Below are 60,948 nucleotides of genomic sequence, written 5' to 3' on the forward strand. Positions count from 1 at the left end.
AATTCTGTAGGGGAAGGGGAGACAGTGAAGGGCAAGGCAGAGAGGGGAGGCAGAGGAGGAGCGGCGAGAGGTAGATGAGTCTTGCGGCCGCGTTGAGAATAGAGCGGAGGGGGGAGAGACGAGAGTGGGGGAGGCCGGTGAGGAGGAGGTTGCAGTAATCCAGGCAGGAGATTACAGGGGTATATTTTGTAAATATACCCCTATATATTACAATATAACAAACATACAGTCACATTATACTTTGTAACACAGCATACATTATTTTACAAACATATCATACATTATTATACAACATACATTATTTGGTACAACATACATAATTACATTGAACAGCAGTCCTTCTGTAGAGTAACACTGCATATATAATTACTTGTGCTGTAACATCCTTTGCCTCTTTATTTAGTGCTGGACTGAAAGGTATATTAGGTTAATGCAATGAATGGCTGAAGCCAAAGTAATCAGTCCTACGGAGACCAATAGTTTGGTGTGCAAGTACCTCTAGGCATGTCTGGAAAAGTTTTCATTTCAACCCAGTGCTAAGATCAAAAGACAATAATGTGACATCTGCAGCAAATCATAGCGGTCCCCTGCCATCCTTCACAGGCCAAATAACACGGGCTCTGCGCTGCTTCCTCCCAGTTTGATACAGAATGCTGAGAATTTTTCAATTGTTACATTGGCGTTTTGGGCATTTGTGCTTGTTTAATTTATCATTTAACACTCTGGCCCTTCCTGCCATGCATCATAATACTGGACAAAATTGTGCATATTAAAATTCTTTGGAAAAATTTGGCAGGAATGATGTGCTCACACAAGTGCAGTATACTAGCATGGAAATGTCTTTTTTACAAGTTTTCTGTGTTAGCTGTGCAGCTGGAATCCCTACTTTATATGCTATGACACACTGTTTCTCTAGAACATTTTCCTTAGTGATGCTGTCAGAATTAATCTGGTGTTTGTGGCTCAAAAAGACATACATAGAGATCGATCAATTAATTTCCAATTTTGTAAGAGACCTGCTTATATACTATGGAGGTGATAATGCAGCCTAAGCGTTCACTTTGTACCCTATACGGTAGTGATGCCACTGGTTCCTAATTAATTAATGAGCTGAAAATTGGTTTAGCCCACAAAAATGTCTAAGTGCCAGTTACACTTAAAGTATGAGTCTTTGAGAAAGATGAGTATTTTAAAAAGATTGTGCAAGAGAGATAGTCAGGGCCAGATAACCTGTTATGTGAACTATGCCCCTGCCTAGGATCCACTGCCTAGGTCTAAGTCCTGATTAAGGTTTTCCGGCAGCTCTGGGCTAATACGCTCGTAGCGCCCTGTCGCCTCTGACACCAGGTTAATACACGGTAGGTAAAAACTAACTTGTCCTTTATTTAAAATTTGGCATCCTTCACCCCCCCTACACCAATGTCTATATTCCCGTGCTTTCGAAACTCAGGCTGCAGCCTAGACAGCCTATTGAATAATCAGACCCTGTCTAGATCACCTATTAGGAAATCCACATGATCCTAACTGTTATTTCTTGATATTAGACTGAGGCAATCCCTCAGTCAGAGTGGGTCCGGATTTCGGGATGTATGGGGAAGATGACAAGCCTCAAATGAACCCCACTGCGGATCATCAGTCTATCCCTTCTCTTCCTTCCCTTCCCCTCTATCTATCCTCCACTTCAATCCTATTTCCTCTCATTACGTCCCCAACCATCCCCTCCGCTCTGCACATGTGTTGTTCCAGAACGCATTCAAGAATCAGTAAGTGTTTTGGGGAAGGTGTATTAATGTTATATGCAGGCTGGTTTTGAGGTGTAGTAATGTAATGTGGGGCTGGTATTGTTGTGTGTTATATAGCTCTTTATTAAATGTGGTGTCTGATAGATGTTATCAATGTTATGTCATGGTTTAATATTAAATATGCAAGCTGATGGGGGTTATTAATGTTATTTCTTGTCTTTATTAATTGTAGGGAATGTTAATGTAATGTAGAGTTAGTGGGGATACTAAAATATTGTAGGTGCTATTAATACAATAAGAGATCTCTACTGTGGGGGCTATTTAATGTCACTGCTCATTGAAGAAAATAGGCTTATTTATTTGAATGCTATTTATTTGATACTGGGGCTGATTTGGGGAAGGGGGTAAGCCTATTTATTAATGTAAACACTATTATTTAAAGTTAGTACCGGTTGAGGTGAAGGGTGCTTATTTATTAAACATAAATTATATTCATTTAATGTTGAGGCTTATTGGGGAGAAGGTTGCATAATTATCATTATGGTTGCTATTGATGTAATGTAGGGGCAGGATGGTGAGGAGTGAGGCCTAGAATGTTCACTCGTTGCTCAGCTTTCCATTAGCTGATTTATACCTATCATTTTTTCAAAGAAAGCTCCAACATTCCGAGATCTGGCCAAGCCGCCACAGAGCTTAAGACACTGGAAGCAGATAGTTAAAGCTGCAAGGAAAGGTAGGAGGAAGTAGCACAGTTTGTCAACTGTCTGATTCTCGTCCTGTCAGGACTTTCGTCCCAATTGCACTGTTCTGCTTGTGAAGGGGGAGCCCCATGCACCCAAACCACTAATTCCAATGGCTATATTTTACAGTGCAGTGCATACTGCATAGACCATGCATAGTCATGTGCTGTTCCGCTTAGCGCCTCTGTTATAACATGCTGAGCTCCTACAATCACACTGCTCTGATAGTCTTGTATCACAGACTGAGCGACCTATAGTAAGCTCACCTAAATCGGGACAGTTCGGAGGTATGTAATGTGTAACCCTTTGTCCTAGCTAGAGGTATACAATATCCTTTGTAATAGACGTTACTAAATATGTGAAAATATATACTGCTACCCATACCAAGTAAATATTTAAATGCATTTTCTAACCACTTGTAGAAAAAATTATATTTTGGATCTGATTGGTTGGTATGGGTTACAGCACCTTTTTCTCGTGCCTCACTTTTTATAAATGTTTCCGAATGTCACCAGATCAGATAGGCCTTCTGCAGTACACTGGTGTCCTCATACACCTAAGCAAATTCAGCTCATTTAGACAACTGATAATTAAAACCAATGTCGTACTTTCAGTACCTTTCCTCTTTATCCAATCTAATCTTATACAGCAGAACAATCTTTATTTCTTTAGGTGCCTGACCTGCCTACCCCCTGACACCCTTGGGACAGTCACAAACTTTACCCTATTTGTATACTGTACAGGTACTGCACAGCTAAATAATGATTTCATGTTTACCAAGACACTCCCCTTTTATTTCAATTAGTACCTTAATGACCGTCCAAAATCTTACTGGATGGCAGACAATGCTCCTTTAACGTTTGCACTCTATTTTTATGGTGCTTAAGAGATAAGAATGATAGCCAATCACTGCTTAGTGCTGCCACACACTTGTCATTGGCAGTGTGGATTCCAGAGAGACGCTCAGCCACCATTACGAACAATTCCGGAATGCTCAATAATTTGTGTACAGAAGCAGTGTATACAGGATACATGGGTCTATTGATTCAGTAGGGAAAATGAAAGCTGGTGTTTTCACTTCTTCCTATCTGTGAAAGACTAATGGCGTGCTATCACTGGCATTAGGCAAAGAGATCTCCGGAGTAAGCTTCCCCATGCTAAGCATGTAGAAATCCATTTAACAACTTGGGTCGCTGCGATACATGTAGCGCCACAATCCTCCTTTTATTATCTCCATATATTGAAAATAAAAATGCTTTCATATTTTTTTCTAACTGGGATGCCTGCATAATTATTAATTTAAAAATATATTTTCTATATATTTTTTGGAACTATTATACTATTATTTATTTATTACTATTTATTTACTTTGATCTGAGTTTCCAGTTCTACTGCACATGCTGAATCGGCAAAACCAGGTCACGGCATGAACAGAATCACCAAGACTGGCCAGCGAAGAGGTAAGACTTCCCTTACCTCTCACAGCCAGTATCGCCGGGCGTCTGTGTATCTGTCAGCTGCTCCATTGATATTTTAATAATAAATTGCAGTGATAACTGATTTTCTATTGTTGAGATAAGTGGGTGATAGAAAATCTGTGTTATTGTCTCACATTAATATCTAGAGTCCTGAGTCACCTGGTGATCACATGGTCAATTGGACAGCAAAGTAAAAAACACGTTTAACAGTTAGTCTCAGCTCAAAAGTTTGTATGTCAGCTCCAAGTACAGCAAACAAACAGATGCTGTAAAAAAATGAGAATATATTTGTAGTGTCCCCCAAAGTCTATTCTAATAAGAACAATAAAAAAGTAAATAAACGTATTAAGGGGTTAAATATGAAATATACACATGTTTATTGCCTTTTTGAGTACATACAAAGCTAATTACAACTAATGACCATCCCAAAACCTGCCATTACTCACCCTATACCTGTGCCCATTTGCAACCACTGCTTCCTAAATGACCTGAAATATTCAACAGGTCATGTTTTCAGGATTACATGAAAGATATCCTTACAGTGCATCTATTTTAAGTGCTGAACAAATATCCATTAGCATGCAGTCTATTAACTTCACTTTGTGTAGAAGACATATGTACTTTAATGATAACATAAAAACATATTTGGGCATTAACAGGTAAACAGGGAGATCCTCAGCATAATCTGTTGGGAGTACATGAGGAACAACAGAAACCCTGTGTTGTATTTGTGCTGAAGGAAAAAACAACCACTTACAGCTTATGTCCAATGGGAAACACTCTCTATTGGATTCACACTGATATTATTGTAGTCATACAGTTGTCCCACATGTCTTCCATCCTGATCATGCTGGAGATAGATAAAACACATGACCCTGGGTCCATAGGGCACACAGTGCATGCTCCCCGTATACAGTTTCAGTGGTTCCATTTGGCTTCTCCCTTTGTAGTTTTGCCATATTATACCTAGGATATGATGGTCTAATAACATATGGCGATTTCTCATTATCTACATAAGGTCAGGTATGTCGGGAAGTCAGACGAAATCATCTATATGTAGCAACACTAGAAATGACTAAAACTACTGTGCCCTTAAGATACGATTTATATTGATTACTATCATGTCAAAATGTTAATGTTTGCCACCATCATTTAAAACCCTTACACCAATGTAAGATAGCTAATCATTTTATTCATCCATTTGTTTTTTGTTTTTTCTTTTACCGTTTCCAGGGTTAGTCATCTTTACGACAGAGTTGTACGCAGGCATCAGATGGGGATTGGTGCACACAGGTTAATTTAACTGGCTTCATTTAGGCATATACATTAAATCTGTTGCACTGCACAGCTTGCACCAGTGTTTTGAGCTGCACGTATCTAAAGACCAATGAAAAAAACCCTAGATGGCGCCAATGCAGTAGGACCGCTATGTAATTGATATGGACAGAGGTTAAGCTGCTGCAGATACACAGGTGGCTGCAACCACCCGAAAACACAGATAATGTAGAAAAACAGGAAGCCTAACTGACACAATGGGAAAATGTGGTCTGGGTCACGAATAATCTAACAATATATTTATTCAATAAAACATATAAAAATCCTATATTAGTACAGGCACTACATATAAATATGACTACCCCACAGTTGATCAATCACAGTGCACTGTGATGTAAGGTTATAAATAGAGCTCATGTAATATAAGATAATAGCGCTACTATATCATAATGTATATATGACAGCTGTCTCCATTGTAGCTACATATACAAAAATATATATCAATATGAGCATCTGGAGACAGCTGGTGTACTATCACCAATACTGCACAGGTTACTAACATTCCGGTGGGCCTGCTACTTAGGGGTATTACCTCTTCTCTTTAAACCAGCTACCAGATTGTAAATTATTTTGTATACTAATGAGCAGCCTGTTGTCTGCTTTATATACAAGCCTTAAAACTGGGCTCTACATTGCATAATAGATGGAAACAGATTGAGCTCTGCTTTCCATACTTGTCAATTGATTGAGTTCAATCTGCATTCACATCAGCCCTTGTACATGGAGCCCCGTTTCAGCCTTCAGTTCCACTGTCATAATTATCAAACAGGGCTCCACTGTGCGTGTGTTGGCCAGGAGAGCAGAGGGGGAACCGGAGCGGATAGACATACAACTAAGGGTCACCAGCAGACCCCAGTGCAGCTGCATAGTGACGCTCCTGCCATCAATCCTTATACATGTGCTCCAAACTCTAAACTGTATCCAAAACCATGGTAGCTAAAAGAAAGGGTATGTCTAAAACTGGACTTTAACAAAACTATAAGAAAATACTATGAAAATGTCAATCTTGATGACTGCAAACTGTTGGGAGCACACACCTATGTGTATTACTATGAAAAATTATAAAAGTTTGACCAAAAGCTATACATGGGATCAATTTGTTTAACTTACTAATTTATACATTTTCCAAGAAGATTTGAGGGACTATTTATCAATAGGTCTAATACTCCTGTGATAAGTAGTATAAGTACTCTTTCTTTACTGTGTTTCCCTATATCTATCCGTTAAAGTTTACTGAAGTTAATGCAAAAATCAGATGTGATTTACTAAAGGTTTGCAATTTTTGTTTATTTCCAAAGCTCAAGCAAGTTAGAAGATTTTTTTTTCAATCTAAGTAGTAGATTTATTACATTTACAGCAAACTGTAACTCAGAAGTTTAAACAATGTATACATTTAAATGCAAATGAATGTATAAAGTATTTTCAGCTGTTCCTGTGCTCTGTGGTACACAACTCCTTCACTGTAATACTAGACTGAAAATACTTTGAGAACATAAACAATACAAAATCTTCACGTGTATATGTCTACAGCAGTAATGTTATGGACTTTGAAATATTGCTAGTGCTGACATTGTTAGCATTGGCCTAATGACTGCAAATGTTTTACAGTATGAAACTTAATTCCCTGGCATGATCTCCCTATGCCAGGCTTTGAAGGAGGCAATAAACACCCAGGGATTTAAAAACCCACTTGAGTCTTCCCCAAGATCCCACCTCTTTTTGCCAGTGGGACTGCCAAATAAACACTGCAAGCAGTGAGGGCAGATCTTCAGTGTCCCCAAGAAGACGTCTGCTGGACAGCTGTAGCCATAGCTTCTCCCCATGTCTGTGTATTAGAGCAGATCCAGTCATTCCACTGCACCCATCCACTCTACAGGGCTGCCCACTACTGGGCAGCTGCAGGATCTCTCCATCTGCTGCTCCTCTGAAGGGAGAAGGGAACTGTTTTCCTGGATAGTATCACATAGAACAAATTAAAGATGCCTAAAAGGAAAACCTTGCTGCTCCTGTTACAGGTTCTGCTGGGATTATACTGGGGATGTGAAGCACAGCCAAATTACCAAGGTAACCACTTTACATTTACCAGAAATACTATACATGGTTAATACCGGTATTGTAAATATAATGTTACATCCAGGGGAAGATGATGCGCCTATTATATTATTAAATTCACAAATGATGTAAGTGTGCATTGCATTTTATTTTACTCCTTTGCCACAAGATCACTCTGTTTTTGCTGGGATTGGGTATGTGCTGAATGGTAATATTATGTATCATAATGTTAGTGTATTTTTGTGGGCATAGTAATATAGTAGTGCATTCTTCTCTCGGTTAGTTATTACATAGATACTCTGATAAATAAAACAAAGCAATATAAAAGCAAGCTAATCAAATTCTAGTTATGATAAATCTCTTCCCAGAAAAATTAAAAGCCTATTTATTCAGCCTTAAAGGAAGGTTGGGTTGTCCCAAATTCTCAACAAATGACTATTGGATAACATCAGTTACAGACAAATAATTTCAAATCATAATCAGACTATAACTTGGTGCAACAAACCTTCAAAATATTTTTATATATTGTAGAAGATGTTTTCATTTATCTTCAAAGTCAGGAAAAATTGTGTTTGTGTAGAAAAGAAAAACATTCTGAAAACCCCGCTTGGTTCTGCAATATCTCCAATAAAGTATTTTTCCCTATTTCGAAAGCATGATTTTGATAATGAAATGAGTTGCTCTTTTAGTAGAAATGCATGTTGCAGCTGCCTATGTTACAGTCTTTATCTGTTTATACATTGCACTTTTAAATATAATAGACATTAGACACATAAGAAGTTACAGCAAGACATTTGTTATCATACTTTTCTCTTTTACCTTAGCATATGGAGCACAAAACCATCCACACTGTCAGCCTAAAGCCAAATTCATGGCAGCAGAACTAATGCAATCTGCATAGTACACATTCACGTGTATGATATGTAACCAGTTTTGTTAGATTAATTTTACAGAAATTTGCAATTTATCCTCACATTACACAGTACCTATTATATACATATTAGGCATATATCTGAACATACAACGCATAAATAACTTATATTACAAATGTTTACATTTACTGTATGTCATGCTATAGTGTTTCTTCTATATTCACTTATTTACTTGTTGGAATGGAGTTAGCAATCTTCTGAGGAGATATGAATATTCATGAGTATTAATGAGAGTGTGACAGCTCATGTACTGGCAGGAGCATGCTCAGATTGCTCCGGAGAAACTTCCTGTGACATCATCAAACTACCTCTGCTCAATTCATTAGCTCTAAATGATCCATATCTCCCAACTGTCCCAATTTAAACATGGCAGTTCCGATTTTAAGGGACTGTCCTGCTGTACCAATTATCTTCCAACTATCCTTGAACCAGGACAAAAGTCCTGATATGTCCTGATACGAACTGCATTGAAGGGGTGTTAATCTGAGCAGGGAAGGAGGATGGAGGTGGGCTAGCGTATATAAGAGTGCTGGGCACGTTCCCTGGAGGTACCAGACATGCCCCAAAAGTGACATGACACATTCCCATCTAGATGATCACGTCCCCATCTCTGCTTTGTCCTGAATGATTGACACATTTCAAAGATCTCCCTTCCATTTAGCTGAAATAGCCAACTCAAAAGCAGTATCTGAGCTATTTCATCATTTTTATCCATTAAACACTTTTGTTTCTTGTAAAATACATATCTGGTAGACAAGTGGCTTGAAGTCAGGTGCTTTTGGGTGATGTTACCCATCCATTTCGGTGCCACTGCACTAACTTTTACAGTCTTCAGCAGCAATGTCTGCAAAATGACACTATTGAGATGGGCCTGGCGATGAGACTCAGTGAGTACGGATTTTAAGGAAAGAATTTCCATGGACTTCCAAGAAATTTTGTTTAAATATTTTTTATTAATAGTATTTTATTATTATTATTATTATTATTAATATTTATTTATAAGGCGCCACAAGGCATCCGCAGCGCCGTACAGAGACAAACAAAATCACAATACAATGGGAGACAGCACAGTACAGTAAACACAGCAACTCAGTACGCTCAATGCACAGCTAGAGAGGGCGGGGAAGGGGGAGGAGGGCGCGGAAGACAGGGAGACCCCCAGGGGGGAGGAGGGAGCGAGAGTGGACGTGGGGTGGAGGACCCTCGAGGAGGAGGGCTAAGTAGCTGGAGAGCAGAGTTAGAAGTGGTGGAAACAGGAGGAGAGATGGCCCTGCTCAGAGGAGCGTACAATCTAAGGGGAGGGGTGGACAGACAGAGAGACGCAGGGGAGAGAGTGAGAGTAGGGGGACAGAGGCAGAAGATAAGGTAGGAAGTTAAGTGGGAGACAGAAAGGCTTTAAGAAAAAGGTGGGTTTTTAGGGCCCGTTTGAAGCTGGACAGATTAGGGGAAGTTCTGATGGAGGGAGGGAGCTTGTTTCAGTGGAGGGGGGCAGCGCGGGCGAAGTCTTGGATACGCGCGTGGGAGGAGGTTATAAGGGGGGAAGAGAGGCGACGGTCAGAGGCAGAACGGAGAGGGCGGGATGGAGCATGAATAGAGAGGAGGGTGGAGATGTAGGGCGCAGTGGAGTTGGCGAGGGCCTTGTAGGTGAGTGTGAGGAGCTTAAAGAGGATTCTGAAGGGGAATGGAAGCCAGTGAAGGGCTAGGTAGAGGGGGGAGACAAAAGAGGAGCGGCGAGAGAGGAAAATAAGCCTAGCTGCAGCGTTAAGGACGGATCGAAGGGGATCGAGATGAGAGTGGGGGAGGCCAGTGAGGAGGAGGTTGCAGTAGTCCAGGCGGGAGATGATCAGAGAGTGGATAAGGCATTTGGTGGCATCTTGGGAGAGGAAGGGCCGGATGCGAGCGATGTTGCGCAGCATCATAGTACGATGATACCAAGATAAATATCTAACAAGTTTCATAAAGGACAGTGTTTATCATAACAGGAGAGAGTATTTGATAGGTGAATCACGGTAACTGGGGACCACTTGCAAATTTCAGCCAAGCCGACTGAGAGATGCTATGTTTCCAGTAGAGCGTGTGTGGGGGGGGGGGGGGGGGATTTGGATGGCCCCCCATGCTGGAGTCAAAAGCACTGATCCTGCTCAGAACAGTGTAACAATAAAGTTATGTTCATCAGAAACCAGCAATACTTGTGATGATTTAATTTAATTTGATTTAATTCAGTGCTGGCTAGGCTGCGGGCAGGGGGCATCTGGCCCCCGGGCTGGTCCCATCGTGGTCCTCTTTGGGCTTGTCACTGGGCTACATGCATTTTTTTTTCCCCTTTAAATCATTCCTAATAGGCTGCTGAGCCAAGTCTCGCCCTCCCTGGGCTAAATAAAATTTGCCAGCCAGCCCCCTGGTGCTGATCCATGTATATAAATCTTGTTTCTCAAGGTATGTTTTTTCCCACTTAAAAAGCCTGAATAACAACCTTACATCGCCAAAGCAACATTTCATAACACTTTATAGCAAATTCTGCTTAAAAATGTTCCTCTTTCAGATTTCAACCAGATTTGGCCACCATCATATCACATCATAGGCAGTCGGGTGACCAACCTATGCAACCAAAAACTGATCCAAATGGTTTGGAGTAGAATGGAAGCGTAGACAATACTGCTGGCCAATGATGTGATTTGACACCATGGAAAGAGGCTCCTTATAGCCATGTCAGAACCAGTTGTTAGACCTGATCTGTTGAGTTAATCCACCAGATATGTAGCTTTGTTTTTTGGGAATACATTATAATCACTAATACCTGAGTTGCTAAGGAGAGCAAGGCAAATAAAAGGAGTAAATTTGATTCTGGACAAACCATGTTACAATGCAAGGGGTGCAAATTAGTTTATTACAAGAAAATTCAGGCTTTTTTTGGCATGTAGCACACAAATACTTGATAGCTTTGTTTTAAATGTATAGTTGATCTAGGACATGCCCTACCCCAACTATAAATCTGACACCACGTTTTAAATTTACCTCCCCTCCAATGCAATATGGTTTTGCCAAGGTGCAAAGTTACTCCTTTTTTTTGCTTTGCTCTCCTTAATGACTCAGACCCTAAGTTATCACTGCTTTTACTTTTATTATACACCTTTAAATGCTAAACATAGGCCATATATAAACATAAGCCCCAAGAGGTTTATTTCCTGAGTATCCTTTATCCTAATCATATGTGAATTCAATTGGTTTTACAAATACATCTGTTATAGGTTTGTTCCAGGCATCTTCTCTACTGTGTCAATAAAATCATATTACCACTGAGCATTCACCCACTGGTTTTAGATAGTGTCCACTGTTCAGGGATTTTATATATACTGGGAAATACTTCTCTCCCTGGTCTACATGAACCACTTAGCAGCCGTTCTTATATTTAGATGTTTCCACCGTGACCCCTCTCCCACCACGTCTGCTTTTCTCCTGTAAAATGTAAATTTTACATTACTTTTACGATCCTTTCCTGGTCATTTTTATGCTTAACGGAGAATCCTACTCAAAACTAAAAATGCTGTTTTGGTAGAGTCCACTATGGTAAAATAAAAAATGTATATTTGTACACTCCGATTGTTGGCTCTGCCATGATTCACAAAGCTCATATGGTCCGATGCCATTCTGATCTCTTAGCAATCAGCCTGTTTCACAAATATGTATCACTCTGCTGAATAATATCCATGAATTTTTCATTTGTAACTAAATATGTACGTCATACAGTCTTTCACCACATTGCAGCTGGTTACCATGGTAGGAGGGAGGTGCTTCTCTATCTGAGCCAGCAGTATTTAAATGGCAGACATGCCTTCTTGCTCTACAGAAATGCCCGGTGAGAAGTGGTGGATATATTCTCAGTGGCAGTAATGTCACAACAGCTTCTGTGACCGAATTTTCAGCTTTTTGACATGTATCAGGTCCCGTTACTTCTGTCCTAAAGATGTGTAGTGTGGTGTCACTGACTGTAAAGGTGTGGGGAGTTAATACTCTAGTAATGCCTAAATTAACAATAAGAGAAGCATCAACAAATGCAGTCCTGGGGGTATATTTACTAAACTGCAGCTTTTGAAGATTCTAGTTATCATTTATTTAGTACATTCTACAAAATGACAGGTAGAATCTGATTGGTTGCTATAGGCAACATCTCCACTTTTTCAAACCCGCAGTTTACTGAAACAGACTACAGGGGGTATAGTAAAGAGTGTATATTTTAACACATGGGAGAGATTGAATAAACTTTCTAAACAGGAAAAGTGGAGTTGTTGCCCTTAGCAACCAATCAGATTCTAGCTACCATCTATCTAGTATATGCTACAAAATGATAGCTAGAATCTGATTGGTTGCTATTGGCAACATCTCCATTTCTGCTTTTCAGAAGGTTTAGTAAATCTACCCACTGGTCTCACATTGTGCACAGGGATAGTTCTGTATTTCTTTGTGTTATCACTCAGATTAAAAGAAGGCTTACTGTACAAGTTATACAGCAAGGCCAATGTTTGCTTATGGAACAGAGCCACTTATATATATATAATATACAGAGCAGAGGTGTTGGCTGTTTCTATGTACAGCCAAGAATTATACATCATCAGCATTGGCTGACCCTCTTCTGATTTCCTCCATTATAATGTAAGTTAAAAAAAAGTTCATCTATTTAAGAAATAAAAGAAACTTTTTCCTAGTTTAGCATGTTGCTGTGTGAGACAATTATTTGTTCATGTATCTTATCTCATTATGAATACATTGGCACACGTAAGTGTTGTTTGTGGTTCCTGTGCACAATAGGCTGTTCTGTAAAACCACTGATGACAATAGCAGTCTGTCCTGTTTGTGCCAACATCTGGTTTTGTTCTTCGTGCTCTACAAACGTTCTCTGTGGATGCCATCAGACATACTTTCCATTGCCCAGTCAGTCTTTTAATATGCTTTCCTTGTGTGATGCCACGCAAGACCTCTTCTGTGTAGCACAATGTGCAGACATAGCTCCGCACATGATTTAAGTAGCTGCTACTGATATTAGTCATCCTTTAAAAAAAAAAAAAAAAAAATGATTCCTCAAAAACTAGTTACATTTTTAAGTGTGCTGAATAATTACGCTATCTGTGCGTGGAAAGCGAAACGATGCTATGTTGTCTATGGCACAGGAATTCCTTTCCTGTTATTGGTTAATGTGATTAGCATAGTGATAATACTGTATATCATCCAGACACTTATAGGATGTTGATACCAAATATAAACCTAGTTTCCTGAGGTGGGACAGATGTATTCAGGTTAGGCTGATTTGTGGAAATGAACCCGCTCCTAACATTGCAGAATTACAGCAAAATGCCCAATAAATGATAACCATCTGTTCCTATGTGGTCTTCCTCTTTAGTAAGTTTATTTGGCCTTGGTTTAGTATCTGTCTTCCTTGTGTCTGGGTGATTTAACCTGTAGGGCCTGACTACCCAATAGGCTAACTAGGCTGCAGCCTAGGGCGCCAGGCTTTTGGTGGGGGTTCAAAATTTTTGTCGATGCAAAATTGGGACAGGGAGAGGTAACTGAAATTAATTTTAAAATATAAACTTACATTTTTCTTTAATATTTTTGGGGAATGTCAACTTGGTTTGAGTCTCTTTTCTTGTCTATTTTCCAGCCCTTGATCTCCTGTCGCCTTCAGTCCAGAGACAGGTCACCAGTTACCTTCAGCAAGCGCTCAACAATCCCTCCATGAAGGAAGTGTATGTACTGTCCACATTTAAACTGCAACCCAAATCCACGGCCACTCTCTTTGGCCTTTACTCCACAAAAGACAACAGCAGGTACTTTGAATTCACAGTGATGGGCCGTTTAAACAAAGGTAAGTCTGGAGAAGACACGTTCAACTGTGCTTCCGTAAAGATGGATAAAAAAGTATATTGGTTTGTGAACACAAACATAATGAAAGTATGTGCTGGGCACAATGCTCCATTTCATGGGGATTAGGTTGTACCTATAGCCACAACACACCATGTAAGGCTATAAGGATCAGCAACATTGAAGGCCTGGGAAAGATTTTCACAGGTTTGTTTAGAGGGGCCATGGGTGAATTTTGCATCTGCTCTGGGCTAGCAGAGAGTGAGACTTATTCTTATAATATGCGGCATTTTGCAGCTTTCGGGCGCACCTTGGCAGAGCATTTGTAGGCATACTTTGTCTAATGTAACAAAAGTCATTAAACACACAAAAGTTCCACATAAAGTAGTGGCAGTCCTGGTTCCCTTCACTCTAATGATTAATGTAACACACAAATGAAACTAAAGATTTAGATTTACTAGGCTGAAGGTTTGAAAAAGAGGGGATGTTGCCTATAGCAACCAATCACATTCTAGCTTTCATTTAATTACTACCTTCTAAAAAATGACAGCTAGAATCTGATTGGTTGCTATAGGCAACATCCCCACTTTTTCAAACCTGCAGCTTAGTAAATCTAGCCCTAAGTATTTTAGCATAAAATTGGCTAACTGTAATTTAGTGAATGGGGTGGTTCTATTGTGGTAAACTGTCGATCTTTGATGTGATGTTTACACTTTTGCATTGTGCGCTTCTTCAGATTTGTCCCGAGAGCGGGGAGTGGTAGTAATATTATGTTATAATGCACTTTGCGTACTGTGGGCCTGATGCTGAGTAAAGAGCAAAGCCCAAAAAAAAAAGAAGAAACATATTTGCACCTTGGCAAAACCATGTTGCATTGGTGGGGTAGATAGATACATTTAAATTATGGGAACATATTTAGAATTGGGATAGGGCATGTCATAGATCAACTTTAAATTTCAGTGTGAAAATAAAGCTATCAAATACTTGTGTGTTACATGAAAAAGCAGACAGTATTTTCCTTGCGTGCAAAATAATGGAATTATTTTGCACGCCTTGAATAATAACATGGTTTGTCCAGGAGCAAATTTACTACTTTTCTTTTGCTCCTTATTTAACATCAGGCCCAATCTAAATTAACCAGTGCAAACTATCTAGATTAACTATGCATAGCAAGTATAAATTAGGTTCATTGTGTATGGATTAGTGAATCAGGAAAGATAAGTAATCAAAAGTAACAATGTCACTTGTCTGTTGACTCATTTAAAGGTGCAACCCCAATACATTTTTTTGAAGGAACAAGTTTTAGACTTCTTTAACATGAAGCTGATAGTTATTCCAGGTTCTCCAATAATTCAGCGTTCTCGTTGCAAAATTGATCTGAGAGGCAGATGTATATGGCTGCTACGGCAAAAGAAGTGTCTCGAGAGAGAGAGCTTATCAGTCAGGATGCTCCTCAGTGATCACGTGATGACAGAGGAAGGAGGGCTGTTGGGGTTTTATGCTGTGAATATTCCAAAGCCTCTTTGCTCACTACATCATATGTCATATGTACAGTCATATGTCAAATGACTGTAGCCGTCATGGTATTTGCATGGCACTTAGTAAACTGTAAATCATGAATAGCAACTTGACTCAAAACACTAAGTAAAGATGAACAATTTCATGTATCTTCTTACTGGTAATCAAAGGGATTGGGTACGATTTTCCACACCAAAATGGTGACAGTGTAAATGTCGGCATATTCATTCTGTCCACGTGTTTAAAATGTGACTGTTGACAGTAGTTATATCGACAGTCACAATGCCGACATTAAACAAGCAATACAGGCTGACCCAATGGCTGTACAACCCCTCACAATGAACACTAGTTTCTGACTGCAGGAGCTCTCATTGCATAATGAAAAAACGACAGCCGCTAGATCTGACCCTGAGGCTATACAGCCACTGGACTTGCCTACACAAAATAGTTATAAAAACAAATGCAAACACTAATAAATCTTAAAACGGCCCACCCCCTTCCAAAATACATGGAAACTTGTTCTGGCAGCAGGCTGACCCGATGGCAATACAGCAGCCAGATCTGCCAGCCACTTTGACACAAAGGGTTAAACCTAAAAAATAAGAAGCGTGCCCCCACCTACTCAGATTAATTCTAGTGCTACCAGCCTAGTGGTGTTACTAGTAAAATCGTGGGAACAAAAAGCATGGGGTCCCATGACATCATGACAAACAGCCCCAGGCTGGTCAGTACAGGGCTGGATTCCCTAGGGACATGGGGTCTGCAGAAAAACAAAATTGCACCCCCCTAGGCGTACCCAGCCCTGTGCTGAATGCACTAGGGCTCTTCCCACACTCCTGGGCAGTGGGTGTTGGGTAATAGAATATATTTTGATGTTAAAGACAGCATTATGCATTCAAACACTACAGGTCCCAAAAAGCCCAGGCTACCATTAACAGTTTGGGCATGCAGTTCTATAAGCACCAGCATATCCATGGCTGCCAGGGCATGCTGGCACTTGGGGAACCACAAGTGTCAGCATGCCTTGCCCCCAGGGTCTGTTGTGACCTGTAGTGCCCCATTATAAAATTGAAATAAACCACACACCATTGTTTGACCAATAAATTTATTTAAAATAAATAAAATAAACTCACCAACCACCAGATTCTTTCTTCATCTGTAATAATTCCAATCTTCAAAAAAATACCTAATAAAAGTATTCCTAAGGTCCGTGGTTGCCCATAAAAAAAAAATACTTAATTAATCCTTCTTTTCTTCCAGCTTTAATAACCCAAATAATGCATCGGAACATGCTTGGCCACATAAAAAACCATTACAACAACGAACACTAGTGCCTGACTGCAGGAGCTCCAGTAGCATAATCTGATTGGTTGCTATAGACAACATCTCTACTCTTTCAAACTCGCAGTTTAGTAAATATACCCCTTGGGTATATGTATGTACAGTATATAGTAATATAAAGTAAAGCAGTAACATAAGTGAAGAAATTGTTTTAAAAGGAATTGGTGGCTTTGACTGGGAGAACAAGCTGACTACAAGGGAGGTTGGGGATAAACAGATAAAAAGGACATGTATACAGAATGAAACATGGAGGCATGCAGAATATATGGGCATTAGGACATAGTAGATGCTGTTTATCTATGAGGCGCACCTCACTGTACTTTTCTCTGCTGTTGAACCATTCTGTTCCTTCCTTTTCCTGACCCAGCCTCCCTTCGATACCTGAAGAACGATGGCAAACTGAACTCAGTCATCTTTAACAACATTGAGCTAGCAGACGGGAAGCAGCACTCACTTCTGCTACACCTCAGTGGTATACATCGGGCGTCTAGCACCGCTGAGCTGTACCTGGACTGTATCCAAGTGGATGCTATCAAAGATCTGCCCCCGCCATTGTCAGGAATGATTCTAAACACTGGGTCTGTCCAGCTGAGGACTCTGCAGAAGAAAGCACAGGCATGTACACATATATTGTATATAAGTAAGATGCATCATCCTTCTTACTACTACAATGGATTGTAAATGTGCAAATCTGTACCTGTAGCCTTGTATCATCTGCTCTGTCATAGCTCCTCAGTCGTAGAATGTCCATTTACTTTTTGTGATAATGAATTGCAGATCGTTAGTTTTCAAACCCCTCTAGAGATCTTCATATCATAGCTCTTTTTCAAATAAGACTTCACAGATACCTACTGATATATTGTGCAGAGGATCTCTAGGACCACAGGTAACCATATACATCGCCTTGTTTACTGCTGTCTTATACCTTGATTTTGAATTAATCAACTTGTCTACTGTGTAATATATATTGCTGCCTTTATTTGGAAGGGCTTGAAGTTCTATCAGAACAGGTAGTGGCAGGTTAGGAACTGTTGTAACATCTTCCTGAACACATGACAATATTCATGGCAAACTGACACCTTTTTATAGATAAATAACGATGTAGGTGCAAATAGAATCTTTAGTTAAATGCAATATAGTGCAATGGCAAGTCAAGTAAAATGTGTTAGACGGTGAATTAAATCACAAACATATAAGTGACGTACACCAAAAAGACTCGCTCCATTAATAGTAAGTTTCCTTATGTGTATAAGAAGACAAATACATGTAGCCAGGGGCAGGTTGGACTTTGGGCAGGGGGCATCTGTCCTCCGGGCTGCTCCCATAGTGGGCTACCTTGGGCTGGATCACTGGGCCACCTGCATTTTTTTCCTTTAAAAGGTTCCTAATAGGCAACTCCTAGAAACCTTGCACTCACACATAAAAACATTATAGATAAGTTTAAATGTTACAAAAGAAAAAGAAAACAATAATATTTAGAGTTAATATTTAGTCCACATTATTTCTTACTTGTTTTTGTCCCCTATAAATATACTACTGTCGATAAATCTAAATGAATAACGGTAACCAGTGCTTAATTTATAGATAAAAGTCAAATTAAAAATCTGACTTATGCTGGGAGAACCTTAAAAATTAAAGACTACAGGCCAAAAGAAGTGCTGCAACTCCGTTACTCTGCATTCCAGCACAAACTAAGCCCTGGAGATCATCATGTGATGCTGAATGTTGATGAAACTTCTACTTTGTTGCAGGATTCTATGGATGAGCTGAAGCTGGTGCTGGGTGGCTCTGTGACTCAAGTAGCATCAATACAAGACTGCTTCATGCAGCAGAGTGAACCTAACCAATATGCAGGTGGATATCTGCTTGTTTAAGTGTTCAAACTATTTTTCTACAGTATCTTATGAAGTTTAGTTCACACACATTACTATGAAACAGTTGCCGGACACCTCCCAGTTGCTCTTAGGGCAGTAATAAGAGTAGGTGTTGTTGCAACACAGTTGTGTGTAACAGATCCACAGGTGGTATAATTATAATGTGTCAGTCAGTAATGATTACACCTGTGCTCCAGCAAGGAGAAATGGAAAACATGGACTGTTAGGGGTCCCTGAGGACTAAATTTGGGAAACACTGCACTATATAATCACAGTGGAAGTTTCCAAAAAACTATTACACCATAATACTTTATTCTAGACCCCCTCGTGGTGCCAGACAAAATATGAGTTACAAATAATTAAGAAGTAGGTGAATACATTTTGCCATACATTTTTTGTAAAGATGTCTAATTAATGCAGAGTTTCAACATTTGGAGTTTGGATTTTGAGAGTGGTCGGTGTCCTGGACACGGTTACTGGTTTACAGAAGAAATATACACATTGCACATCCAGGGTGTTATTAATTAAGTTAAGGAATTAAGCAACAGACCTGAAGTTAGAGACCCTAAGACACACCTGTAGCAGCTCTCTTTATATATGCTATGCTTACTGCACTGCTCTAATAGTAGGAGGAAGCACTACTGCTATACACCAATTGTCCAAAAATGTTAGGGAAGGACACACACACGAGCCGTGGAGAGTAACTCTAAGTGTGGCACCCAATTTTTCTTTACCCATTCAATGTAAAAAAAAATACAAATGCTAATCCTAGTAAATAGATTTTACAGGTTTAGCTAAAGTCTATCAGTCCTCCTCCTAACTCCCTTGTCCGGGCTCTCTCCCCCAGTTAGTACCACTCTATTTGTGTCTCCCCTTTTCCTTTAGGATGTAAGCTCTCAGGAGCAGGGCCCTCTTTCCTTGTATGCTCCTTCTACTCTTCCATCACCCCTGTACCTTTTGGCCTGCTTCCCTAGCCCTGTTTCCTTAAGCTTTGGCCTACTTCTAGCTGATTTCTGCCATCCCTTACACTCATTGTCCCAGAAATAATTTGTTTTGCATTACCATGTTACCTGTGTGTGTAAATATTTTTGTTCTTCATTATTTGTTCTTTCTGTATCATGTTATGTCATGGGTCACTGTTTTCTGTATATGTTATGTACGGCGCTGCGGACCCTTTGCGGCACCTTATAAATTAAAGATAATATAATAAATATTTTTTTTAGGTACAGGTATTGCTGGTAAGGTAAACCACACATTCATGACGTGATATGTATATGTGTTAAATAACACATATAGCTAATAAAAGTGTTTATATGCAGGTGATGTCAGCAGACAGCTCTTAGGTCAAATCTCACAGCTGAACCAATTACTTGGAGAACTCAGAGATGTTATGCGGCAACAGGTAACTCCGATATATCACCCTGCTCTTATTTACGTTTACAAATCTGTCCGTTATGTGTTTGTTGACATTAGAAATATATGAATGTTTCATGGGTTTATGATCACATATTGATGACATATTAGCTGAAGGGTGTTGTGACACAAACACATGTTGTGTGATTTCTCTGTCCTCATACACTTGCCTACTTTAACACAACTAAGGAATTGGTAGAACTATATAATATTTTCCCCAGGTTATTGTCACATAATATAAATTCCATGGATTGGTTTGGCATGAAAAGGAACTCCTTTACATTCTGAGGGCTCTTCTGAAAGCTGGATAGATATCCTTGGAGAGAGTGGTGGAAGAGATGAGTGGGATCTTCACTTCATTTACAGAACAGTTACTGTTCTGAGGCTGACAATAGCCTGCTGCTGTGTGATCCTAACCCCCAAACTGGTGTCCCTACACATGCAGGCTTAGTAACTGTGGGTATGTGCAGAAGGTGCACAGGGGGCGTGGCCACATGCTCTCTCAGACGCCATCTTAGAACCTGGACGTTACATCCGGGCCCCGTACAAGGCGGAGATTGATATTCATGTATCAGAAGTAAGAGGATCTGCACAATTGGAAGAACAAAGAAAAAGAAATGACACTATATGCCGTTTATTATCTGAACTTTTGTAAATGTATACCCCTAAGGGGGATTACCTTTGGATTTCTCAATTTGGATAAGGTGGTGTTGCATGTTAAACCCACAAGGAAAATAGAGTATATATACTTTCTAACAGGATTACACTATTTTATGTTTATATTTTATATACATTCCTATGAGGATATACAGGATACTCTGGGATACAAGTCTGCTGATCTGAACTTCGTTATACACTGAACATATTCAAGTACATATGAATAAGATTCTCAAACAACATAAAGGATCAACTATGTGAATTTTGTTTTATGAACATTTTTTGAACAGTTACTAGCGCCATTCCTGTATCTATTTATTTGTCTTCCTTGTAAAGTGCAGCAGTATATATTTACTAGTGCTGAAATAATTGGAGTCACGCCATTTAATTTGAATGAAATAAATGAGGTAGTTTATTTACAGTCATATATTTACATCTTCCAACATTACTCTCCAGTACATATTACATGTGGTAGTATAATCACTTGAGATGACACTATTGCATTGTGGGATTGTCACCCTTTCATCTCTGCCTCTACACAGCTGCGACCTCTCCAGTGTACTCACAGGCCTCCAGGTAGTGGCTTGACCTCACTCCACACTTGGACACATTGGTGCAATGCATAGGTGCCCAGGGATATAATGGGGCCCACTGCATGGCAGATGTTAAGAGTCAGGTCCTCAGTTCTCTCCTCCCCGCCTCCCTGCACCAGGGGCCATAGCTCTCTCGTTCTGTCTCAGCACTTGGTGTACTAGTAAGTGCATTCTAGAATCTCATGGGTGCCTCTCAGAGCAAGCACTCACACTCACATCACTTGACTCACATGCAGGACGGGTTAGCAGCATTCTGCCCTGATTGTACACTTGGTCTTAACACTTCTGGCTCTCAACAGCCTCAAATGTCTCTCTCTACATTCCTGAGCCTCCCTCTCCGAACTCAAACATACTAGAGCATCAACAGCATTGACCCAAGCAACAATCACCGGACTTGGCCAAATACAGCAAGTGGATTGACACTGCATCACCCAAACAAGCAAGAGTCAAAGTGGTAGACTCAAAGAGAAGAGTTGATCAGAATCCTGAACTAATAAACTAACTCCCCCATGGGACAAACGTGGTAACTCTAGGGTCCCGTGAATGCTCTTTCCACACCTCACAAGGGGTATGACATTCACTCATGCCTCAGGGGAAGTTACACTAATGGACAAAGGGTGTTTTTAATATAATGCTATGGTCTTCTGCCTTGGAAATAAGGACAGGCTTTTCTGTGTGATAGCACTTTGTGAAGTAAGAACGAGTTCTGTGTGCACAAGAGAATGCAAAGCAAATGTTTTGTAAGCTAGCCGTGCTCTGTGGATATAGAAAGTTTCTAAAGGTGTAACACAGTGTTTCCCAAACTCAGTCCTCAGGTACCCCTAACAGTGCTTGTTTTCCATATCTTCTTGCTGGAGCACAGGTGTAATCATTACTGACTGACACATTATAACAGATGCACAGGTGGTATGATGATCAGGGGCGCACGCAGGATTGTCAGGGGGGGGTTTCGGCAGCACTGTCCTATACAGCAGCCGCGGCGCTGCCAAAGAAGCGTCCGCGGCGGTGCTGCATACAATACAGCACCTCCGGACGCTTCTTTGACAGCGCCGCGGCTGCTGTATAGGACAGTGCCGCTATGGTGGGCGCTGAGTTAACGCAGGGGGGGGGATTTCTGGAGACTCAGAAACCCCCACTGCGTGCGCCACTGTTGATAATGTGTCAGTCAGTAATTAATACCTCTGTGCTCCAGCAAAGAGATATGGAAAACATGTAGTGTTACGGGTCCATGAGGACCTAGTTTGGGAAAACTGGTGTAACAGAAAATCAAGCTGTATACTTCAAATACCTTGTCATACCCATCTACTTTCTACAACACATTGTATAATTCTACTTTTTACGGATATACTGTAGTTTTACAGGAGTCTTCAGACCTAGCGTGAATAAATAGTACTGTATTCCACAGGGTTCATTACACATTATGTTATGTGTTTTTGTGCACACCATAGGTAAAGATTAACCTTTTATTTTTTTCTCTCTCTTTGAAAGGTGAAAGAGACCATGTTTTTGAGGAACACTGTTTCAGAGTGCCAGGCCTGTGGTTAGTACATAGTAAATCATCATCTTGTACAATAATCATACCTTCACCTCAGTTAGTAATCATATTGTTATCTCATAAACCCCAACATATTAAGCATGTATCTCGTATATGCTACCCACAGCCCTCACCTTATATGTTAACCATACCCCATGCCTTATATAATAATCATAGCTTTCATCTCATATACTAATTACACTCTTTATATTAATCATATGCCTCCTCATATACTAGCCATATCCCTCATTATGTATACAAATTATACCCCTTATCTAATATATTAATAATTCATCTCATCTGGCATAGTAATCATACCCCTCATCTCATATACTAATCATATCCCTCATCATGTATAATAATCATACCCCTCATCTAATATATTAATAATTCATCTCATCTGGCATACTAATCATACCCCTCATCTCATATACTAGTCACACTCCTCATCTCATATATAAAACACACTGCTTATGTCATATAATCATATCCCTCAACTTGCATGCTAATTACACCTCTTATCTCAAAATGCTAATAACAGTAGTCTCATATACTCCTTACTAATACATTATGGTATTACTCATGCCTCATGTTAACAAGTTTGGACATTTAGTGGGTGAAAACTGGGCAATATATCTTGAGTGAAATAAGTTATGTAACATTTTCTGATTCAGTATTAAGTAATAAAGATCAATATATTTCATGGCTGCATTTTCATACAGAAGGCTGACGTCTTCCTGTTTCTTCTCCCATTCCTGGTGCAATATTCTTCTTAACCTGTTGCTCTAGTTTTTAAGTTAAAGCAAACACAGCTAAGACCCAATGCTAACTAGGCAGGATTAGTGAAAATCCCAAATAAGTAAAAAGTATATATACAAACATGTTGCGGTAGAGAATGCCTCAGGATCTGCCAGCTAGATCTGACAAGGTGTATCCGGCACACTGTATAGTGTGTATAGTATGGGGACAACAGCTGGGGAACCAATTACTGGAGCTGTGGCTGGGGCTGCATTGTATGGGAAGCGCTCATTGAGGGAGAGCACAGTTTTGTCTGTCCAATTACTGGACCTGCCACAAGTGGTACAGTTAGTCTTTCCCTTCATACAGTACTACGCTGTTTGTGAGTACAATCTCTTCACTTAATTTTGTGTGTAATATTTCCACTATTTTATGGGTCTATGCTGCCGTTTTTTGATTTGCAACATAATGGTTTAGAATCGATGCTCAATCCTATTACAGTGGTTACAGCCCTACAAATCATCAGCCTGTAACACCCTGTGTTGTTATCATTCAACATACACCAGCCACAATCTGCTGCTTTTTTTTTTGACTATTGACCCTGGTTGTCCTGACCCACTGGATTCATAAATTGCATTAAGAACATACTTATCATTATGCTACTTATCAAGAGTTTTGTTTGTCTATCATCAAATAAAAGCAAAGTCCAGGTTAGGGGAAACCATGGAAACAATCTATGGAGGGTCAGTTATTCACAACTTGTCAAATAGCAGTGTGTTTCTGAGACTTTAAGAGGCAATTTCATCAGAAATTTCAATTAACAGGAGTTATTCCAGCAACTTGTGCTGCCCAGCATAGTACAGTGGAGGTATCCTTACCTGCAGGCAACTGGCCCTGGCTCCCCTGCAGTTACTAGTTGGCTGATGGCTTGCAATTGTGACCACTGCCAACCCTATTGCTGTACTACCACATCCCAGTGCTTTAAGCAGTCAAAAAGCCAATCCTCTTCTGTCCGTGGGCCAAGGCATTACAACCTTCACAGAGCACACAGCTCTCTATGGCTTCTATAGAGGTGAACTGGAAAATAATGTGTATCCAAGAAAAAAAAAAGATAGAAAAAGAGCTTTACCATATTACCCACCCCAATGGTATAATCACTGTAATGGGATGCGGCAACGGAAGTAAAAGAATGATTGAAACTGTAATTGAACAAATATATAAAAAATGGATATGTATTGACAAATCTGCATATTAAAGAGTGATAATGATGTATGTACTACAATGTCTAATTTCCGAACATATATTTTTTTGCCAAAAAAAAAGGTTTAATTCCAGACTATCCAAATCCAACATCAGTTCCAAAGCCAGAAGTCACCACAGCTCCAAAGCCTCGATGTGACGCAACTTCATGTTTTCGAGGAGTGGAATGCACAGAGACAGGAACTGGATTCCAGTGCGGACCCTGTCCTGAGGGTTACACCGGAAACGGTGTCATTTGTACTGACCTAGATGAGGTACTAAACCGGTTACATGGTGATTTAGACTTTGTAATGCCCTAGTATGAATAATATCACACAAAATGTCCATTAACATTTCACAGTGTATTAATTAACACCTATTCTTTCTTAATTGAGTAAATTAAGTATTTTGTTCCACTGAAAGTAATTATTCTCTAAATGAATAGAAAATACTTTAAATGACTGTCTGTGGGATTATTCAAAAAATGTACATTTGTATGTTGGATACATACGTTCTATAGCATCTTTTGAAAAAGATGCTAAAAATCTGCAAAATAATTTGCAGTCGTCATTGGGAACTATTTATTTATAAAATTCTTGTATCCAATGGTCAAAGTGGAACATTAGAAGTGGCAGAATGGAAAATGTAAGTGAATGGAATGTGATAGTGTTACAACGATGGCAGTAGGAGAAGTGGCGGTATGCAGCCTCGGACTGGCCTGCCGGGCAGCCAGGCTATCCACCGGCAGGCCCGCCGCGTTGAAGCTCCGCCCCCTCCTCTGTTAGGGCGGAGCTTACATGGAACACGTGACTGGCGATATCGGCGGTGACACTCTCTGCAGCTGTGGGGTGCAGAGAGCCGTGTCTGGGCTCTCTGCAAATATAATACACCTATGCTGTCTCATTCATGAGACTATAGATTCAGTACATCTTAATGTAATATACATGTAAGCAATGGATTCAGGGATGACTTTGCAGGTCCTGTGACATTCCGGTTTGACCAGTGTGTTGATGGCCAGCACAGTGTTCCCATGGATATGTTCAGCACATTATGACATTGTACTTAAAAATGCTGCGTCTGCACATTCCATCGTCACCCTGTCCCCCAAACCCACCCCCCCAATCCCTACTCTAATCTCATCCGTAACTCCCCCTTCACTTAATATTGTGTTTATATTACACTATGTCCACTGGCTGAGACGCTTTAGGTCAGAAATTTTAAGAAGATACAGAAAGATTTCTATCCAAACACTTGGTAAGCCCCTAGCCTGGGCAGGGAAGGGATCAGACACAGAGAAGGAATGATTCCCTGGTGCTGTTGTCATTTCTAGTCACTCCCAGCATTGTACACAGCACCACATGTCTGCTGTCAGCAGAGGAACAAGCTTGGACATCTGTATTCAGTAACACAATCCATGCACATAACATAGAATCCTTAGTCACAGGTGATGTGATGGATTTCCCAGGTTTCTGCAGTGAAAGGCAAATGAATGACAGAGCAGTGATATAAAACAGGAGTGAGTAACTTTACAGGCTACCTGATGCTGGCCACACCCCCTCTGGCTGCCCACACCTCTATGATTTCTGGCCACACCCCCTCTGGTGGGCCCCTAGCATTGCAGTCCCCCGGTTGGCCCTTCATGCCTCAGTCCGACACTGGCGGTATGGCATACCACTGTATGCACCCCCACTTCCACCACTGCATATATGTATATATTGTGACACCATCAGGGGAACAGGTACCATCTCCTGGGTGAAGATGGTGACGAACTGCAGCAGTAAACCACACAAATCCAAAGGTTTCAGTTTAAAGCCACAGCTAGTTTTATTCACCAGCTTGTAAACAAAACATAACAAACAAAATCTTAGCCGTCTGGCTACTAACTAATACATTTCCGGAGGCCCTCTCTCCTGTGCAGGACCTTGTGTCCAACACACAAATCAAACATGTATTGTTGCTTACCACAGCAGAGTGTCTCAGGCGGCAACTCACCTCCTCCCAAGGTCTGAGACAATGATTGCATATTCTAGCTGCCTTTTCACAGGCACCTCACAGGTGCATCTCTTGATCAGTCTGTTTAGAGACTGGTAGGCCAGAAGACCCGGACTGGGCCTTATGTATGGAGCCCATCCTTCTCTTTCTCCATACATAACACCCTTACCATGTTTTGTTAGTGCAGGGAAATACCCTGTGGGAAGCTTTACAACTTATCCCTGGTGTTTTAACGTACACAATGCTGGAAGCCTGAGACACATACATCTCCCATTTAGCCTCCTTCCAGTGACTCTGTCACAATATATATAATGTAACGGACTGGAATGTGATAGTGTTACAATGGAGGCGGTTGGAGAAAGAAGTGGCAGCATGGCATACCACCCTGTACACCACCACTTCCACCATTGTGTGTGTATATATATATATATATATGGATATGAATGTGATAGTGTTACAATGGAGGTGGTAGGAGGAGTGGCGGTATGACATATCACCGTATGCACCCCCACTTCCACCACTGCTTGTGTCCCATCTTAGGGTGTGGCTTGTAGTGTTAAAGGAGATGGCCAGTGCCTACCCAGATATTACCCATTAACGACCGTAAAACCAATGGTATATTCATCCTCTCTCAGAAATATCGATCCCCTCATTATTTTTGTTGTATTTATTTTTTCCCAGTGCCGACTGAACCCCTGTTTCCCTGGGGTTCGATGCATTAACACCATTCCAGGTTTCCGATGTGAGTCCTGTCCCCCTGGATACACAGGACCAACTGTACAAGGAGTCGGCTCTACCTACGCTAAGCAAAATAAACAGGTGACGTGTTATTCAATTCACCAAGATAAATTTATTGTATTAAAAATAGGTTTCAGATCAATTGGCTAATGGAAATTACTCAGTTTGTTATGAATGTCCTAGCATTTATAATTACTGTAGATGTGATTATATAAAGATATAGTTTAATAACCTTTCCCAGAACACTGGAGTAATATAGAGAGTTGAAATCACAAATTTTTCACCAGTCCCACATTTTAAACTGAAAGGTATTCTGAATATTTTTATCTTTTATTATTTCTCAATAAGTGTATATGGCATCTGTATTAAACATGACAATGTATTCCATTATACATCTGCATTGGTTAAAATGACTGAACACACAGATACACTAGTTACAGTTGGATCACATTAATTAAACTTCAAAGTTTGAGGACTGGAATGGGCTGGCAATGTTTGGTGAGTAACAAATGGCATATAAACACGTTTATAAGTACCCATCACCCCAGTGGAAGCAGACGTTTGATGGGGCAATATAATATTCACTCTCAGTTCCCTGAGGATTAGTGACATTGCTCAATGAGGCCATGGGTTCCTAGTGAATTGAGAGGCATCATTCTACTTTTATTGTGTGGTGGAAAGCAATGCAGAGATAGCCACCAGAGATGGGTTGGTAGCCACATTCTACTGAATAATCATGGCAGTAACAATTTCTTGTGCTCAGACAGCAAAATCTGCTGACCGAACACTGATATGAGACATTGAGATCAATTAGAAATATATACAACTCTATAAGTGCTATACTCTGTGGCTATGCACTGATTAGTGCACTAATTTGTGAACTTTGTGTAATCCAGTAATCATAAGACAAAAATCACAAATGTATTGTATTAATTATATTAAAAATTATGCACTAGTACCAAACACTATGAATAAAATATCCGTGACTTCAACTATAACCAGCAACAAACAAACGCTTTCAAACTGTTGCTGAGGCACAGGGCAAATAGCTAAGACTAAGGGGTATATTTACTAAACTGCGGGGTTGTAAAAGTGGAGATGTTGCCTATAGCGACCAATCAGATTCTAGCTGACATTTTGTAGAATGTACTAAATAAATGATAATTAGAATTCACTTTTACAAACCTGCAGTTCAGTAAATAATAAATATACCCCTAAGACTGTACTTGAATCTGTCTATGAACCCTTGTGAAAAACATATTGGGGAACATTTCTGACAACTGCTCCACTGTTAGCTGTAGAGAAAATGTGTTATTACAGCATATTGTATAATTAAAGGCAATGTCATATGTTATGGAGCAACAACATAATTCTTCCCAGCTACCTGCGGAACAGATTTCATAAATGTTCCCTATTGTGAGAGTGACCAAACACGGAACTTCCAGATTGTGTTTATATTATGACTCATAAGCGGATTATGTGTCATTCTGTCTGAGCGGTTCCGCTATTCCATATTGCAGGCATATAGATTTACTGCATATGTCTAGCCCACTACAGGAACACACACAGCATGTATGGTCATTTCATTGCTGGGGAAACTGGAGCATAGAATAATATTTGTACGGGAAGTTATTAAATTCAGCGGATGATGTTTCGGTTCTAGCTGCTCACAATGAGAACTTTGCTGGAAACCCATCAGACGTGACGGCAAGCTATCATGGTCACTTTACTGTACGTGAAGCTGGTTTCCTGAATAAACCATTACCAAACCGAGGATGGCGGGAGTGTCTGCTTCTCTCTGTAATATTAGATCTAAGCCTAATTGTAGACTAGTGTCTGTTAATAGTGATAGACGAGGATTGATTAACAATGGCGCAGTCTGTGCAATTGCTCAATAACCCACAGCTTGACAAAGCCAACGATCAGCAATGTTATATTTATTTTACTTTTTATTGCTGATCCTGGGCTTTGTCAAGCTCTGGGTTATTGAGCAATTGCACAGACTGCACCATTGTTAATCAGTCCTCATCTATCATTAACAGACACTAGTTTACAATTAGGCTTAGATCTAACATTTGCTTTGAAAGCCGGTGCCTTGTTATATTACATCTCATATCCTATTGTACAATCCCAGAATCCCAGTGGCAGATGTAGTTATGTGGCTGGTTGTAACTGTATTCTCCTAACAAGGAAGGATGGGAATATATTGTTGCTTTATCTCACACTATAACTAGTTATAATATAAGATAAAATGTGCATATCTGACAGACTTAATAGAATTCTCTCCCTCGCACAATAAGACTCTCCTCTGGTCTACAAACTTTCAAGCGTTCTCTGAAAACCTACCTCTTCAGACAAGCTTATAATATTCCTCAACCACCTTCTTAACCTCACTACCTTAGCCTATTACTGCCTGTTACACAATTTCACACAAGACAACTACCCCCTGACCAACATTGTTGTGTGAAAGGATCATTTAGCTTATGAGTCACTTTTACCTTTGCAGCCTGGCTGGGCCAAAATGCAAAATGTAGACTTAACCTCATGTGTCAATCTCCCATTGTCCCATAGATTGTAAGCTTGGGAGCAGGGCCTTCTCACCACTTTGTCTGTTTTACCCAGTTTGTTTATTAGTTTATTATGTCTGTCCCCAATAGTAAAGCGATACGGAATATGTTGGCGCTATATAAATAAATGATGATGATGATTCTTGTTTCTTTAGCGGATGTGAACAAAGAAATGTTCTGTTGTTTTTATTCAGGTTTGCCTTGATATCAATGAATGTGCAACCGGAAGAAATGGTGGATGCGTGGCTAACTCTGTTTGCACTAATACCATGGTGAGTACTCTCATCAATGTCAATGTTGCATGTGGGCATTGTTGTTGCTGTCATGTACAGTATCACCTTATATTTCCAGGTGATTGGTGGCTGGTTCTCAGCAGTCTTGTCTAAAGTCTCTTTGTATGTAACCATGCATGTGAATTCTTTTCCTGCACATTTATATATTTTTTTGCAATATTTAAATACCATTTCCATGGATGTTCTATTATAAAATATCAAAACAGTATTTAAATTATCAACATTTCTGTTTGTAATAATTAAATATACTATAGGTGACGGTTACCAGTTCAACTGACTAATCAAGGACACATATGTCCCATCTGGCATAAAGATGCGTCTGAGAAATGATGCAACAATCACTATTATCTATTTCAAAACTTGTACCGTGTTTATATAGGTGCAAAATGTCTTTATAGCTTAAGCTGGGTACACACTACAGAAAATTTCTCCTGGTGCGATATCATTAACAATTTTACCAACGACTGAAAGTCCTGATCATTATGCCGATTCATGTGTACACACTTTACACGTTTTACACGATTTACCATCAGATCTGTGCTCTTCATCTGTCATAACCATCGTCTCAGACTATCTTGACTCCGTACACCCTGTACAGATATCTGCCATCCCTGCAGCAATATGCAGACATCATTTAAATAAAGACCATCATCGCCAGTCATTGCTTTGTTTTGTGTATAGTGTATTTTTGGCAACTCCGTTCACAACTGTACACTTGTTACCGTTATTGAAATATAATGATCATCCCTTCAAATAAACGAGGAGCTTGTGCTCTGCTGCTTCTCGTCATGGCATGAGCGCTAAAAACACTCAACCGCAGGGAAAGAAGAAGAAAGAAAAGATCACTATTTCCATGTGCTTCACATTTAGACAACACAGCACGTGGGAGACGTAAGAGACAACATCATAAATTTAAATGTACACGCCCAGAAACTAATCGCTGTTGGAGGAATTATTGGCATAATTGTTGGAAAGACGGTCGTGAGTGCGTACACACTGCAGAACTGGCAGGACAGCGTTCCATCACTTAGAGAGACTTTTAGTCTGGCTATAATATCAAATCAAACGATGCAATGTGATTCGGTGTGATAAAACATGGTCGATGGAGCGTACACACCTAATGTTCATTAGCTTAGATCTATGTAACACAAAATAAGTTTACCGCATGAGAACACCTCTGTTCTGCCTCTACTCGCACAAGGGGTGCAAGGGAAAAATAAATGCACTTCTAAATACAGATGCAAGTTATGCGCAGTACGTAAGTTTTGCACCAAAATGCTTATTTCCGTTGGGATGTCAGTCTGCACAATTGCTGCAAAATGTCCACACATTGCTGAAATCTGTAAAGCTGCCTCGTGTTCACGTGTCCGCATTCAGTACATTGTATTATATTGTACATTGAGCAGTTGGGAACATTACCCACATCAGATACTGTACCTCTCTTTGGTCACAGGGCTCGTTCCGCTGCGGAGCCTGCAATCCTGGGTATGTGGGTGACCAAATCAAAGGCTGCAAGCTACAAAAAAGCTGCTGGAACCGCGGACAGAACCCCTGTCATGTCAATGCAGAATGTATCGAGGAGAAGGGAGGAGACGTCATCTGTATTGTGAGTATTATTTCATGGAACATGGACATAGAATGGTAGGAGAGACATTAGCTGGAGGTTGCTCTAGAGATCCAAAGCTTAGAGTACAGAGCGGAGAATGTGGTGCAGTTATTACACTATATCCCACTATTTCCCACTCCGTTTGGTTACTAGTGGGATAAAGAGGAGCAGAGATTCAGTATTGATAATCATCAGGAACAAAAGATTATTAATTTAGATATTTGGATTATTCTGTATTCCAGACACCCTCTGGGTGATTATTTTTAACTATCTATTTCCCTTCCTTCCATTTTTTAAAAAAATGCAGATTTCACCGTGCTCAGAGGAATGATGTGCTTTATAAATACTGTATAATAATAGTATAATAATAATTTCACAATTCCTTAGATAGAATTTAGAAGGAAACATAGAGAATGTAAATGATCTATTATCATCGTACACCACCGAGAGTCCATCCTCGTGACACAACATAACTCTTTCCTTTCCACCATTGCCAGATATCGCCTAATGTCACCAAGTCCTTTCATAGAGCAGGACCAGGGCACAGAAAAGGGAGCAAATGTTATACCTGTCCTGGTTCACCTTGTGCCATACAGTCACCGATGTACCAGTTGCTCATAATAGAACAGTAAATCATAATGAGGTGGTAGATATAGACATCCATTATACATTTTTGTATATACTTTTATATGTACCTACCAACATTTCAAATGATTAACGAGAGCTATACAAGTTCATTTGATTATTTTGCTGGGACTCCAGCCTTACAGATGTCAGCATATACCTTAGCAGATGCCAGGACTTGAGTTAACAAACAGTGTAATACTAGGAAATTAGAAAAATTAAATAATTACAAACTGCCTAAAACACAAATTTCTATCACGTTTTACCTTTAAAAAAAAATGGCAGTCATGGAACGGATTGGATTGATTTCTTCTAAACACTCTACTGCCCTCTAGGGATAAACACTTTAATTTACAACAGCTTCTCTTACTAAAAGAATAGAAAAAAAATAAAGCAAACATGGTGGGAGAATATGTTATGGCAAAAGTGATAGGATGAGCAAACATTTGTCCCTGCATTTCTACCACCCTAGGCCTGGGCATATTTGGCCTCTCCACAAATCCAAGCGAAATATTAGCACTACTTAAAGCAGCAATCTCCTCTCACCATGGCAGGCTATAAGAAGAAGCTTGGTAATTACCATTTTTCCTTGATTTGTTTCTTCTGGCTGCTATTGTTATAAGTTTTCAGAGTTTCCACAGTGTCATGTGCCATGCCAACCATAGCACATGGTGTAGAGAGCAGAGTGGCTTTGAAATGCCCCCCCATGGGCTCTGTTTGCACTGTAATATCCTCCCCTCCCTCTCCCCTCTCTGCCTTCACATGACACGCTGAGAGTCTGAGTTTGTGTGTGGCTTGCAGTCATACTTGTCTGCCCTTCAGAGAGATTTTGAAAAGGAGATAATGATTTGTAGGTGAACAGCTCCATGCTTAACAGATACTTAACTTGATATTTAAAGGACAAGAAAAAACTTTTTTCTGGGATTGATACTTTAAATTATTATATCTATTGCCTTATTAGTGCAAAGTAATTAGAATCATTGAGTAGTTGTGATATAAATAATTGTCTGGCACTATTGAGACCATATTTGCCTTCACTGTCAGCTCTGTGTGTCAGGAAGTAGAGTACATTTGGTCAATAAAGGTATGGTGCAAAAACTATATGCCATCCAAGGTAGCCAACTTACCCTTTTAATTACTGACACATCTAAATTATACATATATAAGCCCTTTGCATGTGTCAGTGATTAAAGAATTGAGTTTGCAAACCTAAAGCTATGTCAGAAATTAATCCAAAGGCCATGAACCCATTTCCTAGGTAACCTTGTACTCCTCCAGCTATACCACAGTTGTATAATTATCTCATGGAAGACAAAATTAGGTACTTAAGAGGGTTCAGTTGTTGGTACGATATAGGGCGGATGATCCTAGGAATGTCTGTGGCTCATGGCTGGGCAGATTTAAAGTACATGGACTGAATATAACCAAAAATGAATAAGGCATTTTTACATAGTCATACTCTTACATAGTTGTGAGATGTTACTATATAATTATTGCTGAGCTCTGCTTGTGTCTTATGCCAATGAATAGTGAACTCTCCTCTATGCCTTTCTTTGCAGTGTTCCGTTGGATGGGCTGGTAATGGATATGTATGTGGCAAAGACACCGACATTGATGGATATCCAGATGAAGCTCTTCTGTGCAGTGATGCAAGCTGCAAAAAGGTTGTCATCTTCTAATAATGTTTATGAATGTGATTTATAGAACGGTGCACTGAGAAAGGCACCTGTCCTGTATTTATACTGCACCCTGCACATATTAAGGTTTGATTAAGGCCAAATTAGTGTGACGGGGGGAGTTAGATCTCCCACAGTAAAGCTGTAGCACAGAGTAGACAATTTCTGTCATTTTCAATTATTGTACTATTTTTTTAGTTTCTTGATGCTTTATAAATAATTCCTTCATTGTTTACAGTTAGGTATCTAGTAAAATATAAAATAATATAGGGGCGCTAGTTGCATCACTTTTTAGTTATAGTGTAATATGCTTTTCCTATGCAGGACAACTGCCTGTATGTTCCAAACTCTGGGCAGGAGGACACGGACAGGGATAGCATTGGGAACGCCTGTGATGAAGATGCGGATGGAGATGGGATTCTGAATGAGCAGGTAAAGAGCAGAACACATTGAACCTCAGTACTATGTGTAAAGTATTGGTAATTCCATATCCCTAGCACCCAGAGCTGTATTTACCAACCAGACCAACTGGGTGTATGCCCAGGACACTATTGTTCTAGGGATCCATAGTAATTGTTTTCTATTATTTAATTTTTTTATTTTTTTTATCTACCTCTCTCTTTATTTGGGGGTACTTGTTCTTTACTAACCGCATGTATATGCCATAATCACCTCTAAGTATGTCCCTGTCTGCCTGTATGGATTTGATACCTATGTCAATTACATCTATGACAACTCAACGTTTTAACCCTTGGCAGTTTTATGTTATGTGGATGCGCCTTTTATCTTATGGCAGTGCCAGTAACTTCTGTGGCCAAGACACTCCTGCTCTTAAATACGTTATATATCTAGTGAAGTTATATCTTTACTTTTTGCCACTTTCCTTGGCTTCATATCCTAAATCCACTAATGTATTGAGGACTAGCATAATACAGAAGTGTCTGCCGACAGGTATGTGTTTATATGGAGTATACTGTATACATTACTCTAACTAAAGGCTCCTGGTCCCCTGTGCAGACTCTCAGTCCCATGTACATGTCCTTATTAATAACACCTACCTCACACTAACAACACATACATTGCACCTACGTCCTCTAAACCCAGTGTTCTATCAGCAGTTTCCCCGACTCTTGTGATCTGGCAGCCAATAGCCTCATGCTTGCTCCCCTCATAGCTGTCCCTCCATCTCCCTTGTCTGTTGTGTGGCTCTCTCGTTGCCCATTCTCCTTATCTTCATGTGTCTTCTAGTCTTGTGCCTGTGTAACATTCAGGGGCCACACCTGGGCTGAGACCTGGGCATGGCAGTGGTCCCTACCAATGCTACTCCATTTGTTACACCACCGGTGGTATAGTCTAATTAATATGTGACTGTTTAAACCCCTTTCGTAGGATAACTGTGTTCTCGTTGTCAACATCGATCAGAAAAACAGTGATCAAGATATATTTGGTGACGCCTGTGATAATTGCCGTTTCAAATTGAACAATGATCAAAGAGACACGGACAATGATGGGCAAGGGGATGCTTGCGATGATGATATGGATGGAGATGGTAAATAAATCAATATACATAGAGACAGATTACTTTGTAACAAGTAGATATTTCTTGGGTCTGGGCCGGAAGGAACCTCTTTACATTCTTGACCAGATTAATGTGTATTGAAGGTATCAAGAACTTCCTGGACAACTGTCAACGTGTCCCTAATTTGGATCAGAAGGATAAGGATGGAGATGGTGTTGGTGATGCCTGTGACAGCTGCCCTGACATTATCAATCCAAACCAGGTTAGTCTGACTGGTTGGGTCACAGAGGGAAGGGGGCGAACTTAGTGGGCGTTTGTTGATCAGGGTACTGTTTACCAATATGAATGGTTTAACCCGGCTATTGGTTATTATATCAGCGTCCTAGCACAGGTTTGTTACATGAAGCCTCTTATCTTGTCTCCATAGTCAGACATCGATAATGACCTGGTGGGAGATTCCTGTGACACTAATCAAGACAGGTATAGTATAAATAACCTGTGTGATGGTCAATGTCTAATAAGACATAAGTGACACTCCTCATAACATATGCATTTATTATGTGTATTTCTTTAAAGCAATCATATCTTACATTGTTTATATTCACCATGGGACCCAGAGACCCAGACTATGTTACAAGACTTGAGCAACCTGTGGTGCTCTAGTTGTGGAACTACAAGTCCCAGGATGTCCTACCAACCCTTGAAGAGACAGTTTCCTTCCTCCCCAGTATATCATTCTCTAATGAAAACAAGTCCCAAACACTCAGGGTTCTGAGACAAACAATAGTACCACTATAAGGCCATCTGATAAACCTGAATGTTTAGTGAAATGTAAAAACTGGATTCTTAGAATCACTAAGAACAAAATACTGCAATAGTGAGTGACACTTCACAGTGATGACCACTAGATGGCAATAAATCATAAGATGAATACTGTAAATATTCATTAAAGGTCGTTTATGAAACGAAAAAGCTTCACAAATGGAATCACAGACATTTGCACAAGTAGGATACAAGGATGGAGAGGATATATTACCACTAATGTGGTAAAGAGCATATCTAGGTGCACTTCAACCAATGTAAAGAGACGTGAAACATTCCTGATGTTCCCTCACTTTAATCAGTCTAAAGAACTGTAATGTGACGCTTTTACTGTTTCCATCCTGCGCTTATTCTTGGCATATTCCAACCTGTAAACCTAGACGCAGATTGCCTTTACAGAACTGTTTCCAATGACCATGTACTGGACATGCACCTTGACGTTTGCTTGGTGGACATGTAGCCGCACTTGGACACATAAGCATTGAAAGTCTGCAGAGTTGGTGACTTGTAAATGAGCCTTTTTGTCATCATGTGGGGTAATGTTTATGTTGTCAGCTACCTACTTTTATCCCCATTTTTAAGAGTATGAGCGGGAATCGATCTCCAGGTTTGTCATCAAGTGTGACGACAAAGAAGCAGATCTGTGCCTGACAGTGTCGCCCATAACAGGGGTAAGGGAGTACACAGGGGAAGGCGTGTCAGGGAAGATGTGACAGAGCCCCGCGGCTGATCTTGTGAATCCTGGGAGAATTCAATCACACTGATGTCATTCAGTCACACTGCTCCCAAAGGCCTGAAGCCCCGCGCCCACGTTGTCATGGTGCCGATCATGTGACATACAGGCCGTGCGGAGGCCAGCGTCCAACACAGAGCTGTCATGTCTCGAGTGAGAAGATCACTGCACCAACCCACCACTGACATACAGTTCTGCTACTTGATATAGTTCCTATAAGTTTAGTTTTTACATTGCAGTAAAAGTTACAGTACCATCTACAGTCGCTGATCTTCTGAGGGACAGTAACTGGAGGTACCCAGGACAAAGCTTACCACCTATCTGTTAGAAAACCACCGTTGTAAGTCAGGTGTAGTGGTTTACTATAAAAGTTCACAGTAATTTTAAAGTGAATGGGAGGAAAGATACCCAGGGGTACACATTCATCTACAACCAGAGAGTCTGCTGGACCGAGACAAGGGAACTCTGAGTCTTTCATATTAACCACCATAGCTCTTTCATCCAAATCAGCATGCGGCTCACAGAGCCATAGTCTACATATCATAGAGTACACGCCACAGAGTACACGCCATAGAGTACATATCATAGTCTACATATCATAGAGTACACGCCACAGAGTACACGCCATAGAGTACATATCATAGTCTACATATCATAGAGTACACGCCACAGAGTACACGCCGTAGAGTACATATCATAGTCTACATATCATAGAGTACACGCCATAGAGTACATACCATTGAACTTAACGTTTTGGAAGTAAATAAAGTCATCTCTCAGGGAGAGGTGGCCCCAGGTCATGGGGGCCATAATTGTTATGGGTGGCCCTGGGCTTATGTGCTGTGCTGCGCTACATCAATGAGTGAGTGCATGTACCCAATATTAGCTTTGTTAGTCCAGCATTGTCTTTTAGAGCAATTGCAATCATGCAATTGTTTTTCTAGAAATAACTTCCAAGTTCCCCGGAGTCAGAATAAAAATACTCTGCTCAGCTGGAAGATTTCCACTAATATATAGAAAATATTCACTGACCTCTACCCCATTGGATACAGATGTATAGGAAATTGGCATCACAAGAAACTCATTTGTAATATTTGTCCAACTTTACTTCCTTTAAAATCTGCAGAATGTGTGTTGTATCTTTAGATAGGACTCTAAAGCTTGTACAGTTTGTTCTAAACAATCTTCATCTATAATGGCCTAAAGGCTGCTTGCACAGAATGTACTGATCTCTCTTTCCTGCACCCAGTGATGGAGACGGTCACCAGGACAGCACAGACAATTGTCCCACAGTCATTAACAGCTCCCAGCTGGACACAGACAAGGACGGACAAGGAGATGAGTGTGATGACGATGATGATAATGATGGCATTCCTGACCTTCTTCCTCCAGGACCAGACAACTGCAGATTAGTCCCCAACCCAGGGCAGGAGGATGACAATGGTATGAGACCAAATTGAATCTGTTGCAGGGAACAAAACTTTTGTAGCAAAGCATCAACAAGGGATCCTATATATCTTGATTTTTTTTTTCTGAAGATTTAAGTAAACCACACATAGGAGTGTTATAGTTTTGTTTTTTGTTTAAGGCTAGTGACATCCAGGTACTTTATATGGCTGTCTATTGAACTCAGCATTTATGCACGCTGTTAGCCTAAAGATAGCATGTAGTGTAAACAGCAAGTACTTGTCGCACTATTGATGAGAAGCTCTTTGGATGTTGCAGGCAGCGTTCATAGAGTACATGGAGGACTTTTCGTTGTTAGTTTTAGGAGTTGCTATGTATAGAAAAGATCAGTGTACTCTAGGTTAGATATCTGCATATCAATTAATGGACAGTGCTATTGAGGGCTTGTTAGATCAATCACATTGCTTTAGGGGTAACAGTTTCAGTTATTATTAGTGGAAGGTTACAAGAAAGAAATCCAGTGCTTAGTGCTGGGTTTTAGTGCAATTTACTGTCTGTGACATAGTCTTCTGCTATTCTCTGCCCAGATGATGGTGTTGGAGACATCTGTGAATCTGACTTTGACCAGGACAAGGTCATTGACCGCATTGACGTCTGTCCAGAAAATGCTGAGATCACACTTACTGACTTTAGAGCCTATCAAACTGTTGTTCTGGACCCTGAGGGTGATGCCCAAATTGATCCCAACTGGATTGTTTTGAACCAGGTGAGGCATTTATTTTTTCAGTATTAACGTTGGGTGAAACACAGATGTTTTGGACACCCAGTCTCCTTCTTGTAGGTTGAGGTGGATTGAAGTGGGGAAAGGGGGGTGAGGGAAGAGCCAGATAGCAGGAGGTTGAACTAGTCAAGGCGGGAGATGATGAGAGAATGGATAAGAGGTTTGGTATCATTTTGGGTAAGAAATGTACAATGCACCCTCACAACTGTCCCAATCTCTTCTCTGAGCCACACTTGCATCTCTTGTTTCAGTAGTGCCCTCTTCCAATTAATATGTATTAATTGGATATGTATGTAATCTCGCTTTAGAGCAGGGCCCTCCTTTTGTATTCATGTCCCTGTTTTCTGTACGTCCCGCCACCTGCCCCGACAAGGCGCTCCTGCTAATAGGTTGGACCTAACTTTAAACAATAAGAGTCCCTATATTGGGTTACACATTCATGTGTTTTTAATTTGGGAGCTAACTCACCTAGAGGTACCGCAGGAGTCTCCAACTGGCAGAAGAGGACCAGCACTCCCCATCAGCTACTGATACCAGACATGCCTCTCAAACAACGATACAGAAATGGAAGTAGCTCAGTCTCAGTTTATAGGTTCACAGCAGATGTTTGAAGACTGGAGCTGTCCAGAAAGGAAACATACAAAGAAAACTTAGCATGATATCTAACAATGGCCAACATATAATTAGCACAAATGTTCTATATGACTTACTAGCCTGTGCCCCTGTCACCACACAACCCCAGTGCCCCCCATCATCACACATTGTGTTCTTATAGTCACATATAAGCTGCCGACACTTTTTACTTTCGTCTTTCAAACTAATTAAAAGGAGCGTGTGCTTTAAATTGATAAAGACTCAGATACCATCTATGATTACCTGCTTAGGACATTCTATATCACTAGTTTATATGGTTATACAGCATTCGTGTTGTGCTACAGAGTGACATAGAACTGTGGAGAATTAACCACATATTCTAATGTTGCGATAATACAAGATTGCAGAAAATATTGGGCCTGATTCATTAAGGAATTCAAAATTACAAGCGGGTGTAAGTATGCCCTGCACCTCCGTATGCAGACCTGTGGTAGTCAGTTTCTACCCCGACAGTGACTACAACACTGTGGGAAATCCGAACACTCATACCCTGACATTAAACAAAAATCGACTTACCATTACACAGATGCACTTATTTCAAGACCACGGGGGTAAATGTATCAATATGCGGGTTCTTCAACACCCGCGTGTTCAGCCTCTTCCGCGATTAAATTTCAAGCGGCGCTGCATTGTAAAGGGAAGTTAACCCTTTACAATGCAGCGCCGCTTGAAATTTAATCGCGGAAGAGGCTGAACACGCGGGTGTTGAAGAACCCGCATATTGATACATTTACCCCCAGATCTGTTGCCAACTGTTGTAAATTACATCATTTCAAAACATGACTCCTCTTAAAGTGCCGATGCACGGACCCATGTCATTCATCTAATGTAAGTATTAGGGGTTAAGGTTACGGTTAACCTTACTGTTACAAGCCAGGTCTGTGTATTTCCACTTTAACATCAGTCGCCTTTGTAATTGACGTCATTTACAACATTCGGAAAGATGTCCGGTCGTGAAATCAGTGCATCTGTGTAATGCTGAGTCTATATGTGTTCCATGTCAGAGTATGAGTGTTTGAATTTCCCACGTCGTTCTACTCGCTGTCGGGTTACTCGGTGTCGGTAAAGAGTACTACACCAATGTAGACAGACACAATGCACTGCAGGATACAAACAATACATACGTGAAATATAAAGTACCAGCAGAACCCACTTAAAAAAAAATCAAAACGCAATTATTGTCACCCGCTAATAATATAATTGTTAACAAAAATACATTGAAAAAAAGGTTTTTTTTATTAACTTTTTTGGGGGAAACATAAAATGCGCGGACAGACTTGCAGTTGGCAAGGGGCGCGTCCTAGCTAAAATACTGCCCAGTATTTGTGGGTTACATGCAAACGCCGGCAAAATCTCCTTGAATTGCAATATGGTTTCTCCAGGTGCAAACAGATTTCCTTATCTTTACCTGCTCTGTTATATTTGTGGCATGCATATACATAAACATGGGCTGTGGTATTTGGCAAAAAAAAAAGGCTTAATGGAGCCAATGAAAATGTGTCTGTAGTATGTTCCATTCTAATACATATTTTTTATTTGGAACCCTTTACATTGTGAGCCTAAGTCTGCTAAATTTCCTCTGTTGCTTTCAGGGCATGGAGATTGTGCAGACAATGAATAGCGACCCTGGACTTGCAGTGGGTATGTTATCTGTATACTATTTTTTCAATCAGTACTCTGGACCGGCAGTGGAAAATTCTACCGAGGATCATGCACACCTGCCCTACTGTAGTATAGAAGAGTATTAGCAGTCACTAAAAGTTGCTATATAACACATAATAATAGTCTACGTCCTGTAATAACTAGTACTCAACCCTACAGTGACCTCAAATATCCTTATAAATACCCTATAATGAACAGGAGATTATTCAGTTTGTATATAGGTTGATGTAATATAGCATGGTGACATGCTGACTTCATATGTCAGTAATGACTACTTATCTGCTACAGCTGCTGAACTTTATAATAATTACAAGTATATATACAGTAGAAAGAGCATTAACTGTAAAGACGTCCCTCCATAACATTTCTCTATATGTGCTCTATGTCTGTTCATTTAATGTACAGAGTATATGAAGCGCAGAGACAGTATCACCCCTGTAGGCTTCTTGCTGTATTTAATCTATGTCTGTTTCATCTGCAGCTGCATTATTATGTCAGATTCATGGAGCCGCTTCATTTTGCTTTCCACAGGTTATACAGCTTTTAATGGAGTGGATTTTGAGGGCACATTCCACGTGAACACAGCCACGGATGATGATTACGCTGGTTTTATTTTTGGGTATCAGGACAGTTCAAGTTTCTATGTGGTTATGTGGAAGCAGACGGAGCAGACTTACTGGCAGGCGACTCCTTTCAGAGCAGTTGCAGAGCCTGGCATTCAGCTCAAGGTACTATTTCTACTCTTGCCATAATAAAACAGTACGGGTCATTTAGGAAGATGCAGCACTGTAGAGCCAAGTGGCATTCTGTGACACAATCCATCTATTTGTGGGTTCATTCGTGTCTTAGAGTGCAGAGATGGCGGTACTCTCCGTGCTGCAGTCTCCAAATAACTCCATGAATGGCCCTTGTAATCCTCATAGGGATCAATGATCCCTGTCTGAGCTGTAGTCTTGTTGTGTAGAATGCAGGGCTGATCACCCATGTATGACAGTGCTCAATTGAATGCTCAACGGCCAGAAGATGTTCCCCAAGTCTTTTCAAGTTACATTTAATTTTTTATGCCATCTAGAGAGTATTCATGCACAATTATACTTAGGAGTCAATTGACATCCCAGGCTTGACACTTGATAATACTTCACACACAAAAATACAAAAACAAAATCATAATATATTAGTATCTTTATGCCAGTCATCTTTTCTCCCTACTGCAATCAAAACAAGGATATCTGTTATTTCCCCATAGGGCGGGCACAACAATTCCTGTTCAGTTAATTTTGTGCAATTAATTAATGCTCGCTTGTATTTGTGGTTCAGCAAACATCAACGTTCCCTACCAGTCAATAGCTGCCAGCGAACAAATAGTTCTACAATAGCTGGTAGTAGTTCCACAATAGTAAGGCAGAAACAGGCGAGGTCTTGTGAGCAGGCGTTACTGCTGAATCGAGTGCTACTTTTGGTGCAGTAAGTAGGGAAAAGTGGCACTTATCTCGCTGGAATAAATCAGCCCTGTAGTGTCTACTGCATGACAATTTTATTTAGGAATCCCCATAGAATATAATTATAGTACCGATTTGGTTACCCCAGGAGTAAAAGTATGGCAGAAGATGTTTGGCATTCTGTTAACATTTGCGAAGCATGTGGATATATTAATAAGCTTACAGACAGGACGTCTGTGCTGTATATAACCAAAATCTTATCTTAAAATATCTTCAGTCTGTTAAGCTCAAGAAGCTTTAGCACATCTATATTTGAATCTTATGAGCAGTCCCTCTATGTTATGCACACAGTTAGGTTATTTTAGTCTGAATCACATAACAGACCACATGAAAGAAAATGACTATTACTTGTATAGATTACTCATTTTATATTACACCTTTGCTAGACTAAACCTTCCATATCTGAATACAATGGGAACATGACCTTTTAGGTTTTGGAGCTACGTGTCCACTGCAGGGATAAAGAGGACTCCGGCGCTCAGAATAGACATCTTTATATGATTTAACAGCTTAAATCATTCTTGGCTTGACCCTTGGACATTTATCTGTTACACTAGGGGATAGATGAGGTCAGTTATTGGACAGCTTCCTTACAATGTGCTCAGTGCATTGTACGTGTGCACAGAGAGACCGTCATTCCACATGCATGACGATCACACATGAAAACTGATAGGAGGATTGATGTCATATACTTCTTCTCTCAGGGAGCTGAGTGTAACAGGACAAAAGTACAGGGTGATCTTCCACAGTACTCTGATAGGAGTTGCTGGCTGTATACGTATGTTAGATAACTGTGCATAGTTCTGGCATATTTTATATCATTTCATGTATGGACAAAATATAGAAAAATACATTCTATTAATAAAATGTCAGGCTTTCTCACAATATACTTCCATTACAATGACAAACTGTTTTTTCCATATTTTAGTACTTTTAGTGCTCAAAACATAGAAATGTGCATAAAGTTGACGTCTTAATACTGCAACTGGGACATAATAGGGTCCAGACATCTCAAAAGCCAATATTGAGTTGAAACTTTTTCTAATTATAATTATTTGTTTTATTATAATTTTCTATTACACTATACTTTATTTTACTATATTTAATTTACAGAAACATAAAGTTAGAATGTGGCTGCCCATTGTTTATCCCTGATAACCTCACTACTCTTAGATTTAGGATAACCCTATGTCTATCCCAACCTGTCTTCAGTCTCCTACTGTATTACTATTCCACTTATCCACTACATTTTCATCAAAGTTTCCTCATATTTCCATCTAAGCCATCTTCCTCGTCACTGTCTGTCTTCTAGTTGTCATACTTCTCTTCCTCTGAAGAATGCTTCACTTCTGTCCTGTTAAGTGCGTATTGTCGCTAACCAATAACGATTGTCGAACCTCGATTTGTGTTTCCAACGCACAAAGATTTATTCGCAAAAAGTAGTATAATATGTTCAAGCGAAGTGATAATAAATACAGCCGTTACTTATCGCAGGCGCTCTGGATCCAGTGTGCAGTCATTCAATCCTGAAGTCTGGGGACAAGATGTCTGAACACTAGATGAGAAGCTGTTGCTTATATGCACACAGAAATACAGTAATACAATGGAGATGGTATAGCTTGCTTCTATTGGTCCAGGTTTAAGGAAGGTCCAAGGGGTTGTCATCATTGGCTAGTTCATACTAAAGAATCCAAAGGAGGGGGTCATCTCTCCAGGGGGTATGCTCTGCTCTTCCCGCCAAGATTCCTTAGTCTTAAGTAGTTCATAATTCCCTATCATTCATAACTTGTGTATGCACTATGCGATTCCTTCGCAGAGTGAACCGAACAGTAGCAAATGTTAAGAGGTTTATTATGATACCACACATGATATGATTCCTTCAACCTGTTCCATATATTTCACTAATGTGCATATAACTTATAATATAAAACATAAATACTACTATATTTCGACATAAATGACTGTGTCTTGCAACTACCATTAATGTGTACTATTTTACAAGTATGCGTGTTTGTGTGAATGTATGTAAAAGACCAAATACTGTAGCTGCCACGTGTTGCAGCTGCGTACGCCCTTCCACGCCGTAGCGTGCCCTTGTACGTCGTAGCGTACCGTACGCATCTTTTCAGACAAAGACAGCCAAGTTTGCTCGACTTTAATTGAAATTACTTTATCCAATTTGCTGACTTCGACAGTCCCTTGATAAAACCCTGAGATATTTGAAAGCTTTTATCATACTCCTCATATCCCTTCTCTCTTCTCTTCTACATGTTTAGATCCTTTAGTATTTCCTGGTTATTTTTGTGTTTTAGACCATGCACCATTCTATTTGCCCTTCTTTGTGCTATCTCTAAGTAGAGGGACTGTACAGATGCATCAATGTGATAATAGACATATGGTGATGAAGGTCTTTATTTACGGATACACAAACACACTGTATGTGGTTCTTATTCAGATACTTTGTACAGTGAATTCTGAGATCACATTCTGTGCAACATGAAAAGATAATACCTCCTGTATGTAACTAGTTCTGCCATCTGTCTATCCAAGGCCGTCAAATCAAAGACAGGACCTGGAGAACATCTTCGTAACTCACTCTGGCACACCGGGGACACTACTGACCAAGTCCGGCTGCTGTGGAAGGACCCCAGAAACGTTGGCTGGAAAGACAAGGTGTCTTATCGTTGGTTCCTGCAGCACAGACCTCAAGTTGGATATATTAGGTCAGTCTACATTTGCAGTAAGATGTAATGTGACATAATGTACAAATATCTCTGGAGCACAGCTCATGATCGCCCAGTCACAGTTACCTTAATGTAGTTATCTGTAGTCGGTGGTATGTGTGTAAACTACAACACAGTGTTCTCCACCCAGTAGCCTGTAATTAGTAATACTTATCTACTCATCACAGCAGAGCGCTCTATGGCAATACACAAATAGGTAGTATTAAATACCCCCGGTATTCAGGCCAAAGGGCTGGCTCCTACTGGGCACAACTAGTGCAGTCAGAGACGTCATTATCCAATCACATTTTCTGCCAGTCCAGATTCCAATCAAAGTGGTTTTATGCCTGCATGCAATTTGTGCAATTATAACTGTATCGGTCAATTTGCAGCATGTATGAGGACCTGTACGTTAGAGTTAAACCTTCAGAGCATGGAACACTCCAGAATCGTCAACCATACAGATATAACCATAACATGACTAGTACTATGCAGTAAGTCACTACGCTATGCTGTTGGGGTACCCTGCTGCTACCACTACCTCTCAGTCCAGCTTGTCTCCATTCTCTTACTAACATAATGACAAAGATCTTGTGACGTGCAGCCGGGTCCTCACTAGCACAGTGACATGAGTACCACAAGATCAGCACACCTAACTCATGAAATACTAACTTCTACTTTGAGCATTGTGAAGATCTGATTGGCTGATTTCAAAACTGGGAATAGCCAGATGAACAGGAGATGAAGATTGAAAACAAAACGTTGCTCTTGCCATAGTCAAACGCACCCTGAAAAGGAACAGACACATAGCTTATGTGTGAAGCCCCTTACCTGTCTGTGTGATATAGCCACCAATTCTCTTACTCGCCACCTAGTTCTAGCGCTCTTCTCTTCATTGCAAAATACACAGTATAATTTCACAGTACTCTCTGGTTGATGACTGAATGTCCACCCAGACCATCTATTTCCAATTAAATAGACAACTAACTTTATTTATATCCTTCTTCTCTCTCCAGAACAGTTCTTAAGTTGCAAAGAGTTAACTTGTTAAATATACATTTTTGTCACCTTCTCTCTCACTGCAGATCAGTTCTTGATTGCAAACAGTTCAGTTTCAATAAGTATGTTAATAAACTCCCTTGAATTTATGCAATCACCTCTTATTCACAGCACAAATGTCCCTCTCCGCAGGCTGTTATGCAGCCAAAGGTTCAGGGACCCCCCGCCACCCCCCTCCCCCCACCTGCACCGCACTGTGAACCCATGGGCACTATCTCTCTGGTTTCTGGTCCCCAAATTCTCCTCCATCATCATCATCAACATTATTTAGTTATATAGCTGCAGCAAATTCCGTAGTGCTTTACAATTGGGAACAAACAGTAATAAAACAATACTGGGTAATACATACAGACAGGTAAGAGGGCCCTGATCACAAGCTTGCAATCTATGGGACAAAGGTTTGATACACAATGGTAAGTGCTCCATCATATTACATATTTGTCCAGCTAGAATTCAAAGGTTAAAAAGTATTTAGTTGGCTGTATGTTCAGTCACACAACAATGTTGGTTAGAGGGTTGATGTCTTGTGTTAGATGTGCAGAGGGTGGTAATAGGGTAACCTAAGGAGATTAAGACGGTGGTTGAGGAATATTATAAGCTTGCCTGAAGATGTTGGTTTTCGTAGACTGCTAGAAGGTTTGAAGACTGTTATGCTGACAGCCTTGTCATAAACTTACAGAACAAGCGATAGAAGTCTTTATCTATAGCAGCCGCCTTTCCTGTAGAGCTAGACACACTCACAGGTACTCGGATGCCCCCAGGACTTAACTCTATTTAGAGCAAGTTTACGAGCAACACCACAGCGAATAGGTAGGAGGAGCTCATCCGGATGTTAGCGAGTAGTCAGTAGACAGGTCAGGATCAGGGGTCCGTAGCAGACAGGATAGTCAGGGACAAGCAATAGGTCAGGGATGGCGGCAAACAGAAAAGTCCAGGAAACATGTCCAAAAGGTCAGGGCAACAAGCAGATTCTGAATACAAGCCATGGGTCACAACGAGAGATCAATCCAAAACAGAACAGAGAGTACAGGAACAGGGAGCAGGTCAGCAACCAGGGTCCAGAAGCTATAACTGTCAGCAAGGTTAAGCCCTCCCTGCCTTATATACAGAGAGAGGAGAGTAATTAGCCACCTACTGCCCGAGAAGGCTGAGCACAAACTTCAAACATCTGCTCACGCGCCTGGCTGTGTGTTTGCCAGAGTGCAGCGCCTGCACTGAGAGCGTCTCGGCCGTTGCCTAGGTGACGGCCGGGACAGGAAGGCAGAAGTGACATCCTGGTTGTTACTATGACAGCTGGAATGCAGGAGAAGCAAGCCGCGATCTCCGCAGCTAGTGACAAAAACTAGAGAAAAGTGTTATTGTGCGAGGGAGTGAACTCCACAAAGTGGGTGCAGCCCGAAAAAGTCTTGTAAACCAGAATGGGAGGATGTGATGAGAGTGGAAGAGAGACGCAGATCTTGTGCAGGACGGACGTGTCTAGTTGGGAGATATTTTGAGACAATTGAGGAGATATATATTGGTGCAATTTTGTTGACAGCCTTGTATGTTAGTAGAAGAATTTTATATTGGATTTGTTGACAAACAGGCAACCAATGTAGACATACAGAGTGGCTCAGCAGAGGAACGATTTGCAAGGAAAATTAATCTAGCTGCTGCATGCAAAATAGATTGTAGTGGTGAGAGTGTGAATTTGGGGAAGACCAGTAAAAAGTAGAGATGAGCGGGCTCGGATTTCGCTAATCTGAGCCCACCCGAACAGTGCGGATCCGACGGGATCCGAGCACTGTTCGGGAACTTCCGGGCGCCAAATGAAGCCAAACCGAGGCTATGACATCCAAGTCTCGCGTCGGATCTCGCAAGACTCGGATCTCATAAATGCCCTGCTCGCGGTTGCCATCTTCATTCTCCCTGTGGTTAGTGAAGAGGGAGGTTGATGTGCTCTGTCCTGCTGATAACTTTACTAAAGTGGTGCTTTGTCCTGCTGAGTGCATTAGTACTTTATCCAGTGCTCTGTCCTGCTGATTTATTTAGTCAAGTGGTGCTTTGTCCTGCTGAGTGCAGTAGTACTTTTTCCAGTGCTCTGCCCTGCTGATTCCAGTGGTGCTTTGGCCAGTGTCTGTGCTGCTGATTCCAGTGGTGCTTTTGTCCTGTATTTGTTTCTGATAAGTCCATAGCAATTTGTTAATCAGCCAAAAATCTTTTAAAAAAAAAAAAAATCTCTAAAAAATATTTTAAAAAAAAGATTAAAAAAAATATAAAAAAATTATTGAAAAAGTATAAAAAATATTATAGAGCAATATATTCTTACAGTCCAAAAAAAGAGGACCTGCCATTTCTTTTACTACGTTCATTATTTCTGTAGTTCCAAAAAATAGGAACTGCCAGTTCTATTACTACGTTCATTTTTACTGTAGTTCCCAAAAAGAGGAACTGCTAGTTCTATTACTACGTTCATTATTTCTGTAGTTCCCAAAAAATAGGAACTGCCAGTTCTATTACTACGGTCATTGTTTGTGTAGTTCCAAAAAATAGGAACTGCCAGTTCTATTACTACATTCATTGTTTCTATAGTTCCCAAAAAAAGGAACTGCCATTTCTATTACTACGTTCATTATTTCTGTAGTTCCAAAAATTGGAACTGTCATTTCTATTACTATGTTCTTTGTTTTTATAGTTCCAAAAAAGAGGAACTGCCATTTCTATTACTACGTTAATTGTTTGTGCAGTCCCAAAAAAGAGGAACTGCGGCCTTAACAGCTATGTTGGTGTTAGACGTCCATCCGGTGTCCGCCATCTGTGCAGTGGAATTTAGAACAGTTGGAGGAGGTATTGTGGCCCCGGTACCAAATTGGGTACCGGGGCCACTCCACTACGCAGTCCAGATAGCTGCGTATCAGATATTAAACTACATTCAGTGTTGGGGCCAAATCCAAAAATAATTAAAATGCACTGTCATGATCGAAAACAAGAGGTATTGACACGCTAGAACTCCACCCTCTATATGCTGCAGAGGATGGAGGAGCAGCCATATGTGCAGTGGAATTGAGACCAGTTGGAGGAGGTATTGTGGCCCCGGTACCAAATTGGGTACCGGGGCCACTCCACTACGCAGTCCAGAAAGCTACCTCGGTGCAACGTTTTGGACTAAAAACAATATTGTGAGGTGTGAGGTGTTCAGAATAGACTGGAAATTAGTGTAAATCATTGTTATTGAATGTTATTGAGGTTAATAATGGCGTAGGAGTGTAAAAAAAACCAAAAACTGGATTTTAGTGCTTTTTATGTTTTTTAAAAATAAATCAGAACCCAAAACCCTAAATCAGAACCAAAACCTTTCGTCAGGTGTTTTGGCAAAACAAATTAGAACCCAAAACCTCAAGCTAATCAGAACCCAAAACCCAAAACACTAAAAGTGGCCGGTGCACACCCCTAGTAAAAAGGAATATTGCAATAGTCGATGCGGGAGATGATGAATACATGAATTAAAGTTTTTGCAGTGTCTTGTGTGAGGTATGTGAGTATTCTGGAAATGTTTTTTAGATGTATGCAGCATGATGTCAAAATAGAGTTTATGTCGTTATCAAAGGATAGTTCTGAGTAAAGGATTACACCTAGGCAGCGAGCTTGCAGGGTGGGATTTCTTGGTCATGTTATCAACAGAAATAGAAATATCAGACAGGAAGCTTCTATTGTTGGGTGGGAATATTATTAATTCTGTTTTTGAAAGATTGAGTTTGAGTTGGCGAGAAGACATCCATGATGAAATGGCAGGAAGACAGTGGCCGTTTATTACCTTTGGTTGCACATAACACTGGATAGTTACTCCTTCAAAGCTTTGTGCCTTGCTGCACTGGCAGCTCCCCCTGGAGGTGTTATGACTCTTTCTTAAAGTAACACTTTAGGCTACACCAGAGGTGAACCTTGTCCAGGGCCGCCGAGAGGGGGGGGGGGGGGAGCGGGTACATTTTACCCGGGCCCGCTGCTAATTTAAATTTTTGCTTTTTTTCTTAATTTTCTCTTTTGCAATCTTTTCTTTTTTTTTTTCCCGCGGGGGGGGGGGGGGGGGGGGGGGTGTCTTGGGGTTGTTGGTGGTGGGAGCTAGAAGAAAAAAAAAAACAATACTCACGTGATCGCGCGGCGCCATGTCCCTCCTCTCCTCTTCTCCATTCACACTGACTGCTGGGCGTGACGTCATCAAGTCACGCCCGGCAGTCAGTGAGGAGCGCCGCAGCCAGCATGAAGACAGAAGACAGAAGAGGAGACAGAAGAGAAGAAAAGAAAGAAGTTGACAAAAGGTAAGTAAAGAAACGCAGAGGCAAGGGGAGGAAAACAGAGAGGGACAGTACTATTAAGAAAGGGGAGAGAGGAACAGAGGAGGAAAAAAAGTGGGAGAGAGGAACAGAGGAGGAAAAAAAGTGGGAGAGAGGCACAGAGGAGGAAAAAAAAGGAGAGAGGAGAAAAGTGGAGAGAGGCACAGAGGAGGAAAAAAAAGGAGAGAGGCACACAGGAATAAAAAAAAGTGTGAGAGAGTAACAGAGGAGGAAAAAAAAGTGTGAGAGAGGAACAGAGGAATAAAAAAAAGTGGGAGAGAGGAACAGAGGAATAAAAAAAAGTGGGAGAGGAACAGAGGAGGAAAAAAAAGTGGGAGAGAGGAACAGAGGAATAAAAAAAAGTGGGAGAGAGGAACAGAGGAATAAAAAAAAGTGGGAGAGAGGAACAGAGGAGGAAAAAAAAGTGGGAGAGAGGAACAGAGGAGGAAAAAAAAAGGAGAGAGGCACAGAGGGATAAAAAAAAGTGGGAGAGAGGCACAGAGGGAAAGAGAAGGAGGGAAGGCAGCTTGGAGGGCGCAATGTGAGCATAAGGGGGCACAGTGTAGTTGTGAAGAAGGGGCACAGTATTGTGTGTGTGATGGCACAGGGGGCTTGTTGCAATGTAGTGAGTGTGAGGTAGGTGGTGGCTAATTAATGGGTGCTATTTTGTTTGTAGGGTGATGGTGGGGACTATTAATTTAAGATGGGGTGGTTTGGGGGCTATTGAATTTTGGGGTGAGTTTAGGGAGAAAGGTCTATTTATTAAATGTGACTATGAATTATTTAATGGCAGTGATGGTTGCGGGAAATAGGTATTGCTGGGGCTTTTTGCAGGAAGGGAAATAGGTTTATTTATTAAATGTGAATACTATTATTTTAATGTTGGGACTGGAGAAAGGCCTAATTATTAATCGTGGGTGCTATTGATTTAATGCCGGGGCTGACTGTAATTTTCTAAATGTAGCCATTTTTTTCCCCAAATAGGTCCTCCAACATTCCAGGATCCGGATAAGCCACAACTAAAGAAACCAGCAGCCACAGGTGGAGAAAGTGAGAAGAAAAGGTAGGACAGAGCAGCATAGTGTGTGAAATGTTGTGATTCTAGTAGGGACAATGCCAATGTTTGGTGAGCCCAGAGGGTGCAGGCCAAGACTGAACTCTTTCTGTACACACTGCATTCTTCCTATACTATACAAGGGTGCTAGATGTCCTGAAAGTCAGGAGTGCTTGGAGAAATGTCACGCTCCGGTGAATTCAGGACCTAGTGATTTTGATGTGCTAGCCACGCCCCAATGGCGCATTGCCACGCCCCCAATCGTGTGACCACACCCCTGAAAAAATTAAGGTGGCACAAAAATTTTTTATTTAATCAACTATAAGGGGGGCCCCATGAATTTGTTGTACCAGGACCCTGAATTCCTCTTGGCAGCCCTGACCTTGTCACCATGCTTACATCAAAGGTGGCGTTATATAGGACTATAATCAGCTGTGACGTACTCGGTGGCAGCAAAATAGAGCACATTTTTCTTGCTGCAGAATTATGTACTTCATAGAACAGTGTCCAATGCAGCCAACAAATTGTATAGCACCACCTGCTGAGCAGAAGTGGTATTGTGGCAAAATACAAATGGTCAGGAATCTGTCCTGCAGCCTTTGCTTCATTCTAGGGAAATGAGACTGCCGCCTAGTAACAGCTGGTGAGTAGGTAACAAGCCTCCCAAAATACCTCTGCATAAAGGAAGTATCCCAAAGAATCACATTGATGGCAAATCTTTCCTATTTAAAGGAAGTAAGAAAGGAAATGGACGACCTCCGAAGCAAAGAAAACACATTTGCAGCCAGGTTCTAAGGATCACTGTTGGATGTCTACTGTAATATAACATATAAAGATGCAAGGCACATAATGACATAAATATACATTGAACAAGCAAACAGTAACAGAGGCATGAAGGACAAAGAACTAACTATCTCTGTAACCTATAAGACTGGGGCTCTGAAGAATATAACATGATGAAGTCGGCAGCTTTCCTAGAACTCTCCGCTCTTGTGGCTCAAGTTTCACTGTGAATTGGAGCTTCATTTTGTCTCCTTGTTCCCGCTGGTCTACGGTATCTCCTGATCCTTTGTTATGGATAACAGAGATGGTGAAAAATGCAATAATAAATATAACCAGATATTTCTTCAGAGGTCTGATTCAGCAAAAGGAGTAGGGTGGGCAGATTGGGAGCTGTTATGAGGAGACAATCCAATTTCCCTATAACAAAGCGTGTGCAGGTCATACATCCTGCAAACTATTATTTTGTTTGACGGAGGCCTGTCTTTTAGCACCAGCTAGTGGGCAGACTACCACATACCTGATGGTTGCTCTGAGAAACTTCTTATAAATCCAGTAATGTTTTATAAAAGTTAGAGTATAGCCATTTTCTAATTTGAGCCCCATAAAAATGTAAAAGAACGTGACAGTTAAAATTGATATCGGCCTGTTAAGTGTGAAAGCCACACGTGGGAGAGTTTTAAATCCCTGTAATGATCTGGGTGTACTATGAGCATGTCGTTTAGATAAATTATACAATGAATACTTTGATGACACGGGTGTGACACGTCTGTGGGATATGTGTAAACCTTTGATTCACCTTTTTTGTTTTAAATAGTGATTCAAGGACCTGATGTTGAGGGCTGGTCTGAAAGTGACTGGTCCAACAATTATCAATTGAGTCAACCAGTTCTATTTTTCCATGATCAAGAGCTAACATTACCACCTCGGTGGACGCAATTCCTTGAATAAGGAAATATTGAAAATGAAGCCCTTAAGCTGAATGCAGATAAACACAGCTGCTTGTCACGAAGCAGGCACGGACATTACAGGGTAAAATGTGGGAGGTGTTTGGTTCCCGGATGTGAGGGGGATAGTAGGAGGAGACTTTTGATATATACTACTGACTAGGCAGTGCTGCTTCCTCTTGCATCGGGATTTCCCGCCCACCCTCCCTGTTTGCATTAAGTTAGGGCTTAGCAGAAGAAGAAATGGGAAAGGTTGGTAGGCAGGAGAGCTTTTACAATCAGCGACTAATTCATACGGTGCTATCGCTGATTGGCCGCACGTCACTGCTCCTTTCGAAGCACCCTGGCTCTTGGTACCTCTGTGCGAGGACCCCGGGGAGAGGTCACGATGACGCCAGATTTAGCACCGGCCGATCGTAAAGGACTGTGGTGCCTGGGACCAGTGGTTAGTGCCTGTGGGCCATACACTGTTCGGTTTCGCTATTAGTTGTTAGCTGATTGTATTGCTCTCGCCGCCACCCTTTCATAGGTTAATAGGAGTAAACAAATAAATAAATAAAAATAATAAATAAATAAAAAGTTCATGTTATTTGCCACTACAAAGTTGTCGGTGTCTTTATTTGTAGATAAGAATGTATAGTGATAAGATTAACGTTGTTAAGGAATAGTGTAATGCTGAGGGAATCAGCAGTCTGTAGTTTATGTAACCATTTCAATGTAATATTTGGCCCTGTTTGAATGACCCATAAAACCACTTGGTGGAGGAAATCTTTTGCCACACTGGTAGGCTGGCCCTGAGATGAAGGATGAAAAGAAGAAAGTGATAGACATACCATAGTTTTTGTTTATTTTCTAAAGAAGTGCCTCAATAATCTCTGGTAGGAAATCCAAATTTCTTGTTAAAAAGGTTTCTGGATCTTGACCCTTCCTGAGAAATCGGAAATTAACTTTATGGTGGGCCTTTACCTCCTCAATAAGCTGAGGCCTTAACAAATCAGAATTTATCAAACTAGGAAAATCCAGAGGTTTAGGGCCCAGATCTGCAAGGCCTGCTATGGACAGCCGCCAAGACCTACGGCTAGATTTACTAAGCTGCGGTTTTGAAAAAGTGGGGATGTTGCCTATAGCAACCAATCAGATTCTAGCTTTTATTTATTTAGTACCTTCTACAAAATGACAGCTACAATCTGATTGGTTGCTATAGGCAACAGCTCCACTTTTTCAACCCCGCAGCTTAGTAAATCTAGCCCCTAGTGTAAGTAATACAATTAAAGGCCTGGCTCATAATAAGGGAAGCTCTGCTTTTAGGAGGGCAAATTTAGTTATTTGTAGTTTCAGAAGGCATAGTTCAATTTCACCCCCTCGTGGGTGAGATGGATATTAGATCCAGTTTATATATCAAATAAATTTAAAGTGTCTGCCATTGATTCCCACGTATCTATCTATCTTACACAGGCTGCTGTGTGTTATTAAATTACACTTCACAGCTTCCCATTGAGAGTCGGGTAGTCTGACTGTTACACACAGCTGCTGATCTAGGTGTCTTCAAAATTCATTGTGGATTTTTTGGGTGCTGGATTGAGGATGGATGTTATACAATATACAATCTTAGACTGCTGTATAGAGTGAATAAATACATGTTGCAGATGACCATAGAACACATTTACCACCAATAGAGAAAGGAAGCAAATAAGGAAACGTGAAACATTTGAGGAATTTTACAAAATAATATATTTTTAACATCAAGTAATTAAAATGTCATGTATTTAACCTTATTACACATATCAAATCTGTGTTTTGAGGAAAACTATGTTAATAAACATAACAATATTATGTCAGAGTATCAGTTTCAATGTTATTCACTTTATATTCTGTAAAATACGGAAAAAACAATTTTAGTCTATTTGAAAATATTAATAATAGTGATTTAGGTTTGGGTTTTATTTTTCCGAAATGTTAATACACTCTCTCGCAGCTCAACATGTGTTCCTGCTGATAATTCGTTCTACACATCTGCCTCTATCGCTTGTATATCACCATACACAGTGATAAATTAATTTATGACATAATTCCAGGGCACGGTTCTTTGAAGGTAGTGAGCTGGTCGCTGATTCGGGTGTCACGGTGGATACCACCATGCGCGGAGGACGACTTGGCGTATTCTGCTTCTCACAGGAAAACATCATCTGGTCCAACCTGAAGTATCGTTGTAACGGTAATTTTGCCACTAAGCCTAAATACAAGTTAATCCGGCATGAAAAGGCATCTTGTAACATTCACAAATAGATATAAGTTCTTAGGTCATGGCAGGAGTTGTAATGACACCTGTATAACCGTATTATCTGCCTCACTGCGAGCTATTGTCCTCTATTATCAGGTATAGAGGAGTTACCTGTTATCAGGTAAGTTCTCTACAGTGTCCTGACAGTGGTCTAACTAAAGGTCTCTGGTTCAAGGCCTGAGCTAAGGCTCAGGTTGTCCACGCGTTATGTATCATAGATCCACAGTTGTCTAGTATATAATATAGCCACCATCTCTAGGCCAATAGATAATACCTCTCCCATCCATTACCAGGGGTGCTGAGAGAGGGGGAGGGGCAGGTACAAGATCCCGGGGCCCAGGCCTGCCTTTGTAGTGGGAGGAGCCACCAACCTAGTGTGGCTATGCCCCCTTTGGCAGTTATAGTAGGGGCCCCAAAAAGCTACAGTACCAGGGCCTGAAATTCTTCTTGGTGGCCCTGCTCATTACCAATCCCTTCAGCCACTATCTGGATTCCTTGAATTGTAACATACTAAGTTTTGGGTGCAGTTTTAGCTGCAAGCATTAGAACAACATGGTCTCTTTTACCCAACTCATACCAGCCACATGTCTCCACATATTATACCAGGCTCCCTCTCCCACAGTGCATGTAGCAGCCCCATACCCCTCCCCAGAAGGAAGGACACATGCTGAGACACAAAGCCACTTTCCAAAATACATATTGTCCTATATTTATAACCATTTATTAAATATTTTATGAACATTCAGAAAACCAATTGTCAGAATTTCCTTTTGCTTTCACTAGATGAACATCATTCAGATCATGTGTTTTTCTTCTCCATTTCCAGATACCATCCCAGAGGACTTCCAGGCTTTTCAAACTCAGCAATTTGCCACTTAAAGTAACATAGAACCACAGAAGAAGTTTATTTTTCGTTTTGCTGTAATCACTTTTTTATTTGTTAATAAGGAAACAAAATCTGATGTAACAAAGTTTTTTTTTATACCTACTGTACATGAATGTATGTGAAATAAAACAGGTACAATAAAGATAAGTTTAAAATTACTGTCGAATGTCATAATAGGTGTTCTAGAGGTACAATTTAGTTACATGAAGGGAGGACATATCATATTGTGTTTGTATTAGACCTAAGTAATTGTGCCTGAGATAACAGATCTTCTGTGTCAGGCCCCTCTATATTCTAGAAATACAAAAATATAATCTCAAACCTGTTAGAATAATCTTAATCTGTTATATCCTAACATTAGCCTAAGTCCTAAACCTCAACCTACTGAATCAAGAATACTATCCTGAGTCTTAATAGAGTTCTAATAAGACATGGCAAAGGGGGCTACTGATGTGACCATATCCCACTAATGTCATAAGAGGCCCTGGGCCCTTTTCTGACATCAAACCTGTTTTAAATAGAATGTCCTTCAGAAGGATAATTTACTCGCCAAGATCTTTTCCATCGCAAATCATTTTGAACATTTTGGGGTACCTCCTGCTAAGTTAGCTCTTAGTTTTAAAAACATGACCCCCTTTTAGTAGTGACTCTCACTGTTTAACGTTAGAATTACACAAAAGCAGTAGCACTGTGAAGTGGAAGGTAGCTCATCATATATTTGCAAATGTATGTAACTAAAACTTCTACATTTTATTTAGGAATGCAAGGTAGTGCTATTTGGTCTTTTTACTGGATGACAACTCTGTGCTAGGGGGGACTTTGTGTGCTCCTATCCCATGTCCCATCATTTGACAGACAAAAGCGTGCATTGACCTTTTTCAATAGAGATCAATATCTGATCTATTTAGCTGACAAAAACTAAATAGAGGATATAGGGAATCTGCTTCCTTCAGTCCACTGAAGAGAACAATGTTATTTGTAGTTACATTTCATAATGTTTGAAATTTCAACTACTGAAAAAATATTTCATTATTAAGTCTTTCTGAGCCATAGCAACAGCAAAGTACAACAGGCAATTAAATCAGCATAAAGTCATCATACAAGTTGGTTGACAGAATTAACTGAGCTAACAGCATCCTACTAGTTTCTTCTGCTAAAATACTAGTTTGACTATGCAATTCTATAAAGTGATTATGGCATGCTATACTGGTTAAGCTACTATCTCTAGAATGCTAACCTTAAGCAATTATCTGTAAAATTCATGTATGATGGTAAACTTGAGAATCTCAACGTTGTTCATACAGCGGGTGAAATAAGTATTGAACACATCAACATTTTTCTCAGTAAATATATATTTAATGTGGCTATTGTAATGAAATTTACACCAAATGTCAGTAACAACCCTTGCAATCCACACATGCAATGTATGCTGTATGTAGGGAATATCCCTCCATTGGCAAGGTTATTAACAAGTATATCAGTAAGAGGACACAGAGAGAGCGAATCCAGGAGGGAAATATCTGAATTGTACTAGAGTGGTAGGAGAGTAGTGGGAGCAGGAACTAATGTGTAGAATCCTTTACATTGTGAGCATAGAGCAGGAGATAGACCAACTAGATAAGAATGAGCTTCAGAGGGCCAGTTAGAGTGTGAGGACCAAAGGATTGTAGATGGGGAAGGGAGTAAAGCTGATTCAATGTCCACCCAGACCTGGGACCCTGGGGGGTTGGATTAGTGAGTGTTTTGTGAATATTGAGGTTGTTGTAATAGGTTATGGGAAAAAAAAAAATCAAACCTCTCTCTTTGGTCTAGCGTGGTCCTAACAACTTAAGATTAGGGGGTAAATGTATCAATGTCTGGATTCTTCAACTCCGGCGAGATCGGCGTCTTCAGCGCTTAAATTTAAAGCGGCGCTGCCTTGTAAAGGGAAGTTTCCCTTTACAAGGCAGCGCCGCTTTAAATTTAAGCGCTGAAGACGCCGATCTCGCCGGAGTTGAAGAATCCGGACATTGATACATTTACCCCTAGGTCTTTATTTCTGCCTGGCAAATGATTGTAGAAGGAACCAGATCTTTGTGCAGATGCAACACACATATAAAATCCAGACGGTATTTTCTAAAGCTGCATAGCAAATATTTTATTTACTAACTAGGTGATTGATCCAGGCATGTGGACAAGCCATCTGTGGGTCAGATATTCTTTTTATTTTCTATTATATATTTATATACATGCACAAGCCACATGTTGTACAGCACATTCCAGCCTGGAATTATTTAATGCAACCCTATAAGATTATCTGAGACCTGCTGTACACATGTTTGCTCCTGGAGACATAGAATTAGACGGCTGATGTGTAGCACATGCCTTTAGCCAGGCAGACAGGCTCAAACCACGGACTGATTAAAGGTTTCCATTCACGTCAGAAGAAAGGTCATATTATATTCAGTCCATCATTTCTTTTCATCCACGGTGTACTAGACAAACCACTAAACACTACATATCCTAAAATAAAAGTACTGTCTATATGAAAAGCCCCTCCCAATTATAGATGTAAATGTTTCCAGACCATAGAAAACTATTCATTGGAATATATTTGAAACTGAGAACGTCTTCTGTTCTCGTGTATAACTGGCTCTGATGGGCTTCCTCTTATTCCGTAGCAGTGAATATGACTTTCTGTGACTAGAAACAGGTATATTAAGGCTATTTTCTTCTAGCAGCAGGATTATTATTGATTTTCAGGGAGGTTAAAGCATCAGCAGGCTACCCAGATCTATTTCAATGGCTAATGAAATGTTCTGCCATTCAATGCAACTTCAAAATAAAGTTACCTTTGCCACTTTGTGAGCAGGAGGACCAAACAGAAGCTTCCATCTATATGAGTGTGGCTTCTGATTGGTCTTCTAAAGAGGGGAATGTGTATATTTACAATAATTGGTAATGCTACATGAAAAGGACAAAACAGGCATGTGATATATGCAACCGTTATTGTAACAGCTACAGGCACTAAGCCTGCACTACCATCTAGCCGGGACCGTGTGATGATGTGGAGAGGGGGAAAGGGGGTGAGAGTTGGAGGACCAGTTACGTTGCATAGTTATAAAGGTGCAGTTTGTGATTGGTTCTCTAACCCACCCCCCCCCCCATCATCCCTTCTGACTCTATTTTAAAGTGACAAACACAATTGACTTCGGGTTGTGTGCTACAGAACTGGAAGAACCACGGGAAAAGTGGTTGCATAAAGCAGCCAAGGGCTTCAGCTAGGGCATCTTAATCATTTATATATATAGCGG

General features: G+C 40.5%; 1 protein-coding gene across 1 annotated transcript; it reads left to right on the plus strand.

Moving 5' to 3' along the window:
• Nucleotides 1–7,049: 7,049 nt before the first annotated feature.
• THBS4 (thrombospondin 4) lies at nucleotides 7,050–57,813 on the plus strand. The gene is made up of 22 exons (XM_075182414.1): nucleotides 7,050–7,359; nucleotides 13,936–14,139; nucleotides 17,362–17,609; nucleotides 18,746–18,848; nucleotides 20,188–20,270; nucleotides 23,020–23,071; nucleotides 25,127–25,317; nucleotides 27,716–27,853; nucleotides 30,534–30,611; nucleotides 32,086–32,238; nucleotides 34,422–34,526; nucleotides 34,863–34,970; nucleotides 35,928–36,087; nucleotides 36,201–36,319; nucleotides 36,485–36,537; nucleotides 38,862–39,055; nucleotides 39,607–39,785; nucleotides 42,047–42,095; nucleotides 42,648–42,844; nucleotides 46,166–46,338; nucleotides 56,564–56,703; nucleotides 57,596–57,813. The coding sequence occupies exons 1-22, from the start codon at nucleotides 7,275–7,277 to the stop codon at nucleotides 57,646–57,648; spliced, it is 2,865 nt and encodes a 954-aa protein (XP_075038515.1). The 5' UTR covers nucleotides 7,050–7,274; the 3' UTR covers nucleotides 57,649–57,813.
• The last annotated feature ends 3,135 nt before the right edge of the window (nucleotides 57,814–60,948 follow it).

Source organism: Mixophyes fleayi, chromosome 1 (genome assembly GCF_038048845.1).
Source record: "Mixophyes fleayi isolate aMixFle1 chromosome 1, aMixFle1.hap1, whole genome shotgun sequence".
NCBI lineage: Eukaryota > Metazoa > Chordata > Amphibia > Anura > Limnodynastidae > Mixophyes > Mixophyes fleayi.

Coding starts and splice junctions, on each gene's coding strand:
- THBS4 (XM_075182414.1), top strand. CDS start 7,275: ATGCCTAAAAGGAAAACCTTGCTGCTCCTGTTACAGGTTCTGCTGGGA. Junction 39,056..39,606: donor AGGGCAGGAGGATGACAATG/GTATGAGACCAA, acceptor TTCTCTGCCCAG/ATGATGGTGTTGGAGACATC. Junction 42,096..42,647: donor CGACCCTGGACTTGCAGTGG/GTATGTTATCTG, acceptor TGCTTTCCACAG/GTTATACAGCTTTTAATGGA.